The 72,089-nt window shown below is 37.3% G+C and overlaps 1 pseudogene across 1 annotated transcript; it reads right to left on the bottom strand.

Annotated features, from left to right (window-relative positions):
• Positions 1–36,116: 36,116 nt before the first annotated feature.
• On the bottom strand, positions 36,117–36,984 carry LOC307066807 (small ribosomal subunit protein uS5-like; annotated as a pseudogene). The gene has a single exon. The product of its transcript is annotated as a small ribosomal subunit protein uS5-like (transcript).
• Between the last annotated feature and the right edge of the window lie 35,105 nt (positions 36,985–72,089).

The raw sequence follows: 72,089 nt of genomic DNA, 5'->3' as shown, positions 1-72,089 counted from the left end.
GTGCTAAAGCTAGACAAGCCAAGGAATGTGTTGTGAACCTCAAGAAGTATGTGCTTCCAACAATTTTCTCCTCTTTCTATCTTGCTCTTCTTTGCTTTTTCTTCCTGCCTGAACATAAAAATATGCCGGTGTATGTATAGATCACATAATGGGCAAGATCCAATTATTTGCCACTAATGAGCTCATGATTTAATAGGAAAGGCAGAATAGACCATTTCAATCTGAACTGCTAATGGGGAGATATGCAAATGGGACAACTGAGAATGTTGCCCCTGTATCACCTTGGGAGAATCATAGCTCCTTGAAAGGACTTATCTCTGAGATGCATCTTCAAAAGTGCTTACAAGAAAATCTATGTGAAAAAACAAGTTTTTTCATCACCGTGCATGCACTCTTTTCTTTTCATATGCCTGAAAAATATTCCATTCTTGACCTTATTGCTTTACGTGCTTCTTCATTGTCATTCTGTACAATTTACCTTTTTTTATTTAAGTGATTATTTGATTAATGTTTGGCTCCCATAATAGACTAGAGACCACTAGAAAAGAGATCATATCTGTTTTCACTAATCATCCTTGAATTTCAAGCCCTAACACGGTGCCTGACACACAGATACATAAACGAAGAAACCGAAGATGAAAGAGCCAAGAGTTCTGGGCTTCAGTCTTCCCTTCACTGTAAACTTGCTGTATGGCCTTGGGGAGGTCACTTGATGTTATGGGTCCCAGTTTTCACATTTGGTCACTAGACTTAGTCATCTAAAAGGGATCTTCTAACTCAGTCTTCTATGAGTGAAGGCATTTTTACATTTCAGTAAGTTGATGATAACCCTTCTTTACTGAGGCATTTGCCTTAGAAAAGTAGTGACCATCTTCTCTTTACATGACAGTAATGTTTACTTCCTGTGACCATAACTCACCTCTACATAGTTTCAAAGCCTTTCTCTCCTACCCTCCACTTATACTATACTTCTATATATATAATCTTACTCTAGAAAGAGAAACATTTCTAATTTGAAGATCAAGCAACATAAATATGAGCACACTTCCATTTAGAAAAATCTTCTCAGTTTTAGGGTCCCAAACATCCACCAAGTGGATACCTAATCAGAGTATATTTAGAGCCAGTATATCTTTTGTTCTTTATAAAAAAAAACACATTAAAAGGAATAGAAAAAGCATGTGAGATTGCTATGTTAATATAAATCAGATAATGCCAGAGTTGAGATACACTGTCTGGTCAAGTCCCCATCATTTTGCAGAGCAGTGGAGCCCCAGATCCACGTCAACATCCTCTAGAGAAGTTAGAGAAAAAACAGACCTTCTGATAAATTCATTACAAAACATGGTAACCACGGACTATCAATGGGATGTTTTTAAAAGCTGAGTCCTCAGCAGTAGAAAGTGACAAGGTAATGGTCTAAAGAGTCTTCATGAATCCAGGCCTCTAGCTTCTCCACTGTATATCCATTCACATAGTCAGAAGAGAGGCTGCACATCCATACTGAAAGTGTGTTAGCATATATAGAAGGGAGCACACATCTGTACTGGGTGGGCATTCATAGCTACAGAAGAGAGAATACACTCTGACAAAAAAACATCTGTTGAGCTAAACACTTACTTCAAACTTTCTGAGTTGTCAGCAAAACGCACTGTCCGGTACTGGAAATTATGTCAGCCTTTCCCCCCAGAAATCACTCCATAAAAATTTAACTCTGTACCATTTCAAATTCATCTGAGGAAATGAGAGATAAAGTACCCTTAAATCAAAGAGATTTATGTATTCCAATAAAGCTGCAAGATTTTGTTTTGATAGCAATAATGCAAAAGCCAACAAATTAAATGCTCTTGAGGAATGATTATGACTACAGGAGTTATTTTGTTTTTGTCAGGCTTGAATAGTTGTGTAGCTTGTCTCTTAAAGTTGTACGGATTGCTGTGGTATTGATAAGTGGCTTATGAGAAATGGTGTTGAATTGGGAGGAAAGTATAATTTACTTTTAATTTGATTTCATTTAGTAAACTTGACTTTACATCTTGAGTTGTAGTTATTTATTATTTACCAGCCATGATACAAAGTAACCTGCCACCAGGGACATCAATTATGCCCCTTGTGAAGATCACTGTCATTGGAAGGAATAGCATACATTCCACCTGGGTGTCAGTGATGAGTTACTTTGAAAATTGCCTCTGACCTCTCAGGGAGTTTCTGCTTTTACACACTTCTGCTTCCACAGGATCCTTCTCTGCACTTGGCATTCACTACAGTGCCACAGAGGCAGAATGGACTGATCAAGTGATCCGGAGGCCAGTCAAGATAAATTAGATGCTTAATTTATACACCAGGCATTGCAGACAGACTAATTACGCAAAGACAGTTTGATAAAGTAATGTCGGACTCTGTACATGTTAGGCAGAGCCTGCTTCCATCAAATTATTGCTGATATATTTGCTCTGCACTTTGAGATTTTGCATACACAATTGTGCAGTGAACACTATGAAACACATTCTCTAAAGATATTAAAACTGTGTGCTATCTGCCAAACTTTTCTAATTTTATGCTGCCCACAAAGAGGATTTTCCTTTGCTTTGTGCCTTTTTTTAGCACCCACTGAGATGGATGTGAAATAAACAGGAAATCCAAAGATATAGTAGCTGAGAGAGATGCTGAAAATAAGGGGGAAAAAAACCAATGTTTATAGAATCAGTCACTAAAAAATGGGGGGAATAGGCCTTTTGAAAAATATTGCTGGACTTGAAGCTCTGTCTTACCTCTTAAAAATTCAGGGACTATACTAGTATTTAGAGAAACAGCACAAAATGAGAGCTAAAAACACAGTGATAGAGAAAGAAGCTTTATATGCCTACTGATGTTAATATTGTGAATATTGTTAATATTCTTAGAAGTCTTGACATTAAAAGCTCTCAAAGCAGTTTTCTTTAGAATTTCAGAAGAAAGTTCAAATTAGCAATTTCCAATTTCTCAGGGTGGAAGATGCATTAAGTTCCTAAATATTTAAATTAAGCTCTGAGAACTTCCTGTTCACCCCATGTTTTAGCCTTTCTAAGATGCTGGAGTATTTGGTGTCTCCTCCTTGCTATGTAGACTGATCAAGAAAACAATTTCGGCCACAGGCAAGTGATTTTATGTCCCTGGACTCTGTGACACTTGGTGTACCTATGGAGTTTCCTTGGCAACGTGCCTTAGTTATGTGTTCAACTCTCTCCTTCCTCTATTACTTGTCCTATATCAGCATGAACCTGCTTTAAAAACAACAGCAACAAAATCCTACATTTAAATTTCTTTCTGGGTCATAGACCACTGATTACAAGTACAAGCTGGGAGACATGTAGCTTCTTCAATAAAAATAAAAGGTCTGTAGTTTTCGGAGTCAGACTTTATTGGTTCAAACCCCAGTACTGTATTTTGAACAATATAATCTTAGGCATATTATTTTCAAAATGTCAGATTTTCATTTTGTTAAATTATTTCCTTATTTAGTAAAATGGCAATAGTCATTCTTACATCATTGGACTATAAGGGGAATTAAATGACATAATGTGTGTAAAATATTTAAGAATATGCTTGATGCATAATTAGAATTCAACAAGTTCACAGCTGCTCTATACTTCTCACTAAACCCAGTATTTTTCTCAGGAACATATATAGTTATATTTAAAGTAAAATAGAGAGTGGATTCTCTACAATCTCAAATGCACAATGTTCTTAGTTACACAAAACTTTTCCATTTCTATTTACCAGTATGACATATGGGTATGGCATTTCTGAGATATTTTACCATGCAGTTGACACAGTCTTTTTTTTTTTTTTTTTACAACTTTATTGGAATATAATTGCTTCACAATGGTGTGTTAATTTCTGCTTTATAACAAAGTGAATCAGTTATACATATACATCTGTTCCCATATCCCTTCCCTCTTGCGTCTCCCTCCCTCCCACCCTCCCTATCCAACCCCTCCAGGCGGTCACAAAACACTGATCTGATCTCCGTGTGCTATGCGGCTGCTTCCCACTAGCTATCTACCTTACGTTTGGTAGTGTATATATGTCCATGCCTCTCTCTCGCTTTGACACAGTCTTTAACTCAGTAATATCATCTTTTGTCTTTATGTCCAAGATATTCTCTCCATCCATGTAAAACTCAGGTAGGACACCTAAACTTCCCTGTCCTTGCTTTTGTTATGTGTGAGGAAAAGGTGGTAGTAAGGTTTGTCCTCCAATGCTACTTACTATTCTATGACTTTCAGTTACCAGACTTATAAATGCCTTTGTTTTTTATATAAAAATTAACTTTAATGTGACGTTTTATCTACTAAAGTATCTTTATCCTGAATGTATTTCCAAGTTGAATTTCTAGCCTAATGACATAGAAATGACTAATTCCTCTAGCATAAGAAAGCAGTCAGTAGATAGATTAAATATTCTTCTGCCCGTATTCCAAACCCAGAATTACTTGTTGGAAGTAAGAATTGAATGGTTGTGGATGGTTTGATTACAATCTTTAGTACATTTATTCATTCATTCAAAACTTATATGAGTGCCTATTATGTGCCAGATACTATGGTAACTGCTTATATATATGCATGTGTGTGTGTATATATATATATATATATATATATATATATAATTATATGTGTATATAGGTATACATACATTTGTTTATAGTTTATAAAGTGCTTTTGTTTGAGATTATATCTTTTAACATTTACAATAATCCAGTGAGGAAGGGGGATGATCCCCCGTTTTAAGATAAAGAAGCTGATTATAGGAGAGGCCAAGTAATTTTCATAGCATTCTGTAATTAAGTAATGGACAGAAATTGGATGTAATCTGTTAACATTTTATGTTGTTTCTAATTAAACTACACTCACTTTAGGGTTTTTATTTGTTTGTCAAATAAATCACATAGTCAGAAAAAACCTAGTTTAGTACATGTCTTTTTCCAAAATTAAACCTTAAGATGATCTGCCATTTTCTGTGTCAGCCTTAGATACACTGTACTTCTGAATGATGAGCTAATGCATAGAAAATCCATGCATTATGCAGAGGTGGAGGTCCTGGGAAAGTCATTTGGTTTCTTTTTAGCTAATGTATAATGATTTTAGGTTGTCTGACTAATGAAGCATAGAATGCAGTGTTTCTCTCTAAATGATGCTATTTCAGCACTCAGCCTGGAACTTTATCAGAAATGCAGATTTACACAAACAGAGCCGTCTATGCATCTGCTCAGTTGAATGGCGTCTGTGAATGTTTTTGCATTCTTTCTTTTGGCAAACCTGAGGAATTGAGTTGCAGAGAAAATGGTCAAGATTACATATTAATAAATGATGCGACTGGGGCTCAAATTCATTTCTTCCTGGTTTCTTAACCATCACTCCTCTCCTATATAATGAGTCTCATTGATTATCATCTCAGTATAGAGAAGGGGGAACTTTCTTCATCTCTGAAGCCTCAGTGCCAAGTGCATGGTCAGTGCCTAATAAATAGGTATTGACTTGTCTGTATGGATGGACGTTTCTTTCTAGCACTATATACTGGTAACTGCTGCATTTCATGGGGCTGGAGGTTTTGAACTGGTTGAGCCCTTGATGGTTGCCTTGTCATGCTACACTGGACTGACTTTAAAAGCCTGTTTATAGCAGCTTAATCCAGTGTGTGATCTTTCCATGCTAAAAACCGTCTGACTGAACTCACAGCATCTGATGTAACCTATTCCATTTTCTGGTGTGCATGCACCCACACGCACACACACATTGCTAAAGCATGTTGTTTTTAATATTATGAGCTGAAATCTGTCCCTTAAAATATCTCTTCTTTTTCCTAAATCTTGTGTTGGAAGAAACATATAATTTAATCATCACAATATATATCTCTCCTATATTGCGATGTTTTCAAGTTATAATTATTTAAATACAGGGCCATAGAGGTACTTCTTTTTCTAAAAATATCTTCCTTTCACCCCCATGAGCACAACTAACACCAAGACCAAGGACATCTACTGTATAATATCTCCCATGAAATTTAAATTTAAGTGGAAAAAAAAGATAGGAAGAAAAGATGATTACCTAAAGGCATGATGAATATTGAAATAATGCATTCTTTGGTATGTTTGTATAATTGCTAATAAAAATTGGTGAATATGTAAAGGTCCAATTACCTAGGATTTTTCCCAGCTAAAAGAATATTACAATGGATTTTCTGTAGTTAAAAAATTTATTGCAATTAAATATTATTCAGTATAAGAATTACCTATTAAGGGACTTCCCTGGTGGTCCAGTGGTTAAGACTCTACGCTCCCAATGCAGGAGACCCGGGTTCGATCCCTGGTCAGGGAACTAGATTCTGCATGCCGCAACTAAGAGCCCACATGCCACAACTGAAAGATCCCACATGCCGCAAAGAAGATCCCACACACGGCAACGAAGATCCCGCAGGCCACAACTAAGACCTGGTGCAGCCAAATAAATAACTAAAATAACAAATATTTTTTAAAAAAGAAATTACCTATTAAAATCCAAAAGATTTTTCTCCATAAATATATTCTATTATATATTATAATGTTCAAATATTTATTTATTATATAGCTATATAAAACAGTTTATATTTATATTTTATATAGATATATAATAGACATATAAATATCTATTATATTTATATAAATATAAATATATATATTTATAAAATTCTCCCTTCCCCCCCAAAAATATTTATCACTAGAAAATAAATTCCATGAAGTCTGATATTTTTCCCTTTTGTTCGCTATTACATCTTCAGTGCCTCAAACAATACCTGGCATATAGGTGATCAACATACATTTGTTGAAGTAATTATTGTGGGAACTAACCTTAAGGATTTCTAATGGCAATAATAGATTTATTCTAGACATTAGTTTGGCACTGGCAAGTCAAAGACAAATTTGGCCTCTTCTCTGTTCTTAAGGACCTAACAGTGTGTTGATCCTTGTAAAATTGCACAGGGTAGGCATAGCTTTCAATTATTCCTTTGTCCTAAATGTGAGATCCAAGGCTAAGTGAGATTGAGAGATTTCCTCAAGTTCACACACCTAATCAGTAGCAGAGCAGAACTGGAACCCAGGATTTCTACCAGAAATTTCTTCCAAAAATTATTCTACATACCAAGGATTAAACTGCACATGTTTTGAGCCAGGAACTTAAGTGAGTAAACCTTAAGCAGCTCCTTAGTGGTCTCAGCCTCTGGCGTTATTCTCAGTAAAAGACCAAGCAGATACTTGGGAGGGTCCCAAAGAAGTTGAGCCTACCATTTGATTTATGAATGTTAGAAGAGTTCTAGGGAAAGGATTTTTCCCAGAGTCCACAGAATTCCTGAAGTTATGGGTGAGGGTCCTCAGGGAACCACTGAGCCAGGGTGGAAGTCTCTAATCTGGAAGTGCAAAAGAGGGTCATGTGGTTTTAATTGATCTCTAAAGATAAACAGAAATTACTATTATGAGCATTGCACATTGAGTGCACTTGTGATACTTGGTAGTTAACAACGGTATGGATATATGTCCCAAATAAAAATTATGCTGATAAAATACCAAAGATTAGAACAACTGATACTTAACCATACTCTGTAAGTATGTATATGTACATATATATATATGCCTTATAAATGTGCATGTCTTTAAATCATATGTTTCTACATCTAGAAGCATATTTTATTTATTTATTTTTATAAATGTCTGCATTGGGTCTTCATTGCTGCACGCGGGCTTTCTCTAGTTGTGGTGAGTGGGGGCTACTCTTGCGGTGCGTGGGCTTCTCATTGCAGTGGCGTCTCTTGTTACAGAGCACGGGCTCTAGGCATGCGGGCTTCAGTTGTTGTGGCATGCGGGCTCAGTAGTTGTGGCTTGCGGCCTCTTGAGCGCAGGCTCAGTAGTTGTGGTGCACTGGTTTAGTTGCTCCGCGGCATGTGGGATCTTCCCAGACCAGGGATCGAACCTGTGTGCCCAGCATTGGCAGGCGGATTCTTAACCACTGTGCCAGCAGGGAAGTCCTAGAAGCATATTTTAAGAAACAATCTCAAATAAGGACAGAAGTTTTTGATAAAATGGTATAATTTTATGTATTATTTTAAAATAATGAAAACAAGAAAATATCCAATATAGAATGGCCTTAACGTTCTGTGATAAGTGTGTGTGTGTGTGTGTGTGTGTGTGTGTGTGTGCGAGAGAATATTCATTTCATGACTGTCTAACAACTACCTAAAAGAGTTAGTCGCTATAAATCATTTCTTGCTTACTGATAATTCTCAGTTGAAAATAATTTCATTGAATGAAATTTCGCTTTCTCAAGGCATTGTTTCTCAAATAGTAGGTTCCTAGAATCCAAAGGAAAAATTTTTAGTGATTTGGGAAATTGTTTTTTCCCCTTTGGAAGAGACTGCACATTACTCAAATTTGAGGAACACTGTTTATTATAAAGTGTAAAGTCAACTATATATGTGTGTGCTAACACAGAAAACAATCCTAAAAGGAAATAAACAAAAAATTTGACTGCTGTTGTCTTTTTTTTCTTTTCAGAATCTTCTTTATTTTAAAGACTGTATGTTTCCTTTACCATACAAAACACACACACACACAAACAGTAAAGGTTATATTAAAGCCATGGATAGCAGACGTTTGGTCTTGTCCAAAATATCCATGGAGACATTTGGTCCACACCAAATGATCCTTGATGGTTCATCCTGTCCATAATCACTTGGCGTGGCCCAAATATGCTCATGGAGTTTTTGGATGAGACCAAATTTCAAGTACCTTTTGGTGTGGACCAAATTTTTTATTGATCAATAAAAATTTTTTTTTTGCCTTATAGATATTTTGGACAGGACCAAATGCCTTATAGATATTTTGGACAGGACCAAATGTCCTGCAAAGCAAAGCCATATCAAATTTATTGGTCATCCCCTGAATGATGCAGGCCACGTACATCTTATTTAGTTTTACTATTTTTTTACTTAGGGTCATTTTTTTATTAGTTTCTACTTAGGGTCATTTTTAACTGAAAATTTTGTATATCAGCTCTTACAGCTATCAGATCATTTTCCAATTTACTAGTTGGTATGGATCTGCTAAGAACATTTTAACACTTTTGAGATCTTTGAGCATATGCTCTGTAAAATTGTAATAATATTACCTCTCTGATTAATTCTATGTTATTTTCACACAGCATATTTCCTATAGTCTAAATGAAAGTATACTATGAAACATGAATTATTAACTTTATTACTATTAGGATTAGTAATAATTTTCATTATAGCTTGAGTAATGAGTGAGCCTGATTCTCTACTGGGAAAACAAGGATTAAAAAAAAGAGTTTTTATAAATTACTTAATTTTTTAGGACATTCATTTGTGAGATTGGTACTATTTTTTCTGTTTTCAAATAAGAAAGTGAACACAGAGAGGTTACCAAGTTTGATCAAGGCTATGCAGGTTGTATATAAATGACACTATCAAAATTTGAATTTGGACTTTCTGTCTTCAAATCCATCCTTTCAATCATTACTGTGTAATTCTGCTTCTCAAATTCCTTCGAAAATGAGGCCAAGAGTCTTATATTGCACCGTGCAGATTCATCATCTCTAGTATGGGCTCTGCACTTCATATTTCTTTCTTCTTCCATAGCCTGCTCCCAACCAAACCAGCTTCCCCATGCTCCATCTGGAGACTCAAACTCACTTGACATTTTTCTTTCCTCTCTTTCACTCAATTAAAAATATTATTCATGGGGCCTCCCTGGTGGCGCAGTGGTTGGGAGTCCGCCTGCCGATGCAGGGGATACGGGTTCGTGCCCCGGTCTGGGAGGATCCCATATGCCGCGGAGCGGCTGGGCCCGTGGGCCATGGCTGCTGGGCCTGCGCGTCCGGAGCCTGTGCTCCGCAACGGGAGAGGCCACAACAGTGAGAGGCCCGCGTACCACAAAAAAAAAAAAAAAAAAAAAAATATTATTCATGTATTTTCTGGGCCAGGTTTACCACCATGGCCCACATATATTAGACATTGAGAAACATATAATTAGGATACAGGTATTCTTCAGAGATATTTGTATTATCTATTATTCTTCAAATTATCTATTTAAATAAACTCTGAAGATGTTTTTAATTATGACCTGAAACCTGTGAGAGCAGTTCCTCAGTTCTGAATGACTAAAAGAAAAAAAACACCCTATTTCTCTCTCTGTTTCTTTATTTCTATCTCTACATGCCTGTATATCTATATTTTGCCATCAAACTCATAGAGTTCAAAAGCAACACTGGCTTCCAGTGAATGTTCCCATAGCGATATTAGCAAAGTTTCATTGCTGCTGGCACAGTGCTTATTTGAATGGGTCAGCAGGACCATTTCCTCCTGTGTTATGGGCTTCAGTGCACAGCAGAGAGCAACTAAGGCTGCACTGGTACACTTCTGAGTGCCTTTCTGCAGAGGTTACCTAAGGAAACAAGAAATTGGGAACCAGATGTGTGTCCCTTTTATATCTTCAAAGGCAAACCTTTCAATATCTGCTTACTGGAAGAGGTTTTTTTTTTTTTTTTTTTTTTTGCCAAGGACAAGAATCTGGAAGAAATAATAAAAAAAAATTAACTCTAAATGCCATCACCACATCAGAGCTTTCTAAGGTGGCAGCATTTATTGTCATTGCCAGTTCTGTGCCAGGGGGAGAATTACCAGCACACATGCACTAAATTTGCCATGGAGAACCATGGAGGTTGTGGGTATGGGCTTGGCAGACAGGCAGACCTGGATTTGTATCTGAGTTTTGCCTTTTAGTGCTGTTTTAGATTAAGGTCTACTGGAAACAGACACTGAGACAGGAGTTGAGAAAAGGAGATTCCGGGAATGTACCAGTGGGGGAGTGGGCAAGAGAGACTGGGAAGCACAAGAATTCAACAAAAGATGCCTTATTCAACAGGTTAGAGTTGTTGCGCAACTAAGACTCAGTTCCATGGGGAAACCAAGAGACAGTGAGGAACATGCCTCAGTGTTCTTCCACCAGAAGAGCAAAGAAGCTAGATTTATGCTTCCGACTTTCATGTGTTATGGTCTGAGTCATATTCCTGAGACCATTAACTCCCTGGCACTTCTGGTCTAACCAATGAACAGATGAGAAAAAACCCTCAGATGGGGAGTTGTAGTAGGACCCTGTCAGCATGTACTGGAACCATAAGTGTCACATAGATATGGGTGGGGCTCCTACAGTACCTGCTCTACTAGGTTGGTGACTTACCTTCTCTCACTTTCATCTGTAAAAAGGGCACAATAGTCAGTATTTCACAGTATTTTCAAAGGTTAGTTGGCATTGCATGAGTAAAACGCTTAACATAGTGTCTGAGGTCAAAGGGCACAAACAGAAAAATATAGCTATGTTTCACTTTTAAAAGATAGTTGACAAAAGATATCTTTAAATCTATTTAAGGCACTCTAAAAAATATTTTAAGGCAGTCTGTTCCCTGAGCCACATGGTGAAAGTTCTTGCAAAATACTGAAGTGCTTTTATCTAGAGAGAGAGGTGCTTTATTTGCAGGTGGGGTTAGGTATAGGGGTGAATTATGAGTCCACTTAGTAAGTAGTAAATGTGTACTAACTCCTGGGAAAGAAAAGGTCAAGTAGAAGGAGGGAGGAAGTGAATTAATTACAAAGCATCTTGCTAAATAATTGTAAGAACTTAAAAAAAGGTTAAAGGAATTATTATGGTGCCAGACGCCGAATGTGGCTATGTCTGTGTTGAGCAAGTAGGTCAATTTACTTAACCAAGAGAAGAAATAAAGGATACAAAAAAGAAGAGAGAGCCAGAAACACTGAAATCTTTAGTTGCCCTCTTGTGTGTGTGTGTGTGTGTGTGTGTGTGTGTACCCACACATTTATCTAGCAGAATTACTTGTGCATCGTACAGAAGCTCTCTGTGAATGCCTATGTGTGCGGTGCTTACATTTGAGTTTAAGTTATCGATATGTGAAAAAAGAACTCCTCCTTGTATTCCATGGCTGTGTACCTTTCCATGTACAGCAAAACAACAAAATACACAGTACAAAACAAACCCCAATGCAAAATAAAAAAAGAACCTTAGAGTAGTTTATTTGATATAACTAGCTAATTAAGTGCTCTTCTAGGACTATTTCAGATTCAGAGTTTAATGTAAGTCTCATCTGAGGTTTGAAATTTGATAGCATAGAGTTCCATGTGAAACATACAAAAGGAGGCAGAGACCTGAGTTTAAATTATGGCTGTGTCCTTTAATACACATTAGACAGTAACATAACCTCTGTAAGCCTCAGTTTCCAGGGTTACGTGGTGAGAGTCATAATTTTTACTGTGGATGAAAGATGCCTTTGCCATTCCACTTGAGCATAATCCAGCTCTTCCTGGTGCTTATAGAATCATAACTCAGAGATAATTCATTTGATCAATACACCTATAGGATTTTTCATAGTCCAACACATGACACATGGGATAGTTTCCACCCATGGGCTGTGCTGAACAAATCACTATGTGATATAAATTTATAGATTTATAAATTGTAGACTGCCAGCAGCATCATGTATATAGTCATTAATTCACAGTATTTATCAATAAACTATCATATATAGGACTCTGTTCAGGGATCACAGAAAAAATATGGTTAGGATATAGCCATAGTCCAGAAGTTGATTGTTTTAATAAGAAATATGTGTATAAAATCAACTATATAACTAATTATAACAGAAAGAGTGTTAAGAATTAATGGCTGTAATATCTACAGGTGACACTGCTGGTGGCAGGAGGGCATATGGAGGTAAAAACCAGAATCTGGAACCAAAGTCTTTGGATTTGAACTCTAGTTTTGCCACTTACTCTCAATATGACTTTGGGTAAGACACTTAACTTCTATATGCTTTAGTTTCTTCATCTTTAAAAAGAGATTCTTGTGGGGAGTACATTTTTCTTTAACACAGGGCAAGCAGTTAGTACAGTGTATGGAATGTGGCAAAGGCTAATTAAGTGTTAACCTTTATTATTATGTACTAAATTTTGGATGAAGGGGTTTATGAACACCACTTAATCCTATCAGTACTATGAATTAAGGCTATTGTCATCCTCACTTTATGGATGAGTATACTTGGTTTCAAGACATTACTTTAACTTGCCTAATATTACACAGATAATATACAGCCCAGACAGGTTTTCTTCTACATGATCCCAATTCAAGCTCCTAACCATATTGCACTTTGAAAAAGTAAGCAAAACAAGGAGTAAAGCCAGGATAATGCTTTTGCTGGAAATTCAAACTTGGACAAATAAAAGCTGTGGGGGTGAAAAAAAAAGGAGTGTTAATAATCTTATAACTGTGTCTGGGCGGGGCTTGTAATCCATTTAGAAGGTCCTTTTATGTTTTGTTGATTGATAATGTAATAAAAGGTACAGTTAAGTTTTACCCAATATTGAAGAGAGTTATAAAAAATAACCCCTCTTTTTAACATGAGTTATTGCCTTCCCCTATGTAAGACTGAAATACGTACTTAAAAGAACATAACCCAAATATCCTTTTTGTTTTTGTCAACTCAAGAATCTGAATTAGCTTAGGCTTCTGAGATCCAGGGAGAACTCAGGAGATGGGATCTGACAAGCTGACGTCTGAATTCTAAGCAATCTCCTGTGAAAGTTCAGAAAAGCAAATTGGCTAATTCCAATTAGGTGAAGCTAGAAAGATGATGATGGAAGCTCAGCTTTACCTTGAGGCTGTGAAAAGTTCTGTAAACTACCATTTTTCTGTAACGAGTTCTTCATTGATAATAGATTTAAAACCCCTTTGCCTAGTACCTTTTATTTTACTTCCTTCAAAACTGATTAATCTCTAGGTGGCCATCCACTCAGTTACCTATTCCAGAAACAAGTCATTAAACATATCCAGCAGTAAGCAGTAGATATATTCAAACTGGCCCATCTTACAGGAAGTACATAATCAGTGATTAAAGATGGGGTAATGGGATCTCTTGAATCTTGAATGGGAATTTGCCTTAGTATAGCAATTAACATGTTTGAAAACTAAATTTAATAATCATAATAAGTTCGACTTCAATTACCATTACAAATGTTTGTATTTATTTTTGCAGAACAGTTGACATCTAATTAGCATGTTAAGAGCTGCTTGTGTTTAGATATTAATCAGATATCTTTAAAAAATTTTAGAGTTATTTATTTAGGTAAGCTAGGCATAAGCATAATTGTAATTAACTTACAATACTACATGACTCACCTCTCATATAACTGCTGGAACCATAACCATAAACCACTTGTTTATTCATTTATTCATTTCCTTCAATAACATGGTATATCAGAAACCAATTATTTCTTAAAATATAGGAAAATTATTCCAGCCCCTCTGGAAGGATGTCTGCCCCTCTATATTACTTCAGAACCCCAAAAGAGAAAGGTTTGGGGGGATATGTCTTAGCAAACAAAACTGGCCTTGCCTATGAAGCTTCTTTCAACTTTTAATATCCCTATAATACTTGGATCATAGTTTATTAGTTTTTAATGCATTGTATTGTAATGTTTTTTTATCAGTTGACACTTTCCAGTGGACTGTGAACTTCCAAGCAATTATATTGAACTCTTTATTCCAGTTTGTATCCCCATTTCATAACATGATATCTAGAAAATAATAGACATCCATAAAGTTGATTAAAAAGAGTGAATTACCTACTGGTATGATCTGTTAAGAATGTGTACTTTAAGTCTCTTTAAATAGAGTTAACTCTTGGAAAAATTCAGATTTTGGCATTAGACCTGGGATGAGAAACATGGCTCGGCTCAGCTCAGCTCTAGCAAACGGGCAAATTACATAACATCTGACCTTCATCCCTAGAACAGGAATCAGAATGGTAGTGAGTATAGAATGGTAGTATTACATGAGACAAATATAAAGTCTTTTAGCACAGTTTATGGCATGAAGTGAAGTGAGCACTTGGGAGGTGGAATTTTCCCTTTTTTTTTTAATGTAGATAAACTTTGGAAATGAGATTGCATTTGAGAAAATCCACAGAAGTCTCAAGAATTGCCTCAAAGGCATAGCACTTGACTAAAATTTGCTAGAAGGAAATATTAAGGTGGAGCCATTCTTAGGTTCACTTAGAATCTTCCAGTTACATGGCTTTGAAGAGCAATTTTACTGACTTTGCAGAAGCTTCTTTGCCCTATTTGCATGTGGCTTAGAGAAGTTATTTGAAGTTCAGCAGCTCTGTCCTATTCTTGTGTCTCAGGGGTATAGTTGTGTTTTCCCTGACTCAGAACCAGTACTTGGAAGAAGGTAAAAATAATCTGGAAGACAGTTTTTCTATCAAATGGAAGAAAGTGGGGCTAAACTAGTGGGGCTAAACTAAGTCAGAAAGCAAGCAAGTGCAGTATTTCTCTTGTTGCCCTGGATGGGGGAAATGGCCTCTTTTCTGGCTAAGAAGAGTAACAGAACAATCTAATATTCATATGAGACTTTACTCCAATGCAGCACATTGAGAGAGAGGTCAGTCTACCTGGTTACGTTACCAACAGTGACTGGGACCTTGTTATCTCATTTTCCAATGCCTTCTATTTTCAGTTTGGTTGGTTGGTTATTTATTTGTCTGTTTGTTTTTGTTTCTGTGTTCAGCAGCAGTTTCTAAGATGTCCCCAATAATGCCTACCTCCTGATATTCATGCCCTTATGTAATCCTCTCCCCTTAAGTCTAGGCTGGATCTCATGACTTGCTCCTAAAGAACAGAACACAGCAAAAACAATGGGATATGACTTCTGAGATTAGGTTATAAAAAGAGTCTGGCTTCTGCCTTGCTCAGCCTCTATTGCTTTCTTACTTGCTCATTCTAATGGGAGCCAGTTGCCATATTGTGAGCTGTTCTGTGGAGAAGCCCACATGGCAATGAAATGAGAGATGCATCCAGCGAACAGCCAGAGAGAAACTGAAGCCCTCAGTCCAATAACCCAAAAGGAACTAATATGTTCAACAAAAAAAATTTAAACAAAAATGAAAATGTAACAAGTCAAAATTTGTGAGATGCACGAGAACAGTGCTTAGAGGAAATTTTAGAGCATTTAATTTTATTATAGGAAAAAAGAAAGATCTCTAATCAATAATACAGGTTTCCAAAATTAAAAAAAAAAAAAACCCACAGGAAAAAAAAGTGAACCCAAAGCAAATAGAAGAAAAGAGTTAATAAATATAAAATCAAAAATCAATGAAATAAAAATAGAAAATAGAGAAAATGAATGAAAGCAAAACTGGTTCTTTAAAAAGATAATTTGATAAATATCTAGCAAGACTGATATGAGCGAAGAAATAAATTAAAAATATTAGGCATGAAAGTATACATATCTTTTTGAGATCCTGATTCTAAAATTTTTTGGATATATACCCAGGAGTGAGATTGCTAGATTATATGGTTTTTCTAGTTTTGATTTTTTAGGAACCTCCATAGTGGCTGCACCATTTTGCATTCCCATTAACAGTGTACAGGGTTTTCAATTTTTCTACAGCCTCCCCAACATTTGCTATTTTAGTTTTAAGTAATAGACATCCTAACTGAGGATGAGGTCATACCTCATGGTTTTGATTTGCATTTCCCTCATGATTAGTGATTTTGAGCACCTTTTTACATACTCGTTGGCCATTTGTGTGTCTTCTTTGGAGAAATATCTACTTAACACCTTTGCCAGTTTTAAAAAATTGAGTTATTTGCATACGCATGCACAGGTGTGTGTGTGTCTCTGTGTGTGTGTGTGTGTGTATGTTTGCTACTGAGTTGTGAAAGTCCCTTAAATATTTTGGAAATTAACCCATTGTCAGATATACGGTTTGCAAATATTTTTTTCCCATTCTGTATGTTGCTTTCTCACTCTGTTGATCATTTCCTTTGCTGTTCAAAAGCTTTTTAGATTGATGTAGTCCCACTTGTTTGGTTTTGTTTCTGTTTCCTGTGGTTTTGGTGTCATATTAATGAAATCACTATCAAGAACAATGCCATGAATCTTTATGTGTGTAGATTGTCTGTGGTATTCCTTTAAAATTCTATAATGTCTCTGGGGTCCATAGTGATATCCTTTCTTTCATTCTTAATATTTTTACAGTTTTCCTGATGTATAATTGATATATAGGAAATTGCATGTATATAATGTATACATTTTGATGCATTTGGATGTATGCATACATTCATAATTCCGTCACCACAACCAAGGTAATAAATATATCCAATACTTCCAAAAGATTTCTTGTGTCCATTTGGGTTTTTGTTTTGTTTTGGTTTTTTGTGGTAAGAACACTCAAAGTGAAATCCACCCTCTTAAGTTTTTAAGTCCACAGCACTGTTTTAGCTGTTGGCACAATGTGGTACAGCAGATCTCTAGAACTGATTCACCTGGCATAACTGAAGTTTTATGTGCAATGAATGACAACTTCCCATTTCCTTCATCTTCCATTCCCTGGCAACCACCATCCTATTTTCTGCTGATGTAAGTTTGACTATTTTAGATAACACATGTAATTGAAATCATGCAATACTTGTCCTTCTATGACTAACTTATTTCACTAAATATAATGTCTTTCAGATCCATCTATGTAGTCACAAATAGTAGGATTTCCTTTTTTAAGGCTGAGTAATATTCCCTTGTATGTATATACCACATTTTCTTTTTTAACATCTTTATTGGAGTATAATTGCTTTACAATGGTGTGTTAGTTTCTGCTTTATAACAAAGTGAATCAGTTATACATATACATATATCCCCATATCTCTTCCCTCTTGCATCTCCCTCCCTCCCACCCTCCCTATCCCACCCCTCTAGGTGGTCACAAAGCAACGAGCTGATCTCCCTGTGCTATGTGGCTGCTTCCCACTAGCTATCTATTTTACATTTGGTAGTGTATATATGTCCATGCCACTCTCTCACTTTGTCCCAGCTTACCCTTCCCCCTCCCTGTATCCTCAAGTCCATTCTCTAGTAGGTCTGCATCTTTATTCCTGTCTTGCTCCTAGGTTCTTCATGACCTTTTTTTTGTTTGTTTTTTAGATGCCATATATATGTGTTAGCATACGGTATTTGTTTTTCTCTTTCTGACTTCACTCTGTATGTCAGACTCTAGGTCCATCCACCTCACTACAAATGACTCAATTTCATTTCTTTTTATGGCTGAGTAATATTCCATTGTATATATGTGCCACATCTTCTTTATCCATTCATCTGTTGATGGACACTTAGGTTGCTTCCATGTCCTGGCTATTGTAAATAGAGCTGCAATGAACATTGTATATCACATTTTCTTTATCCATTCATCTGTCAATAGACATATAGGTTGTTTCCATATCTTGTCTATTGTGAATAATGCTGCAATAAACATGGTATTGCAGATAGCTCGTCAAGATCCTGATTTAAATTGCCATCAAAAAAAATCCCAATAGCACTTTTTACAGAAATATTAATAGAAAAAAATTCTAAAATTGATCACCCATGAGCTGTTCTTGCATGGTCCTGATCTTAAAAGCATTCATTAGACTTTAAGAACTGGCCAACAGGATAGATCACCAGCTAGTTTCCAGTCTGACCACTGGGTAATGCACACAGGGAACAGTTCCAAATTCATATGCAAAAACTTTGAAAACAAAGCTGACATTTTATTTTATTTATTTTATTTTTTTATTTTTTGCGGTACGCGGGCCTCTCACTGTTGTGGCCTCTCCCGTTGCGGAGCACAGGCTCCGGACACGCAGGCTCAGCAGTCATGGCTCATGGGCCCAGCCGCTCTGCAGCATGTGGGATCTTCCCAGACCGGGGCACAAACCCATGTCCCCTGCATCGGCAGGCGGATTCTCAACCACTGCGCCACCAGGGAAGCCCAAAAACTGACATTTTAAATACTAATTCAATTTTTTAAATAATTATAGAACTAGTCAAGTTATCATTCATTTTTAGTGATTTTAATACAAATCCAGAATATGTACTACTATGACACAACTTAAAAATAGTATAAATATTCTCACAATATGAAAGTGCATCATATTGTCCAATAAATACCACAATAGGTTTTGCTTTCCTATTTCCTTATAGGAAATGTAGAAGTAAAAATGGAAAAAAAATGTGTCACTAAACCTTTGATGAATGTTTGTTATTTTGAGATTTATGATAGAGGATTCTTGACTCAGAAGAGGTCTGGCTCACCCACTGAACTGCAGTTACTGTCTGTATTGTGGCAGCAAGCTCTAATTCAACAATAATATTCACCAGATGCTTGGGGTATAAAAAAGAAAAGTAATCAAAATCAATATGAGCCTATTTTTATAGAAAACTGTGCTTCATAAATAGCACTCCATCTTACGAGTTCAGAACACAGAAGTTTCTTCATTCTAGAGTTTGTCAAAACTTCTCTTTCTCTCCTATATTTTTTTCTCCCCCTTCCACAAATTTAAAATTCAATTTGTTAAAGGTTTATGAAGATCAATATAATTATTTAAGGACAGTGGACCAAAAGTCATGCTGTAGAAGCCCAATGCATCAGGAGATAAGATGTATTTCTATATCCTTTGATCATACAAGAACCATTGTGATATAAAATTTATTCAAATAATACTTACTGAATGTGCTTAGCCTGTACCAGACCCTGACTTGTAGCCTTAATCTGTAAAATAAATAAATGTTTTTCATCCAAGATAAGGATTAAAATCAAGAGGTGTTTAACTTTATATGGCAAAGTCAGATAACTTGCTTTGCTTAATCTAGTTTGGTTTGGATATTCTGTCATTTGCAATCACTGAGTTCTGAGTTTTACAGAAGTGTTCATAGAGGAAGTAATGTCTGACATGGATGTTGTAGGAGGTATCTGGGTTGGGGACAATTTCCTGCAGTGGAAACGCTATATGCAAAGAAAGTGAAGTGTATACATGCACATACACACACACACACACACACACACTGTGTCAAAATAGTAGTAATGATCAATAGTAGTGAAAATGTAGGTAGAAAGAGAACTAATCCTGAAGGACCCTTTTTAGACTTCTCACTACGAGACACTAGGATTAATTTTATCATTTTAAGTGTGTGTTTGTGTGTGACATGAGATATGTTTACATTCCTATTTTAGAAAGTGGAAAGCATTGATTTGATGGGGAGGTGCAAGAGATAGCTTGATCAGTTAGTAGATTATGACAATAGTCCAGAAAATGGAAATCATATGAAATGACTAAGGTCATCAGTAAAATTTAAAACTTCATGTTATTTAAATTAACTCTTCAGGTTTTCTGTAATATAATTTTATTTTTTGTTTTTATATTTTGTTTTATATTTTATTTATATATATATATATTTAATGCAAGATAAAACTTTAGATTATGGGTTATAAAAACTGAAGTTTTTCCTACTCTTATATTCACTTTGGGAGGTTTTTAAAAGCAGCTTTTTGTATAAAAATAGCAGAAAAGCTATACTGGAGCAAGTGACTTTAACCCACTAAGTTTCTGTTACTGTGTTTCTCCAGTAAGGATAATAATATCCATCCATCTGGACCCTGGGAATGATGTCAGGGTTGTTTAGTTGGGATTAGAAGTTATATTTTTCTTAAATTTGCTTATCAGAGCAGAAAATGGTAAAAAGAAAATCATTTAAATCTGAGTCTTAAAGACTTTCATGACTGATCCCTGGAAATCAAGATGGGGACAATGTCCAAAGGGCAGAAGTGAGAACAGTAAATGACACCAGTTGCTAGTGGTTCAGTTAAATGGAGTAGAAACAAGGGCAACAACAAAATAGTCATTGCCCTGGAAATTGTTCTTGTTGTTTTTCTTTTTCCTAGAATGGCAAGATTCAAGGCTTGCTCATGATTTTTACCAGCAGGGCATTAGGGACATGTATATATTACATTAGTTTAAATATTTGGGAATATTAGTTAGTTTAGATATTTGGGAATATCATTCATTCTTCATCATGTCATCATGAAGAAAAATGGTTACGAATTTGATTCAGCAAGGGCAAGTTAATGTTGGCTATTGATATAATCATTGTTATTTTGATTAAATTAAGGCAAAAGAAACTGTTTTGTTTTGTTTTTTTCTTTTCTTATATCCCCTCCCTCTTGCACCTGCCTCACATCCTCCCCTATCCTGCCCATGTAGGTCATCACAGAGCACCGAGATGAGCTCCCTGTGCTATACCACAGGTTCCCAGTAGCTATCTGTTTTACACATAGTAGTGTATTTATGCCAAACCTAATCTCACAATTCATCCCACCCTCCCTTCCCCCCATGTGTCTGCACGTCTGTTCTCTACATCTACATTTCTATTCCTACCCTGGAAATTTGTTCGTCTGTACTATTTTTCTAGATTCCACATCTATGCATTAATATACGATATTTGTTTTTCTCTTTCTGACTTACTTCACTCTGTATGACAGACTCTAGGTCCATTCACCTCACCACAGATAACTCATTTCGTTTCTTTTTATGGCTGAGTAATATACCATTGTATATATATACCACACCTTCTTTATCCATTCATCTGTTCATGGGCATTTAGGTTGTTTCCATGACCTAACTATCATAAATAGTGCTGCAATAAACATTGGGGTACATGTGTCTTTTTGAATTATGGTTTTCTCAGGGTATAAGCCCAGTAGTGGGATTGCTGGGTCATATGGTAGTTCTATTTTTAGGTTTTTAAGGAACCTCCATACTGTTCTCCACAGTAGCTGTTATCAATTTTATATTCCCACCAACAGTGTAAAAGGGTTCCCTTTTGGGCTTCCCTGGTGGCGCAGTGGTTGAGAGTCCGCCTGCCGATGCAGGGGACACGGGTTCGGGCCCCGGGCCGGGAAGATCCCACATGCTGCGGAGCGGCTGGGCCCGTGAGCCATGGCCGCTGAGCCTGCGCGTCGGAGCCTGTGCTCAGCAATGGGAGAGGCCACAACAATGAGAGGCCCACATACAGAAAAAAAAAAAAAAAAGCGTTCCCTTTTCTCCACACCCTCTCCAGCATTTATTGTTTGTAGATTTTTTGACATGGCCATTCTGACTGGTGTGAGGTGATATCTCATTGTAGTTTTGATTTGCATTTCTCTAATGATTAGTGATGTTGAGCATCTTTTCATGTGCCTCTTGGCCATCTGTATGTCTTCTTTGGAGAAATGTCTATTTAGGTCTTCTGCCCATTCTTTGATTGGGTTGTTTGTTTTTTTGATATTGAGCTGCATAAGCTGCTTGTATATTTTGGAGATTAATCCTTTTTCAGTTGCTTCAACTGCAAATATTTTCTCCCCTTCTAAGGGTTGTCTTTTCATCTTGTTTATGGTTTCCTTTGCTGTGCAAAAGCTTTTAAGTTTCATTAGGTCTCATTTGTTTATTTTTGTTTTTATTTTCATTACTCTAGGAAGTGGGTCAAAAAAGATCTTGCTGTGATTTATGTCAAAGAGTGTTCTTCCTATGTTTTCCTCTAAGAGTTTTATAGTGTCTGGTCTTACATTTAGGTCTTTAATCCATTTTGAGTTTATTTTTGTGTATGGTATTAGGTACTGTTCTAGTTTCATTCTTTTACATGTAGCTGTCTAGTTTTCCCAGCACCACTTATTGAAGAGGCTGTCTTTTCTCCATTGTGTATTCTTGCCTGCTTTGTCATAGATTAGGTGACCATAGGTGCATGGGTTGGTTTATCTCTGGGCTTTCTATCCTGGTTTGTTTGCTTTTTTTTTTTTTTTTTTTAATTTGTAGGTTCTGTATATTATAGCTAATCTTTTTCTTCTGTCCTTTCTTTTTTTAATTACTTATCTATTTTATACATGATAGTGTATATAGGTCAATCCTAATCTCCCAGTTCATCCCACCACACCCACCCCATGCTTTCCCCGCTTGGTGTCCATACATTTGTTCTCTACATCTGTGTCTCTGTTTCTGCCTTACAAACAGGGTCATCTGTATCACTTTTCTAGATTCCACATATATGTTTTTCTCTTTCTGACTTATTTCACTCTGTATGACAATCTGGTTTTTTTTTTTTTTTTTTTTTTTTTTGGCTGTGCCACGTCTTAGTTGCGGCACGTGGGATCTTCATTGAGTCATGAGGGATCTTTTGTTGCAGAGCACTGGCTTCTCTGTAGTTGTGGTGTGTGGGTTTTCTCTTCTCTAGTTTTGGTGAACAGGCTCCAGGGCACATGGGCTCTGTAGTTGTGGCGCACTGGCTCCAGAGCACATGGGCTCTGTGATTTGCGGCACATGGTCTCTCTAGTTGAGATGCGCAAGCTCAGTAGTTGTGGCACACGGGCTTAGTTGCCCCACAGCACGTGGAATCTTAGTTCCCTGACCAGAGATTAAATCCGCATCCCCTGCATTGTAAGGCAGTTTCTTTACTGCTGGACCACCAGGGAAGTCCTGAAGAAACTGTTTTTGTAACTATGAAAGCCGTTAAACAACCAAAGTGTTATTAGAATAAACAAGTCAAATATATGCATTTAACTTTATTCATACCAGCCTCTGGAATGTTTACCAGAGATTTTGTGGGCATTCGACTGACCATTTGTATAAGAACTTTTTGTATCTTTTAAATCATATATGGGTTCTTTGGCAAGACCTACACCATTTTATTAGATTCATTAGCTTTTCTGAAGAGTGTGGCTGGGGAAAATTGGCTGCAACAGCTATATTGTGGATTTTGGTTCTGATTTCAGTGTGCTCTGAAATCGTTTTTAAGATCTCAGGTGTCAAACTTGCAGAAAGGAGGCCCACAATTAATATAAAAGTATGATTTTGCTTTCTCTCTATCTGGTAGGGCCCAGAAATACAAGTGAAAAGAGACCTTAAAACTGTTGTGATAAATCTGCCCCATCCATTTAGCTTAGTAACTAAAATTTGACAGATAACCTCTTCTACTTAAAAAGTGCTCTATAGTTTGACCTTTATAATTTTAATGCAGAGTTGTTATGATTTTGATTCCAAAGTTAATTAGTAGCAAAGAATATGTTTGAACACAGGTTTTCTGCCTTTAACTTGTTGCCTCCCCCACCCACTTGCCAACTAACTTATTTCAGTGGTGAAAATACTTAGTCACTGATCAGTAAAAACTAACCCTATGCAGTCATTTCTGGGGAAGCAGTTGCCATCTCTTTGTACTTCTGCGGCTCTGACCTCAGAAGCCAAAAAACCTGACACTCTCTCCAATGTTTTGGTAGCTAGACCATGGTCACATGACCTTACCTCTTTATAGCAAGTCAGTGTTTTTGTCCAGGACTTGGGACCATGAGTTAGGGGTACAAAGCATGGAGACAGTTCAGAAATCATTTTGAGGTGAGGGCAGCAGCCTCCATTTCTTGAGGTAAGAAGCAGGTACAGAAGCAGTGGTGGACTCTACAGTGCTGTAGACCAGCCTCTTTTGGTTCTCTTGCTTCCCTATGAACAAGCTAATATCCTTCTATTAAACTTACTTTCTTCTGAGTTAGCTGGTTATCTTTTGTTGTCCACAAACAAAAACTTGATACAAATATTTAAGCTCCCATAGATGGGGCAAAATAGCAGTATATGCTGCCAAAACCTTCTACCCAGGAGGATACATATTTTTAGCGCTTTGGTGGCACAGATATGATTAAGATACCATCCTTATCATTGACTTCCAGAATATTGTTTTGATCCAAAAATTCTGAGTTTTACACACACATACTCTAGCTGAGATTAATATACCCATTATTAATTGATTTTAACACAGTATTGGCCAAACTTTTAATATACATGATGCAATAGGACATGACATAAAAGAAGCAGACACCAAATGATCAGTGTTTATTTAAAAGCTTAAAGAAGAATATGTCTCTTTCATAAGAAAGTATTATGTGATAAATATTTATTCTCAGTTACTCAAAATATCCAATAACATTATTATTTGATGGCAGACACTAGTGATTTGAATTATATCACTATTTTAAAGAAATGATTAACCTCATCAACAGAATTGTAAACATAAAACTTTTCTGTAGTTTTCTTCTTCCATAACAAAAATATGTGGAACTTTCTAGGCCAATGTTGTTAAAATCATTAACTAATGGGTATTTTAATCTCAGTCAGTGTATGTATAAGTGTACACAGAACTCCAAGCTTTTGGATCAAATAAAAACGTGTATTTGAACAGAAATCACTTAATGTAGATAATCCTTTAAGAACTAACTATAATCCAGTTTAGCATTTATTAGGACATTCTTTGTTATGCAAGCCATAAATGGGCCATGGGAAAAAACTTACCATTGTAACTGGCAAGTGGGTGCTTCTGCCCAGGGTTGAAATCTTGACTGAGGGATATAAAGACCCAGAAAATTCAGAATCCAGGGTAAAGGTTAAAAGCACGTGTTATGACATGACATAAAACAGATTCTTGTCTGAGGCCCAGGTCCACCCACTTCTGTATATTGCACACATGTGTATTATATTGCTATTAACATCTTGAGTAAGTTATCACCTAACCTCCCAGATCTCAGTTTCCTCAATATCAACGTGGAAATAAAATTGCTATTTCTAATTTATACGCTTTTTTGAGGATTAAATTAGGTATTGAATATAGAATGTTTAACCAAATGCTTAACACATAGTAGATGCTGTGCAACTGTTGGCTGTTATCAGTATTGGTGTTATTCTTTTGCTTCATTTGTCACTAATCTTTATTTTTCTTCCTATTAATTTATTATTACAAGACAGTGACCGCAATTTAAGAAGGTAAAATATAATGAATATCTAAATAAAAAGATGGACCTTAATTGTATTTAAATAAAAGCCATTATACCTATTTGGAGCAATGAAAAGTGTCAAATTCAATGGTAATTATTCAGTGTTCCAGTGTACACAAGTGGGTTCACATGAGATAAGTTTCTAGAACTGTAAAGATTTAACACAATCAGTATTAATGAATATATTAATAATGAGTGTTTCTACCAGAGGACATAAATCCTGGCTGAAAACTATATGAATAGTAGTAACCGAGAATAAAAATTTTGGATCAGGTATTATAGTGCTCTTGTAAATATTTTCTCTCAGTAGCACAGCCACCAGGAATGAATTAAAATGCAGTATTTTTAAAGAGAAAGAACTGCTGACAAGCTAAATGGTATTAAGGAACATAGAATCAGGGAGAATTTCAGTCTTCTCTTTTAGTAAAATGAAATGAAAAAGGGAAAACCCAGAAAGAGGCTGGCCTCTTTAATAAATGTTGGGCTTCAACATTTATTATTAAAAATACCTCAAGTGATCAGGTGAAATTGGCTACTTCCTGAAATATTTCTGGAAGGACCATAAATAAACAGAAAATTATGTTCCCAGCTAGGGGGTAAAAGGCACTTTTGATAGGTAATTGACTCTGAAAGGCAAATATAATAAAGCTCTATTAGGCAAAGGGATGGCAGACTCATCACAATTTTTTTTTTTTTTTAATTTTTGGCTGCATTGGGTCTTTGGCTGCCTTGGGGAACCCGTGTCCCCTGCATTGGTAGGCGGACTCTTAACCACTGCACCACCAGGAAAGCTGTGTTGCTGGGCGTGGGCTTTCTTTAGCTATGGCAAGCGGGGGCTGCTCTTTGTTGCAGTGTGCAGGCTTCTCGTTGCGGTGGCTTCTATTGTTGTGGAGCATGGGCTCTAGATTCACAGGCTTCAGTAGTTGTAGCACACAGGCTCAGTAGTTGTGGCACGCAGGCTCAGTAGTTGTGGCACACGGGCTCAGTAGTTGTGGCTCACGGGCTCTAGAGTGCAGGCTCAGTAGTTGTGTCACACAGGCTTAGTTGCTCCACAGCATGTGGGATCTTCCCAGACCAGGGATCGAACCTGCATCCCCTGCATTGGCAGGTAGATTCTTAAACTCTGCGCAACCAGCGAAATCCCTTTTTTTTTTTATGACTGCTTTTCTTTTAGTCCATCCAAAACATTCCTCCATCCTCTTCCTTGTTCTTTCTCACTGAATAGAACTTTGTTGAAGCCCAAGCCCACTTGTTAATCAGCAGAACTAAATACAAGGAGAGGAACTCTTACTATGTCCCATAGAGTGCATTAGACTTTCCCTATTCCAGGTACTAGGGGCAAGGCTGAGTCCTCTCTAGTCCTGGCCAGGTACAGGGATACCTACTGAAGCACCAGAATCTCCTCCATCAACCTCCACCAAATCCAGGAAGTCTCCTAAAAGACAAGATCCACATCTCTTGGCTCAGGTTTTCTATCCATAGCAATATCAGCAAGCAGGACTCATGAGTCCAAAGACATCCACAAATAATTGGAATATTTTTACTGGCTGCAACAAGTCCTGCAGAGAAACAAGAGGCAAGGAGATTATCTAATGCCCATTTTCCACTTAAGATCTAACTTTCTTCCCGTGCTGACTCCTTGAAAACTTCAGTATGGTACTCCTCTTTTGTGTTAGCAATAATGCCAAAACTAGCTCTTTTCTATTTCCCAATTTATCATGTTTCAGTCTGAAGAGATTTTGTTTGTTTGTATAGTACCTGTAAAACAATATATTCCATGCATAGCTATACAGCAAAACTCTTAGAATCTACATTTCCCAGAAACCAAATAATTTATCCCTTGTATAATAAAGTAAATTTATCTATGGAACAGTGCCACCAATTATTCCCTGTTTATAAGTTTTCCACCTTCTTATTAAAAAAAATCTTTCTCTGTATCCTCTCTTGATCAGCATATCATTATCCTTCATCAAGTATAAGGGTTTTATAGACATTAGTTCTTTGAATTCTTACATCAAACCTATGTACATGATGTTACAAATCTTTACAGAATAGTTACACACACACACAAACACACATGCACTCACCCTAGGGACATAAGCAGAGAAAAGAGTGGGCTAAGAAGTGATTGATAGCTGTAAAGGTGAAAAGTTCTCTGTGTCTAAAAGTCTTTTTCTGATTTTTGTAAGTGAGGAAATTGAGAATAAGAGAAGTTAAGTAAATAAGTCTTCCAAGATCTGACTGTAACTAAAAGACAATGCTGGGATTTGAACTTATATTATTCTGATTCTAAAATCAGTACTCTTTCCACTGCATCCTCATCAATATTTACAGATGTACATCTGCTTGAATGTTCTCCAAGAAAAGAATGTAACATTAAGTCAGTCAATAGAATCTCAGGAAATAATTTCTCCTTAATTATAATGGAGGAATTTATCTTTTTATATTTTAAGCTACTTGTAGGTAGTTTCTTAGCAGATGTTTTCCCCCTGCGCATTAAGAATCCAGGCTGATTTCAAATTCAGTGACCTGTAATCTAATGTATAACCGGGAAAAATGAATTGCTAGTGAATTTCAAATTAGTTCTTCAATACTAGTTAGATGAATCCCCTCATTTTTCAAGACAGACTAATAATCAGAATTACAGATGGTCTGTATTCTGTTATTAATGTGAGGGACCTAATCACACACTAAAAATATAGTACATCAATGAATCTCCTTGGGAAATCAGAAAGAAATTGAGCATGTCCACTGCTGTCAACCTGACCTTCAAGATATGACAAGATGCCAAATTACTTAAGATTTCCAGAAACAGAGAGAAGCAAGGAAAGCATTTCAAAAAACAAAACAAAACAAAAAAACCCTCATTCCATAATTCAGAATCTGGCTTGTATAATGCCTAAAGTCTAGGAGTTATTTTGCATACCTACAGTGGTGGTTGGGAACCATATATCTATTCAAAAATCTCCAACCATAATTGGAGAGGAGGGATCCAGTCTACTTGAGACACACAGTGAGTTCTGAGGAACAGAGTTCGGGAAGGAGTGAAAAGACTCCAAGAACAGATAGGCTTCATAAAAGAGGATAGACTTTGGACAAATATGTCTTCATGCTGAATCATTTATGTTCTCTGAATATTCCTCACATAGGTTTTTACATATACACTGTTTTTTAAAATTTTGCCAGACAAATTTTTCTGATGGCAAAGATAACTATGTTGTCTTTCTTCATATGGTCAGGTTCTGTCTTCTTCCAAAAGCCATTAACTAAGCCATAAGGCAAATAAATTACTGCTGGAGCATCTGGAGTTTTCCTAAGATACCTTATTCTGAGGAAATTCTAAGAATTGATTTATTCTAATGAAGTATGAATCAAGTGTTAAAATGTACCTCAGTTATACCCCCTCTTTTTTTTATTTCTCCCATGGAGTTATACCAGCCTATAAAAGGGTTTATTATTATTATTGCTCATATTGTTCATGGAAATACTGGCCTATTAGACCAACAAATTATTTCAGATTTCTTATTTCCCTCCTCCTATTTTTTTCTTTCTTTATTCATGCATGATCCTGAGGTTAACTTTCACTTGTGATGAACTCTTTCTCTTATTTGACCAAGATTCACCAATATGAAAATAAGATTTGGATTTTATTTTCTTAAATTATTATATAGATACAGAAATAGGAAGATAGATAGATAGATAGATAGATCCTTTGGACTCAGATCTTATCTCTGTTCCAGGGCTGTAGGCAACTCAGTACCTCCATCTGTAAAATAAGAATAGACATCCTTCTCTGATAGGGTTATCAGGAAGATTATACAAAATAATATGCGTAAATCACCTAGGCAAGGGGCAAGCACATCACTTGCCCCTTGTTTGAGCAACCATTCATCCATTCTCCTTGATTAATTCTTGAAATCAATATTGTCATTGAGTCTGTATGGGAATACATTTTTAAAATAAGTTAAAATAAGTTAAATACGTATTTAGAAATATATTCTATCCCAGTAATTCATGATATTTCTTAACCTCATCTGGTATCTTTGATCATACCTTGCCTTTGGTTTAACTTCTGCTAAGCTTCCAGAATTTTCAGATCTCAAATTACAGGTCCTATAATTCTCAGGTTCTGAGATCCTCCCAAATTTAGATTCACTTAAAGCCCCTGGTAGAAAGAATCCAGTATGCGCATGACCTTGTTAGAGACCATGTTTGTATTCTAGGCCCTTAGGATTAATACATCCTATTGATTAATACTAATAATAGAATCACTGGAGAATCCTCATATTTTTAGGAAGTGAAAGATACATTCATATACGCAGCAGTGTCGTGTGATTTACACTCCAGAAGTCTGGAAGGCTGCTGGTATCAGCATCATTTTATAAATGAAGAAACCAAGACTATGAAAAACCACAAAGCTATTTAGTGACAAAGTCAAAGTCAAATCCAGGCTTTCAGACTCCAAATCCTTTGGAAAATCTTTTGATTCCATACAAGATTGACTTCCATAAACTTTTAGAACTGTCAAGACCCTTTAGAGATTCACAAGCTACACCTCCTTTTTTGTTTGTTTGTTTGCTTGTTTTGTTTTTTGGCCAGTAAGAAAATTGAAGCCCAAAGAGCAAAAGTTCTTGTTTAGATTATATAACACTAATAAAACATTGAAGATGTTTCTTCCTGATCATTTTTACATTTTCAGTAAGAAGTTGATCTCATATCTTTCATGAGAAACATTTAGATAATTAGTCTGCACAAACTTCTGTTTTAATTAATGACATAGTCTTTGAATTTCCCTGTCCGAAAGAGCATAACATTGGTCTATCTTTTTTTTTTTTTTGGTTTATCTTTTAAAAAATCTTAGTTTCATAGGGAAAAGTAGGTCATGATGCTAAAATATAGCATGTGAATAGCCTCATTTAATTTGTCCTTCTGTAACTGCCTTCTTTCACTTAGCATAATTTCTTCAAGGTTTGCCCATGTTAGAACATATGACAAGATTTCATGATTTTTTAAGGCTGAATAAAATTCCATTGTATATATATACCATGCTTTTTTGTTCATTACTCCATTGATGGACATTTGGATTGTTTCCATCTGTTGTGTGTAATAATGTAATAGTGCTGCCGTGAACATGAGAATTACAAATATCTCTCCGAGATCCTGATCTCAATTCTTTTGGATACTGCATGATTCTATTTATATAAGGTATCTAAAGTAGTCAAATTCTTAGAAGGAGAAAGTAGAATGGTGGTTTCTGGGTGCTGGGGGGAGGGAGAAATGGGGAGTTGCTCTTCAAAGGGTATAGAGTTTCAGCCATGCAAGATGAAAATGTTCTAGAGATCAGCTTTACAACAACGTGCATATGGTTAACAATACTGTACTTTACACTTAAAAATTTGTTAAAAAAGGTAAAGAAAAATCTCCTGACCATCAGTCCACTTAAGTTGTTGTGAGAGCTACCTATAAGGCTAAAATTCTATTTTATTTACGTAATATGTTTTAGAGAAGATATAAGAGATTGCTTATGTATCGTGTAATTGATGCATTTTAAAAGGTTAAATCATATCTTTAATACTAGTCATGAGTAAACATTTATATCTACCTCAACCTCTGTGTATGTTTATAGCCAACTTTGACCTTCCCATCAGTCATTGTAGAGGTCACAGGCAATGGGCCATAAGTGTCCATCATCCAATGGGAACTGTCAATCCAATCATTTTGAAGTAAGCTTAGGAATACACTTAATAAGTGGAATAATCATTTTTCTGTTCTCTTCTGCAGCTTGTCTTTGTAGACATATGTTAAATAAGTTTTCAGTCACTGCCAGAAATCCTAAGGAAGTGAAATTCATTTGTTATGTTATCTTAAGGGTCATTGAAGGAGTTTTAATGTCATCTGCTGGAACAACAGCTGAATTCAGGGATGTTACATAACAGTCCCAGCATAATATGTATTGGGTAACAAAGTCAGATGTAGGCTGAGTATGATAAAAATAAGTGAACTCATGTTGTAACCTGATATTGAATTCTTGGATCTAACAGAATCTGTTTTATTTTCGTTTGAGTAGTCATCATCCTGTACCTGTGTTTATGGTTTTGTGTTATTAGATATATGCCAGATTTACACTGAAGCTATTTTTTATAAACACTATCTATGTACTGTAAATATTTAAAAGTGTACACACAGAAGTTATAAATGTAAGTCCAAACTGTTCTATGTATAGTAGCCAAGGAGTCAGGTCTCTAATACTAACTTTCTCTGTTAGTAAATTCTTGTTCCTAGGTTTTGATTTCTTGTTTGTAAATGGAAGAAACATGAGTAGACTGTTTTTAAGGCCTGTACTAGAGCTAAGCTGTTCCAATAAGACATTACATTTTATTGAGCCCCATGTGCTGAGCCCTGGACTGGATATTCCACACACATCTTAATACCACAATAGCCTTGTGAGAGAGGCAGCGTTATAGTGTCCTATATCAGAACAGTAATGGGGATTCTCCAAAAATCAGCAACTGATACATAACAGTCAGGCCTGCCTACAAAATCCGATTCTTTCTAAGTCAAATTTCTACTCGCTACATGCACCAAGAGTTGGAAAATTCCATGATTTTGTTCCCATCCTACCCTCTTATGGAATAGAAAGTGTTTCACAGATATTAAGAGATTATAAAACATCTATTTTAATCTTGAACTCAAACTTAAAAATCGGAGAGCACAAGTGAAGAGGTTCTTGGGCAAGATCCTTCTGGAAATCTCCCCTAACATTCTTGTAGGCAGTGTGCACTTCTACTTCAAGTTAATCCTGGCCATCAGCATGAAGGCTATTTTCATTTTCTGTAATTTTTAAAATCCCTTTCCAGCCAGAAATCCAGCTAGAAATGCTCCTAACTGTCCATCTGAGTTAGAACACTCAGCAGAGACCAAACATTATATTCTCTGGCACTGTGTTACCTTTCCCTCCCTCACTTTTTCTGCTGCAGTGAAAAATGATTCATATAAAGGGAACTGGAATAGTGAAAACAGAAAGAAACCATGAGAAAGACTGCTTAACAATTTTCCAGTCATGGCTGGGGATGAAGAAATTGAAAACAAGCCAAGAATGCTTACTTTTCAGCCATGCCCTAGAAATCATTTTGGTTTCAGAACAAGAAAATCACTTCCATGAAGGAGAGCTACAAGGAGACTGTGAGATCACATTTCTTTTCCTTGATCAGGAAGAGAACTATTGTGAAAGGATCAGGTAGTCCCTGAAGAAGCCCCTGAAAGAAACTTATTATAAGAAACATGAAATACATTGTCTCCCTCCTCACCCACTCCCTTGCTGCCTCCACCATCAGCTCCAGGGTCAGTGCAAAAGGCATTTGAGTTCTATGGGAGATGTATTCAGTAACAAAAGAACAAGACTGAGCCTTGATAATTCAGGAAAATGAAACTTTGAGAAGGTTAAGCTTGCCATTTCTGGAAGCAGGCTTTCCTTCCAGAATATACACAAAAGTCCTGGGGACGTCTCTCTTTGTACTCCTAACAGAGAAAGCATTTTACTTTCGCCGAGTTGGGTTCTCATTAGTTTTTTCCATTCTTTCCTCTAATCTCAGGGTGAGAGTGGAAAAAAAAGAAAAGAAAAGAGAAGAAAACACGAAGTGTTCCTTATTTAGCATCATAGGGATTCCTTTTGTGTGTTTGAATCATTATTGTACTGAAAAAATGCCCACTCCACCACTCAGAGTAAGAAAGTGCTGTTGCTGCCTTTCCCACTTATGCCACAACCATCTCCCCCACCCCCAAGTTATCAGTGCAACTGTAAGTGTATACTGCTTTGTTAAATTCAGTTCTTACAATAGCTATTTCAAATATCACTGATTTTGCTTTAAAAACATTTCCCCACGAAGAGCAAACTCTCAGACTCACTGAGTTATTCATGGTTTAGAAATAAATTCTTTATGATAACATCTAAAAGTGTGTTGCCAAAAAACCCCTGGGGTACAAGATTAATGTGTGCAGGAGGAGTTAGAGTGAATTAGGAACATTTACCAAAATCACTTACTGTGAACCTGTATAGTTCCAAAGTCTTGCCAAGAGTCTATAAATACTATGTCCTTACTACTGAGAAAGAGCTGTTGCTGGTGCTGGGTTGGAGAATGATAGAGGGCCAAGTTGGATGTCTAGTTATTCTTCCCTAGCACAGTAAGGACTTCAGATTAGGTGAAATGGCTTATAGAAAAGAAGTTGACTGGAAGCACTTACACGAAGAATCCTGGGGAGGAGATATTTAATTACGTCATCTATGAGAAGTATAAGCATTAGGTGGTAATGATAGAAAACTTGGGCAAATCAAATAAAAGTCTTAGGCATCTGGCTAAACACACTTTGGTATATCCATGCAAGGGAATACTAATTAGCAATAAAAAGGAACAAACTACAGATAAATTCAACAGGTTGGATGGACTTCAGGAGCATCATACTGAGTGAAAAATTACAGTCTTAAAAGGTTACATGTTTCATGATTCCATTTATGTAATCTCAAAATAACAATATTACAGAAATGGGGAACAGGTCAGTAATTATCAAGGATTAGGTAAGAAGGGGAGAGTGTGACTATAAAGGGGGAGCACAGGGAAGTTTCTTAGTGCTGACAAAACAATTCTGTATTTCTATTCTGCAAATCATTCAGGTGATAAAATCTCATAGAACTATATACACAGACATACAAAAACAAAAAAAGAAAAATTAGGACATACAAAAACAAATGAAATCCAAGAAAGGTCAGTTAATTATATTGCTCCAATATCAATTTCCTTGTTTTGATAATATGCAATAATTATATAAGGTGTTACCATTAGGAGAAGCTGAGTGATGGGCACAGGGAACCTTTATTTATTGTCTTTGCAATTTCTTATGAGTCTATAGTTATTTCCAAATAAAAAGTTAAAAAATAATTCTTAGGAGGCATTTCTCAGAGCCTGTATGGATTGATTCATTCATTAATTTAAAAAACATTTTTTCTTTTTTTTTCTTTGCTGACCACCTATTTTTATGTGAAAGTTCTGAATGTACAGAGAGAGAGCATGATAAAATCATAATCTAATCACAAGATACTAGTGGGACCAATGGATACACAAATGAAAATTTAAATTATACAGTGTAATACAAGCTTGTGCTCTGTAATGTACAAAAAAGATTTTTTGAGCACAGAGGAAGTTGTGAACATTCTCTACCTGAGGGATTAAGGAAAGTTTCATAGAAGTGTGGTATTTTTGTTTGACATTTAAGACAGTAGTTTGTCAGGTGGATGGGGGTTGTAGCATTCCTTTAAACTGGATCTGTGCATTTTATCTCAATGAAGAGACGCTCCACAGTTTACTTAGAAAAGTGATCATATAGCCTTTCAGAGACTCAGCCATTTGCTGTCAAGCTGCCATCCCTGGAGAAATTGCCCCTAATTCCAGAGCAGTTGGGACTATGGAAGTGAAAGTTGTTTCACTGTAACACGTTTTCTTCTTCCATAACAACCTTTTGACATAATTTTCCTATTTTAACATCAGTATTAGTACAGTTCTCCAGAGAAACAGAATAAATAGGATATATAGAGAGAGTTAGAGAGCCAATGGTGTAAATCCTGTCTGAGTCTGAAGGCTTGAGAACCAGGAATGATGATGGTGTAAGTCCCAGTCGAAGTTTAGGAGAAAACCAATGTCCCATCTCAAACGCTCAGTCAGAAAGCAAACTCAACCTTCCTTCATCTTTTAGTTCTATTCAGGCCTTCAATGGATTGTATGATGCCCACCAACATTGGGGAGGGCCATCTGCTTTATTCAGTCCCCCAACTGAAATGCTGATCTCTTCTGGAAACATTCTTACAAACACACCCAGAAAAAAACGTTTAACTAGATGTCTGGGCATTCTGTGGCCCAGTCAAGTTGACATATAAAATTAACCATAATACCATCTGATCAGTTAGGGTATATTTACTTCCTTCCCCTCAAAGAGAGAAGCAGTTAATGAATATTGAATAGAATCAGGTCTATGTGGACCTCGTCAACTTACTACTTCACCACAAGTTCTTGTTAAGAAGATCAGAGATAATAAGGACATATAAGGGAACGGATGATAAAAACGTCTTCCTTGACCTCTATGTATACCTGAAAATTGGGGAGATTGTATATGGACAGAACAATGTCACACTCAGAGACTGGAGGAGAGGACAATCATAACTTTCTCCCCTTTCTTTTTTCCCACCCATGATAAGGAACACCTGGAGAGAGAGAGTCCTATTCAAAATAGAACTAAAAAGAAATTAAAAGGGCATTAAAAGAGCTGAAGTGTGATTTTGTTTTTTAAAACCAGCTTCATTCACTTTATTTTTCTTATATAAAACTATGTGGTGGCTACAGCTGGCACCTGCGTCCTCTGCATGGAAACTCTGGTGTGGGTCTTTACAAGATGTTCAGCAAATTCATGATATGGAGACTTGGTGAACACTGTCTCTTTCCAGAGATCAGGAGTGAGATAACTGTAGGTCTTGGAAGTGGCATCAAAAGTGGCCTTGGCGAAATTGCCCAGGGTGGCGGTGCAGCCCCTGGCAGAGATGTAGCAGTCGTCAATTCCAGCCATTATCAGTAGCTTCTTGGGCACAGGGGCTAAGACGATGCCAGTGCCCCTGGGGGCAGGGGTGAGGCACACCAGCACAGAGCCACAGCGGCCAGTCACCTTGCAAGGGATGGTATGGGGCTTGCCAATCTTGTTCCCCCAGTAGCCTTGCTGCACTGGGACGATGGAGAGCTTGGCCTGAATGATGGCCCCACGAATGGCAGTGGCTTACCTCCTTAGAGCAGTTGACACCCAAACCGCATTGTCTGTTGTAATCCCCAGTGGCAACAAATGCCTTGAACTTGGTTCGATGGCCAGCACAGATCTGCTTTTGCACAGGCATAATCTTCAAAACCTCGTCCTTGAGGGATGCCCCCAAGAGAAAGTCAATGATCTCAGATTCCTTGATGGGTAGAGAGAAGAGATAGATCTCCTCCAGGGACTTGATCTTCATGTCCTTGACCAGGCAGCCCAGCTTGGTGACAGGGAGCCACTCCTCGTCCTTGGCCTTGCCTCTGTGACCTCCGTGGCCTTGGCCCCAGCCCAGGACCCCTCGGCTGAAGCCTCTGAGGAAGCCACCTCGGCCTCCCATTCCAGGGCCCCCAGGGCCTCCGGGCCCTCCCACAGCACCAGCGTCATACGCCGTTTTGTGTTTTTACGGATAAGAAGTGGAATGTTATTCTTGGAAGACTCGGTGCTGCCTGGAGATTTGACTGTAGGTAGGCCAATTCTTACCCCACTCTCCCACACACATACATAAAACAGACATAACATAAGCAACGTATAATAGCACTTAAGAAAATTATAGGACAAGAGAAAAGGAGGAAATTAGAAGTGAGTGGGGAGAAACTGAGATATTTTGCATGCATATTTTGTGCCAGGCTCTGTGTTTGGCTCTGTCTCAAATCCTACCTGCACTATTGTATCAAATGGTACAGGACCCATTTCAAACACACCCTGCTGGTTTCCAACTGTGTTAGCATCTTAGATGAAGAAACATATCTTCTCCTTTCAGTGTTGCCCATCTCACCATGTTTTCACACAGCAGAGTAATCTTACTCAAAAGCAATCTGAAGATAACACTGCACCCCCTACTTGAAACCATTCAATAACCTTCAAAGCCCTTGATAAAGTATAAGATATTAGGCTAAGTTTACAAGGCTGTTTGCGATTTGGTACTGCTTATTCTCAGATTTTTATGGCTTTTTTCTCCTATCTCTCAGAGTTTATTTTCTCTTTGCTCTCAGATTTTATCTCCTTCTTCCTATCATTCCAAGTAAACATAGACACTCCACATTCATGAAAGTATATCTTCTCTCAGATCTTCTCATGTACCATGTGCCATTCACACATGAAGATCCATCAGTCTGTAAAAGCTTCCCCAAATAGTCCACTGCCTACTCCTATGCCCACCGTCTCTGCATGCACAGTTTATATTCATCCTTCAGGTCTCACATCCAAATACAAGTCCAAAGCCCTTCTTAGTGCTCTCTAGTTCCTTGTACGTATTTGTCCTAAACTTACCTCTGAGTTTCTGCACATGTAGAGAAATTGTTTTTGCCTATTTTATTCCTAGCACCTGGCATAGTAACTTACCTATGATAGCCTCCCCCAAATTATATTTCAAATCAAAGATGATCAGTGGCTCAAGAAGATACATTTATTCTGAAGTCATACCAAAACATAAAGTCCCCTAAGTATTGAATGATTCTGACTGACAACACTGGGAAAGCGACTGTCAGTGTGCACATACACACACATACACACACATATATGATAATAAGTGATTTCAGTGATTAAGCGCTTGGGAGTCACCAACAACTTCCTGAGGTCACATGTCCACAAGTAGAAGTGTTTTTGCACTTGTAAGTTGGAAATGCACCCATTCATTCATTCATTCAATCATTCATTCATTTATCCACATCTACTTTGTGATCATATTAAGCTTGCCCCAAGGACCAAAAATCAAAGATATATTTCATGATTTCAAAGTGCTCAAAGCTCAGTGAAAAAAATATGTATTATGAAGTCAAAAAGACACAAAATAGTAGGAGACGAATCATCAGTCTTCCACCCTCAAGAAGCTATGTCCTCAGTGGTGATGTACAGCATGTAACTTTTATCTGTGGCCAGAAATAAAAAGCTGATATCAGCATTGCAGAAGATGTGTTCTGCTCAGTTATAGTAGGTATATTTGAAAATGCTTTCATTTTACTTTTGTGTCCCTGGAACTATGGGTTCTCCATTTTCTGCAGTCTTTCAAGATCTCACCCCAGGTTATTCCGTGAGGAAAGGGATGGGATAATGAATGTGTCAGAACATACAAGTCCAGTTCTAGAAGTGCTGATAGCTGACTCTGTGACCTTAGGCAAGTTGCTTCCCTTCTCTTGGTCTTGGCTATTTTCTTTATATAAATCTAGACATAGATCAGGATGATTAAATGTGAGGTTGTAAATAAATGTAAGCTTTATTGCCTAAAGAGAGTGTTCAACAAGATTGGAAGACTTTTTTTCCACTTGGAATCAAATTTAAAACATCTGTGGACCTGTGTTGATATTTGTATTTGTCATTTTAAAAAAAATCTCGGGACAAAATCCTCTTTCTTTGCTCTTTTCTGATATGAATTTTTTGGCATCAGTGCCTTCAGAATCCTTTGTCCCTTGTCCAAGGGACATTTCCCAGTAATTCTCCATTTCTACTCCATGGCCACTTGTTGTCCAGATGTTTCTCTTTGATGCTCCTATAATGGGAAATGTAACACAATAATCAACACATTTGTCCTCAGTACAGAGAACTTTTTTTTTTTTTGGTGGTACGCGGGCCTCTCACTGTTGTGGCCTCTCCCGTTGCGGAGCACAGGCTCCGGACGTGCAGGCTCAGCGGCCATGGGTCACGGGCCCAGCTGCTCCACGGCATGTGGGATCCTCCTGGACCGGGGCACGAACCCGTGTCCCCTGCATCGGCAGGCGGACTCTCAACCACTGCGCCACCAGGAGTCCAGTACAGAGAACTTTTGCATGCTGCTTTATTTCAGGTATAAACTTTAAAAAGTTTGGGAGACTCTGGAACACAGTGGAAAAAATCTAGTGTGGACTAAGAGAAGACAAGCAAGCAATATATTATGTGAACACATCTAATTCAAAATTCTCAGGCTCTTTTTTCCAAAAAAGAACATTGACATGATTTTTTTAAAAAGAAAGAAAAAGAGCTATGTCTGGCTTTATTATTCACAGACTCTGTAAAGTTGGTTGTTTCTTTGGGCCTTAGTTTCCACAACAACAACAAAAAATGAATATTGGAATACAAGAAAGCCTGTTTTTGTAAGCTTGAATTTTTATGCCAAAATTACTTGTATATATATGAAATATAAATCTAAAAATATATATACTTATGCATGCTTATATGTATATTATTATGTATAAAACAAAACAGACAAGTTTATGACTAAACCAGGGTTCTGGTGCCAAAGCCAAAATCACTGGGCATCTTTTTCCAGTGTTGAGCCCATCCAAGAACACCTATATGAGTATGTGTGCACACAGGCACTCTTTTACACACACATACACAAACACACATATATACACAATCAGGTTGTAGAGTCAAATTTTATATAAATATTTGAATTGATTATGATAAAAAGACTTACAAAGGTGTAAAAGCAATCACTTAAAATTATAGTTTCCATAAATGTCATTAATCTTACTAGATGTTGACAAACTGCTTTAAAATGAATTGATTCATATGTCTACTACGAAGTGTAACTGTGAATCTTAGCCAGTGATTAGAATTATAGCTTTTTTATTAATTTATTCCAGTCTTACAGACATATATCTATGTCACTATTTTCATTGACTTAACTACTACAAAGTAGATAAACTCTTCATATACCTGTTGAACTCTTCTGTTTTTTTCTTTTGTGCATTGTCTTCAATACTCTTGTTGCATTATTCTATTTAGTGTATAGTATAGATATAGTGAATCTTAGGTATTGCAAATACTTTTTTCCAAATCTATTGTTTTGTCTATTTCCTTTTTTATGGTATGTAAATCAGTAAGATTTATAATTTCTATCTTGTCAAATAGGGCTTGATTTCTAGTTTTTCAGATGTAATGGATATACATGAAGTTCTTAAAAGAGCCTACAGTGCTCTATGTGACCTGATTCAATTCTATCTCTCAATCCCCCTCCGCCACCCCCCTCAGTTTCTTGTAGCCACATACCTACCTTGCTTTTCCTTAAAGACGCAAGGCGCACTCCCACATTAGAACCTTTATATCAACTCTTGACTTTGCTCAGGGTTCTCTTGTCCAAGGAATCTGCCTGAATAACTAGTTCACCTTCCTCAAGTCTTCACTCAAGTGCCACATTTTCAGTCCTATCTTTTGGCATTAATTAGTATTGTAATCTGACCTACTCTCTACCCACCCACTCTGGCTTCAGCATTCACAGCCTCTCTTTCACTGCTTTATGCTCTTTATTCCTTTTTTTCTATAGCATTTGTTATTTCCTGACAAAATCAATCATATAATTGTTTATTTTGCTTGTTATTTATTGTCTGCTACTTATTAAACATAGAATTCTGTGTTTTGTTCATTTATGTGCCTCAAACACTGAGCATAAACAAGGTGCAATAAATATGTAGGAATGAAGGATGTATTATCTTTCTAGTTTTTCATGAGAGATTTTTTACATCATTTTGTTATTATCATTATTTTTACATTTAGGTTTGGGCTCTATCCTAAATGGGATTTATTTTTTCTGCATAGTATAGCAGAGTGGTCCACTTTTATTAACTTCTAGATGGATAGTGATTGTTCCAGCTTTATTTTATAAATAGCACACTTCTCTTTCCTCTAAATTAAAATAACATCTCTATTATACCTTAAATTATGATACATATTTAAAGCCAAGTCTGGATCTTCTTTTCTTTTTCCATGACCTTTTTTTCCCCATCCAGTGTTATACTGATTTGATTAAGGTAGCTTGAGAGTATGATCTCTCCATTTAGAACTGTACTCCCTGTGCATTGGCAATTTCCCCCTACCTTGCTTAATTTTCCACTTCTAACATACTTTTCAAGTTATAGCCTACCATACAATTTAACTTATTGTGTTTATAGATTATATTTTATTTATCCTCTCTAGAATATGTGTTCAATGAGGTCAAGGGTTTTGTTTCTTTTGTTAACTTACTTATCCCTGTGTGTCAAGAAGGACAAATACATGGGCATTCATGTCCAATAATACCTTGAAAAATGAGAAAATCGATTTTGATTTCTAGAAGTGCATTGTTACAACAGAAAAAGACTATTGTTAAATGTATTTCTCCATCACCTTACCAAATATTGCATTAATTCTAGTATAATATTTTAAGATTCTCTAGGTAAGCAGTCACCTCACCAACAAAACAAGAGGTTATTTTAATCTCCTCCAAGTGTTTTATCTTTTTAAAAAACTTTTCCTTCTTATTTTATTTGTTGGAACCTCAATATATTGTTAAATAATAATGGGTATAGTGAATATTCCTGCACAGTGTCTGTGTCAGTGTGTGTCACCTGGTTAACACTCCATAAATCTCTGTTGAATGAAATTTGCTGAAGGAAACCATTTATTGTATAATGCTAAATTAAAAGTAAAGAATAAAATGCCATGTGGAAGAAACCAGTCAAAGAGTACAGCCTGTCTAATTCAAACTTTATGAAGTTCAAGAACAGGCAAAATTAATATATGCTGATAGACATCAGAAGAGTGGTTTCTCTGGAGAGTGTGTTGACTGGGATGAGCAGGAGTTCTGGGGTGTTGTGCTGCAAATGTGCCTAGAATAGTTCCTGACATACAGTAGGATGTTCATTATATATTTGTTGAATGAGTGAATATACTTGAAGTGCACTAAAATTCTCACAATGGGCTTAAGTATCACTTGGAAGCAGATTTCGAGTGTCTTCTACCTCTGATGGAATTGTGTTTGCATCTGCCAAGATAGGGTGTGAATGAGTAATGGGGCATTCTCTGAAAGAAAAGTCCTCTTTCTTAGCTCAAATGGCAAGTCGTGTAGCACAGCAGAAAAAAATGGATGATATTTAATGTCTGGAAGATACACTTGGAATCCTGATTTCACCACATTCTCTTTTTGTGAAGTTTGCCTGGCTGCCCATATATTCAGAGACCAATTTTCTTCATCTGCAAAACAGAAATGTTTCTGAAATTGAGTGAGATGATAGTACTCAGCCTCTACTAAGCATTCACTACATGCCACCATCTATACTAAGAACATTGCATATGTTACCACATTTCTTGTGTGTGAAATATGTGAATTACTTAGCATAGAACTCAATAAATATGCATTTCTCCTCTATGGTGATTGAATTTTTAAGACCCCTCCAATTAGCTTTCTATATGTTTTATATTACCTCATGTCTTTTCTTTACATTTTGTAAATTATTCTAGATGGTACTTTGCTGCCCTTTCCCTAAAGACTTTAAATTCCATTGCCTTCTTCAGTTGCATAAATTCATTGGATTACCAAATTTTAGTGTGGTGATGGCATGTAATCTTTTCCAAAATAAATATGGTATTATCGCTGGTCAAGGGTCATATGAAAGCTTTAGGATACTTTGGGTGAAGTTGAATTGTTTTCTTCTGATACACCAAATTCCATTTTTTGACAACCCTCTGCCTTTCAGTCATAGATTTTTGTTTTGTTCTCTGAAACAGCATAGTTCTCTGACAAGCTTGAGATAGGTGAATATCAAAATCCCCATGAATATATCACACATAAAACAAGTAAGGTGACAATAGCACTATCCTATAAATGTAAACTTTGGAAGGAGCATATTTGATTTAAGATTTCTTGAATCAGCAAAGGGAGTGGAATTTGGAATAGATTCGCATGGAGAATAAGAACGGTTGAGTAAAGAAGTGTAGATGGATTTCTGGGTTTCCAGGGACTTATGCCAACCTAGGAGCTGCCTTGGTTAAGAGTGTGGAGAAGCAATGTTTGCAGAAGAGATTCCATAAAAGAGGGAGAGAAATATTGATGGAGGCTTCTTCCTGAAATGTGGGTTTGAGAAAGGTCACTGGTTGAATGGGCGGGTGCAAGGACTTAACTTGAATCACATTAACAGTGTCAGAACAAGTAGGAGTTGATGCCCCTTTAGTTTCACCTAAATTTATCCATAGCGATATTTGTGGAGTGTCCACTATATGCCAAGCTCTATGCTAGGTCTTTCCAGGAGTTATTCCACTTACTATTCAGAGCAGCCTCTGAGTTAGGGATTACAAACCCAGATGAAGAAATTGAGGCTAAGAGAGGTGAAGTGGAAGAAATGAGAAAAAACATGTATAAAAACTTTTTTCTCATCTGGAACACAAATGAGAATGAGACGTGTGTTTTTAAAAAGTACTAAGATTTCTCTCTCCACCACCCTACCCCACCAGCTTTTTTTAATGTCCCCGAAAGGCTGGGATTAGGAATCCTCCCACAGCTCATCTCTCTTGAGAGCTTTCCTAGCACTGCTTCTGATTAAACTAACAGATTAGACCCAATGGCATAAGGCACAGCTTCTTTCCTTTGAGAAAGAACAAATAAGAATGAAGTGTTAGATTGCAGAGTAATTATGTATTCTGTTCAAGTGTCAACCATCTGTTGCAGTTGTTTAAAAAGCAGACATAAGTCAACTGTTGAGGTGAGATGTTCACCATTGCAAACACACAGTAAGTTTATAACACTAATAGAGATTCGTTGTTCTACCATGTGCCTGGAAGCTGCAGTGAGATTCTACTGATGTCTTGGGAAGCCCACCTTCCGGTGAGGGTGCAGGTCATAGCTCCAGGTAGCTGATGATTAAGTACTAGTCGTAATTATTTCAGAACTGGAAAGCCTTCTTAAAGGATCAACACTCTGTTTACAGATGGAAAAACCTGAGATAAGTGAGGGCAGGGAACTGCTTATTTTATACTTAAAATTTCAGTGCTTACAGTTCTCTGTGGAAATTTTATGTTTGCACATAGGGTTCTCCCTCAGGTGTATTAAGTCCCTAAAGGAAGGGGCACAATTGTCCCTATGTTAGCTGCATAGACTAGTACCCAAACATCACAGTGTCTAGGATATGTTGTAAAAGATAGTTGTAAGATGGGTGGAGGTTTTTCTAACAAAGCCAAAAAGCACAGAGAATTTGCACACCCCGTTGGCTCCAGAGTCTTGACTTTCTTTGCCTTATCAATTTCTTCATTGAATAAGCTGAATGTTCTGCCAAACTGTGGCTTCTGATAATTCTCTTCAATGAAAACAATTGGAATTAGACTGCAAGTTAGTCTCAGTTTACATTATGGGAGTCAATTTAAACCCAACTATAAAGAGTACTGCCCAAACAAGGAAAACCATTTTTCTTTTGACATAGCTCACTCTGTTTCTGAGTGAATGAATAAATCCTTTTGATAGAAGTGACTTTTGACCTTTTGTATTATTGGGTAAATCTAGTCTCCAGGACAGTCAAGTGGAGAATGTTATAGACATCATGGGCAGCACTGCCCCCAGCCCAGTTTCAGTGGCATCTGCAATTAGGCTATGGAAGTGGGAGTCATTCTTTGACATTGCTGACTTGGGATCATCCACCAGGGTTGGGGACTTTACAATCAGCCTATCACATTGCACAGAGTTAGTTCTCTTTCATTGATCTTAAGTGTGCCTTTTTGTAATTCTATAATTTGTTTCTAGCTTTGCCATCACTAGTAACACATCCCTGGACAACTTCCTTCTCTCTCTGTTGATCTTCCAATGTTGATAAGAGATTTAATCTTCTCTTTGTGATTCAAAATTGCAAAATCCCTTCACTTATTCCTCACCAGACTTATTATCCAGACCATGGGACCTATTCCTGTGTAAACATTCCAGTTGTCAGTGGCTCTATTAAAACGAAATGTTCAGATTCAGCCAATGGAATTTGTGAGGAATATTTAATTGTGCTAATAGCACTCCTTATCTAAGTTCCTAACTAATTGAATGCATATTCAGGGAGCCAGGTAATGACAAGTCATGATTTCAGATTAATTACTGTACCAGGCAACTGTAAACAATTTTAACTCAGGATTTCAGTTGGATACTGACTTTTGCAGCCTTCTCCATGACTTTTGAAAGATAAGTATGAAATAGAGAGTGAAATGGGCCCACATTTCAATCTAAGGTCTGGCTGATGAAGCCCAGTAAAAGTTTTATTCTCATCGGCCTCTGAAATTAGATTGATGATATATTTTTTTTTTCCTACCAAGAGCAGAGGCCACCCGAGTTCATGGAGGGGCAGCTCTAAGGTATTTTGGTAATACTGCCCCTTTTGGGGGACTGGGATGCAAGATTCCTCAGAGGGACTTAAAAAAATAAAATAGGTACCTTCTTACAGCCAAGAGGGGAAAAAAAATTGAAAACAAATTATTGCAAGAAAAGTCATTGATTTTCTTCACATTATGCTTAATTTTAACATCAGAGCTGCTGTGTAAAAAATATAGTCACAAATGCCTTAACCTCCCGACTGTTTTTATTCTGTGTCCTTACTGTTCCTATGACGTGAGCACCACATCCACCCCAGGATATTTCCTCATACAAATACTCCTCAAATGATCACCTCACCCTCTGACCCAGGAGGATGCTGCCATAAGTCACTATTCCTTTCATATTTAGAAGAATAAAACTTTCAGTATGTTTTACTTGTTATGCATTTATTTGTTCATTGCCTCACTTCCCCTCAAAGATTTAAGTGTACTACAACAAAAAGGCATACAATAATAAAAACAAAACAAAATGGGAGTGAGAAAGTAGGACTGGGGAAATATTATTAAGAGTAGAAATTCAAAATCATAGTGAAAAATGAAACCAAGTGCTCTGGTTGTAAGGGTTTATATGATAGCCACTTTCTCACCTCCTTTACCTCCTCTTAGGCACTGTTTTGTTTTGTTTTGGAAACCAATTGTTTTTGTCATAGAAAAGAATAATACCATTATTTTCTCTTGGGTATTTTCATCCAGATGTTTATTATAGTTTATTTTCATTGTTTTAGTTTTATTTTGGGCTCTCTTTACTGAAGTTAAGGTGTAGTGCTACAGCCGATGTTAAGAAGAATAGTTTGTACTCTAGGAAAAATACATGAAATGACAAATACAAGATACAGAAAATTAATGGGGATGGTAGAATGCATGTAGCTCAAATCCATGTGGCTCAAATTTTTCCAATTCTGTCAGCAGGAGTTTTTGTTGTCAGAAATATATTGCACCGCAAAAGAGAGGACTTGAAATACCATTATCACATAGTCCAGACCCCTCCAAATGGATCCCAATCAGTCCAGATGAGCATGACCCTCTAATTGCCCTCTCTAGGGCGATGTGTCCCTCACATACAGGATTAGTCCTGTTGCAAACAAGAAATTCAAAGAGCTCCAAGTGAGGAGGTGAGGAGTATCTGCACTGAGGAATAGATTCAGAGGGGATCCAGGAGGGTATTGAGATGACTGACCTGAAAGGAAGCAGAAACATCAAGTTTTAAACCAGTACTTTCAAGAGGTTGGCAGTAAACAAAGCTAAGAGATGAAGCAGAAGCTAATAGGATTCAGGGTTAAAAGAAAATATTTGTTTTTGTGGGTTTTGTTGTTTTCAAATAGAAGAAGCAAATAAGTTATAAATTCAGACAAAGAAAAAATGAAGGAAGAGTGGATGAATATATAATAGGAAAATAGGACAACTGACACACAAGATGATGAAGAAAATGGGAAGTTAACTGCTGGTTAGATGGATTCACTTTGGATCTGGGTTACATCTCTTTTTCTGGGAAAGATGGAATGTTGTTGAGGATAGAAAATTCTCCCTCTCCCCCAATTCCAGGCTTACATGATTACTGGACCAACTGTGTCATGAAATAATCTTCAAAGTCAGTTAAATGGTGAAATTCCATGGTTCTAAGTATCAACCTGTTTGGAGGAGGGCCTGAATCATGGCAAGAAACATCCATTTCTATAATGGGAATTTTTTATAGATAAGCAAAATGCTTGAAGCCACAAACATTTAGTTAGAGGGAATTCAGCATAGATCTCTACTATAAAGAAGAATTGGTACCTTAGTCATAGAGACTTAAATAGAATCCCAGTCCTGGGGTATGGGCCAGACATGTCAGAGATGAGGCTCCACACAATAAACATGTTCCCAATTTAGCTGTTTACTGTTGGAGGGAGACTGCCAAAGACATTTTCCTGATGGGTGCCTAACCCCAGGGCAGGGCACAGAGCTGATCAGAAGAAATTGGAATTAGGAATAAAATGTAACACTAAGACTTCAAGGCAAACTTGTAACAAAAGACATCTTGGATCATACTCTATGAACTCCAAACATCCCATAACTGAAAAAGGAACTCATTATTTTAAACATAAGGAGTGTTTACCCTTTAATATATAATATACGTGAGCCAGATGATTTTGGATTTTGTCCTTGAAATGTAAAGCTACTTACTGGTTTGAAATATTTTAGCTTGTATTTTTTTAAACAGAGTCACTATATTAAAATAGTTCATACTTTGGGTATTCAACAGAGAAAACTTAGAATTCTTTCTCTGCCATTGGCTGATTCTTTGACCATGGGAAAATTTCAGAAGATTTCCGAGTGTCACTTTTATCATTTGTAAAACAGGGATACTAGTGATAGCAATTTCACAGGGATGTTTTTGAGATTAAATTATATAAAGTGAATGGAAAGGGCTTAGGCATATATCTGCAGAAAATAGAGTAGATTTTTGATCAAGGTGCAGAGGGGTGAATCCCATGATACCAGAATTCTCTTGGGAAGATGACTAAGATGTTGATTGGAAGAGAGAAAAAAGAGAAAGGACTGCCAAAAAAATCCTGGCTTCCTTAAGGAGAGCTCAAGGGGAAAACACTTATATATAGTCAGAATCATCTTTTAAAATAACAAAATTATAATGACTGATTTTTAAAAAAATCATCCAGAGCTGAAATTTCTCACTGTTAGAACTTGACTGGGTTGACATCTAATACTTCAGACAATTAAGTAGTAGAGACCTTGAAACGAAACCATTGCTCAGTTATCCCAGGGGGAGGTGACAGGTGCAAGGCCAAGAAGGTCAGGGGTCAGTGTCACAGCTATTAAGCGGCTGAATTGACATGACTGGCATTGTATCAGGGAGCCTCATGGCAAAGGTCATGGCAAATGATGACCTGCAGGAACTGGGGTTCAAGGTAAAGAATGTGGTGCTTAAAAAGTATGGCAAAAGCAAAGTGGTTACTGGGCATTGTTCTAAGGCAGATACCCATTTATTGCCCAGAGAACGAGAAAAAGCCAGATCCCAGTTACCCAAACTGAACAGGGTCTGTTAACATAGAGGAAGATGCTCTCACCCTTCAGCCCGAAAGAAAAGAAGGCAGTTAACAGAACCCAGCAAAAGCAATCCTGAGAGATCTGTATTACAGGGGCTGTGGCCTTCAGTAGACAGGCACTATCAACCTTTGGCAACCCATCAGGAAGGGAACCCTCTCTTGCTAGTTTACAGAGTTCCTGATGGTAGCCAACAGTGGCCAAATCCAAGTGATACCAGAGGACAGGGAAGGTAACTGATGAGGTCCAGACATATCAGCCTCCCTGGCACAGAGCAAGTAAAGGATGGGGTGTAGATCAGGAGGGATAAACAGAAGATGCCTGTCACACATGCCGAAGATGACAAGCAAGAAGAGGTGAAGGCCTGTTTTAAATGCAGGCAATATGACTCTGGAGTCCTACTCTCAACCATTATGCCATGCAACCCCTACATAAGAGTAGGTCGGGGTCAGAGAATTACCCTCTAAGTCAGGCTAAGCAGCTGAGAATGTATCGTACAAGTAATATGGACCCTAAAAGAGTTTTAAGTAGTGCAGCTATACAATCTTATTTATTTATGTGTTTATTGGTTGTTTGATTTCTGTTTTGGATTGAGGAAAAACACTCTAATTGGGATGAAGAATGGAGAACAGTAGGACTGGGCAATATTTTTGAGGAGGAAGGTGTTTAAAGCTTTTGTGCTAACCCGGCTGAGATAAGAACTCAGGCTTCAGGAATGGAGATGGCAAAAGAGTTTAATTTATTAAAATCTGTGGGATTTATTTATTAAAATCTATAGATGACTAAGTTGTAGGCAGAAGAAGGAGTATAAGAAGCTTCCCAGATTTCTGTCACAGATGGCAGGTAAATGAATGGGGATTCTTCTTATTATTTGTCTGTTGTTGGTTACTTGATTGATTATATATATATATATATATATATATATATAGAGAGAGAGAGAGAGAGAGAGAGAGAGAGGGAGAGAGAGATGCTGTATATGTTATAAGCAATATGAGCTGTTTACTATGTTGTTATATATAAAAGTTTAGAATTTAAAAGATAAATGGAGCTGAACATACAGATTGAGGGTTACACAGAATAGATACTAGTAAAAATAACCTGGGATATATGTATAAAATGAAAAGCAAAATCTAATTTCAAGTGAAATACCACGAGAGGAAGTAGAGCCTTAGGAAAAAAAACAGAGAAAGAATAATAATAATGATAATAGCAACAGTGGCAATAAGATATCATTAACAATAGGTAACATATAACACATATTTAGTACAGGCTATCCTAAACTTTTTCTAAATATTAAATCATTTAAATTTTACAAAAAAAACTTATGGGGTAGGCACTAATATTAAAATCATTTAATAGGTGAAAAACAACAAAGATTTAGCATCAGGGGGTATAAGGAAATTGTTTAAGATTACACAGTTAGTAATTGCTAAATTGAAATTCAAGCCCCGATCTCTTTACTGAATCCCTGAAGGCTTCTGTTTATTGTCAGAAATGAAGAAGAAGAAAAAGAAAAAAAAAAACATATCATGGAAACCACAATTAATATAATTTTCAACCAAAAGGACATTTCAGGAAGGCTTAAGAGTATCAGTGCTTCTGACAACTGCCTTTTCTTTTAGACATCATGGTGATGCATCTTCCCCTGTGTTACCAGCCACATAGCACTGCACCATCCATGGTTGCTTCCCTAGATCTGTGGTTCTCAAACTTCAGCATGAATCGGCATCACTTATAGGGCTTGTTAGACTAGAGATTGTGTGGCCTCACCCCCAGAGTTTTAGATTCAGTAGCTCTGGAATAGAACCTGAGAATTTGTGTTTCTGACAGATTCTCAACTGATGCAGATAATGCCTGTCTAGGGACAATACTTTGAGATCCATTGGTTTAAACCGTGTCTACAGCTTTATAAATAGTCCCAATATTAAACGTTCCAGAATTACCTGGTTTGGCTGTTCTATGAGAGCACTGAGTCAACATATCACTTAAACTCTGAAACTCAGCTTTCTAATCTGTAAAATAAGAAAAGTAAGAAAATTGTTTCAGTCTAACAATTTGTTGGAAGGATTAAATAAGAGAATAGGTGTACAGTAGTTGCCATGTACTAAGGGCTCAATAGGTACCAGCAATTGTTATCAAGTTGCGAAGTCTCATTCTCTCCTGCTTTCCCATGCATACCCTGTATTTCAGCCAAGCCAAAGTAATTAAAATTTCTCAACAACAGTCTCTCTCACATTTCTATGGACACCTACCAATGTAGGTGCTTTGGTCTGCAGTACTCTTTGGCAGCTTTTTTTCTCTTATATGGATAATTAAATGCTCAAGATTCCAATGCATTCTTGAAACAAATGCTTTCACTTTCTCTTCCTGATGCCATCATACTTTTATCTTAACTCTATAGTAGACCTTCTCACACTACAATGTTTGCCTCCCTGTCTCCCTGACTAGACTATTGTAGAAATAGTGTCTCATCATGCACCTCAGTAACCACAGGTTCTTGTCTGCTACCTGGCACTGAATAAATACTCAATAAATTTGAGTTAAATGAATGAGTGAATTATTTCTAAGCTTTGTTTCCTAAGAAGTGACCATGTTACTCAGTTTTGTCTAGGACACTCAGAAAAAGAGAAACCCAAACCCAAAATGTCAGAAACCATTAGAATTGTAGTGGAACTGTACATCTCTACTGTCACTGTTTCTCACTATCTAAGACATAACACAAGGAAGCAGATGGTTTGGAAAGGCATAAAATAAACATGAGTAACACAAAACCTGCCATTCAATAATGCTAATCACACCACAGATTTTGGACAGTGACATCTTCTCCACTTGCTAATAAAACTATTCTGAAACATATGTTCTGGGAAAAGTGAAAATAGATAAAGGAAAGGTAGCAGAATTTCAACCCTGCCGCTTGCTTCAAAGTACTTGCTTTTCTATGAAATCATTGAGTGTACATGAAAACTTTCCATTTCAGAAGGCTCTCTGCATATCTGCAACCCTTCTATCACTTACTTTAAAAAACAACCCATGCTTTCTCTGAAACTCTATCATTTAATTTGCAAATTATTTCATATTCTAAAGCTGAGATTATTTGCATGGGTCCAGGGTTATTTTGTATAGCAGTGACAGTTTTTCAAGAGAAATATTTTAAAGTCAGTATATATGTATATATAAACATTGCTTTATGGCTTTTCTAAAGGATCATTTTGACTTGTAAAAGTTTTATAGTTTTGCGTGTTTAGAACTTAAGTCTTCAAACAGATACATCAAATGAATCAGTGAAATTTTTGATCCTATGCAGAAAGTCCTATAATATAATGTATTTGAAATAAAAGCACCATGACCTATTTTTGTACCAGAGAACAAGGCACCAGGTCAGATTCACTAATCCATTGAAAAGTATCACTATGTAATTTTACCCTTAATACATTTTCCACCTTTGTCAAGTCTCCACTTTTGACCCCAGTCAAAACACTGGATTTTGAATATCATTTCATTTTAATGGTTTATAAAAGTGAAAGATAGCAGTATGTCTAAAATTAATTGATATATTGGAATTTTAACTCATAAATATTTAAATCTCAGAAAAACATATTTGATAATAATCCAAACACAATAATTTCTTAGTATCCTTATCAAACTCTTCTGAATTCATCCCATAAATAATTAGTACTACAAAAGTCTCTAGGTAAGATGCCAGAACTGAGTCATTCATCAAACATTTATTTGGTTTGTAATCCAGGCATTCTGCTTGACCCTGCTAATACAACGAAGAATGTCAGACTAGCCTCTTTGGCTCACCAAAAGTCATTGTTGAGTGAAGGAGACAGGCCCTCAGAGAAATGACTATGGCCCAAGAGATAGGGGCTGTGTAAAGATATGAAGTGAACATCGTAGAGAACGACACAGAGGATGAAGGGATGAATTGGAAGAGCAGCATAGTGACCACTCAATTAATTTGGGATGCACCACTGGGAGAGTACTCAGTGAATCTGATAACAGGAGCCTACATGCAAAGGAAATCATGCTAAACAGCATGCAAAACAGAGAGATATGAATATCTGTCTACTTGAGACAATACCAGATTTTAAACTCCAAGAGAGAGTTTAAACTAGTTGTGTCTACTTTATGTGTCATTGTTAGCCTGGTGCCTAGCACAGTGTCTAGAATATTATTTATTGTGCATGACACTAAATGAAAGAGTAAATGAATGAGTGAACTACAGCTCTTGTCTTATGACAGTAAAGATGGTAGTGAGTGTTGACACTGAAGATTTCATTGGGTCAAGAGTCTGTGGGAATATGTGTCCTGAGGAATTAGGATTAATCTTGCAGTCTGTAGGGAATCATTAAGGCTAAATATTTAAATCAAACTAAACTAACTTTCTTTCTTTCTTTTTTCTTTCTTTCTTTCTTTCTTTCTTTCTTTCTTTCTTTCTTTCTTTCAAGAGATATTTATTGAGCATCTACTATGTTCAATGTTAATACAATAAAGAACAAGTGCACTATGACTCCGTCCTCATGAAGCTTTTATTGTAATGGGCATACTGATAATAAACAAGCATAAAACAAAATAAATGTTCCAACTAAAGCTTGTAAGCAGCACTGTGAAGCAAGGTTCAGGAGATTACACCTAGCAGCTGAATCCTGCTAGTGTCCTGTTTTACTTACTATCTGGCTTTAACACAGAAAAAAATTTACCAACCCCTTCTATAAATGAAACAAGCAGAGATTCAACAGAATGGAGAGTAGACCATCTCAGAGAGAATTCCAAGGATGACATTTTAAAGTAGGTGAAATTTAGAAGAGGTATAAAGGATGGGAAGAAGTAACCCATGAAGAGATGAGGGGAAAGGGGTATCCCAAAACAGGCAATAGTTGGAGTGAAAGCCAGAGGCTAGAAAAATCTAGGATGTTTGAAGACCGCAGAGATGACAGTGTAATTGGAGGGAATGATCAAGGGGCGAGAAGAAGTTGTTATGAGATGATGTTGGAGATAAAAACAGATAGATTTATCAATCTATCCACCCATCTATCTATCGAGATAAACCTCTGGTGGATGAAAAAACCTCTGTTTAAAGACAACCCACCTAAGCCTTAGCCTATCAGTAAATACCTTTCAGATTTTGACTATGAATATTGTTAACAGAAAACCAGTATAGTGATGAAAAAGATAGGCTCTTCTCCAACCATTGCAATAAAGCTGGCATGAAGAAGGTTATTTGTGAGGCAAAGCCAATTAAATCTGCATTTACGCTGATTTTGCAGCAATTCCAGAGTGCTTTTTTTTTTCTTCTTTTGAATGGCAGAGCTGGCAAAATGCTAACAAATTCAATGTACCATGCACCACATGAAGCCCAGAGAGTATTTCTAGAAAATGATGATGGTTTTCTAAACTAGTCGAAAAGGGGAGGGTTATTTTAGCCTTAATGCACTCCAGTATATCAAGTTGTTTGCTTGAATTATTTATGTGTATTGCAATTTTTAAACTGGGAGCATCAGAGACATTTATGCCAGTGAGAAGTTAAGGACCTTGTAGGTTGTTCAAGGAGAATGTTAACTAGGGCAAGCAGCAGTGGCTGGAGAAATATGCCCAATCCCCTTCACAAGTCACAGGGGCTTCGCTGTCACACACACCTGGATATAAAGATGTATTTGGCTACTTTTTAACTGTATACTGAGGAATTACAACCCCCACCTCGAGCTTCAGCTTCCAGATCTCTAACCTGGAGATCTACATTCTGATTTAGTACATAAGATTTAGTAATATGCCTAAAAAATGGAATATATAGTAAGTATGTAATGAATCATAGCTATTGTTATGGTTATTATTCTTTTACTCCAGAAAATCCCAATGAGCATAAGAATTCACTAACTGAGCACTGGAGTTACTATTGTGCACAAAGTATGCTGGCTCTTCTAGTGGTAAAGACACAAATTGCATGCACTTAAAATCCATAGCAAATAAACCAGTATTTCATGAATATCCTTGAATGCTTGTTAAAATATTGTTTCCCAAGCACCCACCCAAAATCCAGTGGATCAGAATCTCCAAGAGAATGGCTAAAAGCTATATGTGTCTAACAGACAACCAAACGATGATACCAATCATGTGGAAAGTTTAAATGATCAGCCATACAGACAAACGCAACACAAAATAGGATGGATCCTTGTCTTGAGAGAGGTATACATAAAATGCATTAGGTAAGTCAAGATAGGAGAAAGTTTCCTAAATAAAATTCTCACTTTGTGACTTTGAGAACATGTTTGTGAAAAAGGACAATTGTTACATACAATTAAAAATAAAATGAATGAAGTTAAATGATTAAAAATAAATCTGAACCAAGATATGAGTATTGAATTTGGATAAGAAAGTATGTTCAGGCAAGCTTCTAGGATTTGCAGTTGAAAAACCAAGTTTCTCCATCAGCTGAAATATCATGAAATGTGAGTCATGTGTATTCTGTAAGAAAATGGAGTTTGCTTTGTTCAAATCCAAAGAGTGAAGTCTTGTGGGCAGCTAAGGAACTGCCTCTAGTAAGTATGCACAGCAGGCTGCCCCACTTTCCATGAAAGAGCACACCATAAGAAGGTGGGTGTCAACAAGTCATTGTCCCCAGCATGGAGTGCACTGAGGTCAACGTAGCCACTGAGGAGAAGAACACCCAGCCCAGATCTTTTAAAAAACCATTTGAAATACCCCAATTTCAGATTTAAAGACAAATACACAGGGAATTCCCTGGCGGTCAGTGGTTAGAACTCCACGATTTCACTGCTGAAGGCCCAGGTTCAATCCCTGGTCAGGGAACTAGAATCCCATGAGCCACTTGATGGGCCAAAAAAAAAAAAAAAAAAAAAAGGAAAGAAACAGACAAATACACAGAAGAGAGGTAGATCTGGAAACTTATTCTATGGAGAAAAATCAGGAAAAATAGGAGTAGGGGGCTTCCCTGGTGGCGCAGTGGTTGAGAGTCCGCCTGCCGATGCAGGGGACACGGGTTCGTTCCCCGGTCCGGGAAGATCCCACATGCTGGGCCCGTGAGCCATGGCCGCTGAGCCTGTGCGTCCGGAGCCTGTGCTCCGCAACGGGAGAGGCCACAACAATGAGAGGCCCGCATACCACAAAAAAAAAAAATAGGAGTAGGACTAGTGGTTGTAGCAAACCCAGTAGTAGAAAGTACAACATTGATGCAATGATAGTATTGCACTTACTGTATTCCAGTACTAAAACGTTGTGTGCAACCTCTCCACCAATCATCTGCCCTCTTACGGATGGGTCCTAATGCTGCCCCTGTTTTACAAAGGAAAAAATCAGCTTTGAAGCAATTAAGCACCCTTCATTAGGTCACAGGCTTATGAATGGTTAAGCCAAGATTTGAACCCATGCTATCTGACCTCTGAGACTGGATTCTTTTTATCCCAATTTTAAATTGTGTCCCTTGAAGTAGGAATGTTATGAAGAATCTGACTTCATTTTTTGATGTTTGACTGCTGACAGTTTTTAGACTCTTCCCTCCCTTTTGCCCTCATGCTGTGCTCCTAGACAAATTGATAAAAAAGGCTGGGTGCTTCACCTTTGGTGTTCAGTGCAAAATTCAAACCATGCAAGCACCTGCCCTCTGGGAACTCTCATTAGCATCACCCCCTAACAACAGTAAAAGCCAAAACCAGTCTCCTTTTCTTGCCATCTTAGGTCATTTTTGACCTGTTTGAGAGTCCTGCCCTACCTTCCCCAGAGATCTCAATTGCATAAGTAATAAAACTTTCCATACCCTATTGGGGTGTGTGTTTGTGTGTGCGATATGCCCTCAATCTTGATCTACAAACTAAATTTTGGGTTGTGGGGGGCGGGGGCGTCCATCTGCCTCTGCAGGAGACCAGAACAAATACGTCATTTCACACATTTTCAGCTCTTGTTTTTCCTCCTGTGCATTATTTTTACATCCCAACCAGTCACTCATCCCCCTCCCTATTGTACTCAGGAAAATTCTTTCAATAACAGCAAATATTGAACACAACAGGTCTTCTTCTTGGAAATCATCCCTAACTAAACACAGTCCCATTTCCCCCTGAGGTCTGTGGCCACTTTGATATTCTTCTCATCATTATTATTTTTTCCCCAGACAGCCACAGTTGGTTAATTTTGAGAAGAAAGGTGAAATCTTTTTACCACTCTAGACCTACAGACTTACCACTCTAGACTTTTTACCACTATAGACTTACAGACTTTGTTTTAGGCTAGGCAGGGAGCTGGAGACGTTCCTCAACCACATCTGGGTATATAAGATGTCCAAAATACAGTGGTTGTTGGAAATACTAAGGAAAAAGGAGGGAAGGCTGTATCACAAAAGCCAGTAAAAGAGGCAGGAAAAATAAATAACATCAGGAATATACCTGAGATAAAATGGCGACCTCAGGGGGCTTTCGTTTATAAAGTTGAGTCCTGTGCCTCTCCAGTAAATATTTTCTCATGGTCTGATTTAAAAAAAACAAAAACAAAAGAACAGCAATCAATGAAGTGACAACAAAACTTATTTTCCCCAACAATAACTGAGTAGTGCCCATTAGAGGGACCCCTGTAGGTACCCTCAAATTCTTGAGAAAATATCATGACATTAATCTCAGGGTATGACACAGCTGGCAGAATATCCCTTAAAAATGTTTTGCTTTCAGCTGAAAAAGTTCTTCTAACAAAGTGGATGTTAGAAGAAGCTCCCAGGCACCCCTGGTTAAGTCTATAGCTCATTATCTCCTCATTACGGGAAAGCTGAAGGGGATGAGGAAAATGCATTCGGAAAGACGCATTCATGTTTTATTGATTGCCAACAGAGCTCAAGCCTCTGAATTCTCACACTTTGGGATATTTTGTTAGGAAAAATAAGCACAATAGGCCCTTGTTTACATGCCCTCTTCCTTCTGGTGCATTGATTCCAGCACAGCACAAAATTGTGCATCTTTCCCAATTAGATTCCCATGAGCCACCTCCACACATGAGCTAAAGTGAGGCTTTCAGTAAGCATATGACTTATTGTCTCAGAGGATTTGAAACATATCCCACTAATTGAATCCCCTCTTTTGATGAATGAGGACACTGAGGCCCAGAGAAGTAAATTGGCTTGTCCACGGTCACACAGCCAGTGAGTGACAGAGCTTAGGTTGGAACTCAGGGTTCCTGATGTCTCTTCACAACTTTTTAATTATTCTAACAAGCCTGTATATAGTCCCCATCTCCGGAGAAAAAAAGTGGTAATTTTAAACGCTCCTGTATTGTTAATAAAACACATAGCCCAGAGCCCATCTAGGTATACTTAATAATTATGCTTGTGGAGGGCTCAGATTATATTAAGTTGACAAACTGGGGAGGCAGTTGTTCTGAGGCTGGTGAGATCATAAATCAGTTAAGGAACTTAGGATATTTCATTGTGACATAAAGACACAACTTAGTGGAAGCATGTGAGTCCTCTAGAGGAGGAAGGAATTGATTAAATCATAAGAACAGAGGCATACAGAAACAATGAGAAAATGGTTATGAGCGTGGACTTTGAAGTCAGATAGAATGACTGGTGTAAACTTGAGCAAAATAATTCATTTTTTGAGTTTCAGTGTGCGTGCCTATAAAATGGAAATAATAATCACTACCTTATAGGGTTGTGAAAATTATATCAGACCATATAAATAGTGACCTGTTATTGGAGAGTTATTATATATCAGGCAATGTTCTAAGCATTTCACGTGTTAATTTATATTTGTCCTCACACAGCCCTATGAAGCAAATGCTATTATCTCGATTTGACCAATGGAAAAACAGGCATAAAAATAGACATTCTAACAAAGTATCAAAGTTGTTAACTAGGGCAGATGGGCTTCAGAACCTATGATGTTTACTACTATGCTAAATAAATATGGCCTATTTTAAGGGCTTTTTAACTGAGTACATAGTAAGTGCTCAAAAAAGGTAGCTTCTGTGAGCATTATTGTTCTTCCTATAAAATTGATGATGATAATGATGGTAAAGAGGAAGAAGAAGTGGAAGGAGGAGGAGGTGGAGGAGGAGGAGGAGACAAAACAACAACAAAGGTGTAGGTAACAATAGTTAAGGGTATTGCCCAAGGTTACATAAATGGTGTTTCAGCAGGGAAAGGCTAGATTTTGCTGAGTAACAACAATCCTCAAAATTCCAATAGATTAATACTAAAAAGAGTATTTATTGCTTGTGTTATATGCCCACTATGAGTCAGCAGAGAAATGTGGGGAAAGTCTACTTACCATAGTCACTCAAGGACCCAGGATAATGGAAGCGCAATCTCAACACGTCCTTCTGTGATCAGCACAAGAGGGAAGATATGTAGCAAGTCAAGCATTACCCAGTATTGATACAAATCACTTCTACTCACATTGAAGTGTTCAAAATAAGCCACAAATCACACCTAATTTCAAAGTGTGTTGGGAAATGCCATCATAACTTGTGCTCATATGAAGAAGAAACTGAACATTATAAACAGCCTTAATGACGTCTACAATTAGTAAGCAGGAGAGTCACAATCAAAACTGGGAAGTCTGGGTGGATATTAGTTTTTAAGGACCAACCTTCTAACCATCTGTATTAGTTTTTTATGGCTACATCACAAATTACCAGAAACATTGTAGATTAAAGCAACATACATATAGTATCTCACATTTCTTAAGTCAGAAGTCCAGGTGATCTCAGCTGAGTTCTCTGATGAATGTCTCACAAGGCTACAGTCAAGAGGTCTGCCAAGTTGGGCTATTAGGCTTGGGGAAAGAATCTAGTTTGTTGTGACTCTAGGTAGAAAGTTAACATTTCCTTGCTGCATCTTAAGTCAGGGCCTCTCACTGCTACTAGAAACCACCCCCATCTCTTTTCACCTCGAACCAGGAACAGTGTGTCACATCCATCTCAAATTTCAAATGTATCTGGTTTCTCCTGCTATCATCCACATAAAACTCTCTGCTTTTAAGGATCTATAAGGCCCAGGCAGATAACCTCCCTAACTGAAAACCATTGTGCCATATACTATAACACAATTGTAGAATGATAGCTCATGATATTCCCAAGTTCGGGGTCAAAGTGAAACATATCTGGGGAGCCATATTAGGAAATCTGCCTGCCACATCAGCAATGACCAATGAATTGCCTTCCAAAGCAAGTATTCTCTTCATTACAAAAACTACATCCCAGACTTAGAAGACCATCTTTCAATTACATTGCAGAGAGGATACTTTGGCTGCTGGAGCCTACATTAAATACCTTTCTGTTGACTTTTTTTTTCATATAGCAGAAATAAATGGAAGCCAACAGTATTAGTTTTCTACTGCTGCTGTAACAAATTACCACTAGCATAGTGGCTTAATCCAGATTTACTTTCTTACAGTTCTGGATGTAAGAAACCTGACACAGGTCTCACTGGGTTAAAATCAAAATGTAATTTGGGATGTGATTCTTTCTATAGGCTTTAGGAGAATCTGTTATTTAACTTTTACATATTGTAAAAGCTGCCTACAGTTCTTGGCTCATGGCCCCCTTCCTCCATTCCAAAGTCCACAATGGCTGGTGAAGTCCTAACATTTCATTTCTCTGCTCCTTCATTTTTAATTGAAACTTCCTTTAACCAAATGTTCTTCAGGTTTCTAAAAGGTTCTTTGTTTTTAATGACTCACGTAATTAGATTTGACCAGCCCAGATAAAGCAGGATAATCTCCCCATCTCAAGATCCATACCCTTAATCACATCTACAAAATCCCATTTGCAGTGTAAGGTAACAGTCATAGATTTCAGAGACTGCAACATAGAAAACTTTGGGAGTAATTTCTCCACCCACCATACTGACTTAACCAAAAAAAGTGGAAATTTATTCTGAGGATTCATGCATTTCTCAGGTAAACTAAGGATTTCCAGAAGGGCTTGGAATTATAAACCAGAAGGACAGTTGCAATCTCTCCCCATATGTTTCCTTTGCTCCTCCTGAAAACCTGCTTCACTTTTCTTTCACAGCAGAACCACCTTTTCTTTTCATCCAGTCTACATAACAGAATGACCTTTCAGCGTCTCCTAATTTTATGATACAGATCTAGCCACCATCAGAGGTTGTCTTGACTGTTTCTCAGATCATATTTCCAAAAGAACTAATAGGAAGGGTCCAACCCTTGGTCTAACAAGCCGCACAAAGTTGTGTAGGATGTCCTTTAACCAGTAAATGGATAAACAAAACATGGTACTCCATATAATGGAATATTATTTAATAGGGAAAAGCCATAAAATACTGATTCACGCTGCAACCTTGGAAATATTATGCTAAGTGAAAGAACACATACACACACAGAAAATCCCACATATTCAGTTACTCCATTTATATCAAATGCCTAGATTAAGCAATTGCATACAAACAAAGTAGATTAGTGGTTGCCTAGGGCTGGAGGATTGAGGGTAAATGTGGAGTGATTAATAATGGGGATGGGAGTCTCTTTTTGAGGTGATAAAATGTCTTAAAAGTGACTGTGGTGATGGTGTGTGTGATGGTTGGTGATGATTGCACAATTCTGTGATTATACTAAAAACCGTTGAATTGTATACGTTAATTTTTTTAACATTTTCATTAGAGTATAATTGCTTTACAATGGTGTGTTAGTTTCTGCTTTATAACAAAATGAATCAGCTATACATATACATATATCCCGATATCCCCTCCCTCTTGCGTCTCCCTCCTACCCTCCCTATCCCACCCCTCTAGGTGGTCACAAAGCACCGAGCTGATCTCCCAGTGCTATGCAGCTGCTTCCCACTAGCTATCTGTTTTACATTTGGTAGTGTATATATGTCCATGCCATTCTCTCACTTCGTCCCAGCCTACCCTACCCGCTCCCTGTGTACACAAGTCCATTCTCTACATCCGGTCTTTATTCCTCTCCTGGCCCTAGGTTCCTCAGAAACTTTTTTTTTTTCCAATTCCATGTATTTGTGTTAGCATACGGTATTTGTTTTTCTGTTTCTGACTTACTTCACTCTGTATGACAGACTCTAGGTCCATCTACCTAACTACAAATAACTCAATTTCATTTGTTTTTATGGCTGAGTTATATCACATTGCATATATGGGCCACATCTTCTTTATCCATTCATCTGTCGATGGAAACTTAGGTTGCTTCCATGTCCTCGTTATTGTAAATAGTGCTGCATTGAACATTGTGGTACATGACTCTTTTTGAATTATGGTTTTTCAGGGCATATGCCCATTAGTGGGACTGCTGGGTCATATGGTAGTTCTATTTTTAGTTTTCTAAGGAGCCTCCATACTGTTCTCCATAGTAGCTGTATCAATTTACATTCCCACCAACAGTACAAGAGGGTTCCCTTTTCCCCACACCCACTCCAGCATTTCTTGTTTGTAGAATTTTTGATGATGGCCATTCTGACTGGTGTGAGGTGATACCTCATTGTACTTTTGATTTACATTTCTCTAATGATTAGTGATGTTGAGCATCCTTTCGTGTGTTTGTGGGAAATCTGTATATCTTTTTGGAGAAATGTCTATTTAGGTGTTCTGCCCATTTTTGGATTGGGTTGTTTGGGTTTTTTTTGATATAGAGTTGCATGAGCTGCTTGTGTATTTTCGAGATTAATCCTTTGTCAGTTGCTTCGTTTGCAAATATTTTCTCCCATTCTGTGGGTTGTCTTTTCATCTTGTTTATAGTTTCCTTTGCTGCGCAAAAGCTTTTAAGTTTCATTAGGTCGCATTTGTTTTTTTTTTTTTTTTTTTTTCCATTTCTCTAGGAGGTGGGTCAAAAAGGATCTTGCTGTGATTTATGTCATAGAGTGTTCTGCCTGTGTTTTCCTCTAAGAGTTTTATAGTTTCTGGCCTTATATTTAGGTCTTTAATCCATTTTGAGTTTATTTTTCTGTGTGGTGTTAGAGAGTGTTCTAATTTCATTCTTTTACATGTAGCTGTCCAGTTTTCCCAGCACCACTTACTGAAGAGGCTGTCTTTTCTCCATTGTGTATTCTTGCCTTATTTATCAAAAATAAGGTGACCAGATGTGCATGGGTTTATCTCTGGGCTTTCTATGTTCCATTGATCTATATTTCTGTTTTGCTGCCAGTACCATACTGTCTTGAATACTGTAGCTTTGAAGTATAGTTTGAAGACTGGAAGCCTGATTCCTCCAGCTCCATTTTTCTTTCTCAAGATTGCTTTGGCTATTCAGGGTCTTTTGTGTTTCCATACAAATTGTGAAATTTTTTGTTCTAGTTCTGTGAAAAATGCCATTGGTAGTTTGGTAGGGATTGTGCTGAATCTGTAAATTGCTCTGGGTAATATAGTCATCTTCACAATGTTGATTCTTCCAATCCAAGAACGTGGTATATCTCTCCATTTGTTTGTATCATCTTTAATTTCTTTCATCAGTGTCTTATAGTTTTCTGTGTATAGGTCTTTTGTCTCCTTAGGTAGGTTTATTCCTACGTATTTTATTCTTTTTGTTGCAGTAGTAAATGGGAGTATTTCCTTAATTTCTCTTTCAGATTTTTCATCATTAGTATGTAGGAATGCAAGATTTCTGTGCATTAATTTTGTATCATGCTACTTTACCAAATTCATTGATCAGCTCTAGTACTTTTCTGGTAGCATCTTCAGGATTCTCTATGTATAGTATCGTGTCATCTGAAAACAGTGACAGTTTTACTTATTCTTTTCCAATTTGGATTCCTTTATTCCTTTTTCTTCTCTGATTGCTGTGGCTAAAACTTCCAAACCTGTGTTGAATAACAGTGGTGAGAGTAGGCAACCTTGTCTTCTTCCTAATCTTAGTGGAAATGGTTTCAGTTTTTTCACCTTTGAGAATGGTGTTGGCAGTGAGTGTGTCATATATGGCCTTTATTGTGTTGAAGTAAGTTCCCTCCAAGCCAACTTTCTGGATGGTTTTTATGAGAAATGGGTGTTGAATTTTGTCAAAAGCTTTTTCTGCATCTACTGAGATGATCATATGGTTCTTCTCATTCAGTTTGTTAATATGGGGTATCGCATTGATTGATTTGCATATATTGAAGAATCCTTGTATTCCTGGGGTAAACCCCACTTGATCATGGTGTATGATCCTTTTAATGTGCTGTTGGATTCTGTTTACTAGTATTTTGTTGAGGATTTTTGCATGTATGTTCATCAGTGATATTGGCCTGTAGTTTTCTTTTTTTGTGACATCTTTGTCTGGTTTTGGTATCAGGGTGATGGTGGCCTCATAGAATGAGTTTGGGAGTGTTCCTCCCTCTGCTATATTTTGGAAGATTTTGAGAAGGACAGGTGTTAGCTTTTCTCTAAATGTTTGATAGAATTCGCCTGTGAAGCCATCTGGTCCTGGGCTTCTGTTTGTTGGATGATCTTTAATCACAGTTTCAATTTCAGTGTTGTGATTGGTCTAGAAAAATATTTTCTATTTCTTCCTCATTCAGGCTTGGAAGGTTGTGCTTTTCTAAGAATTTGTCCATTTCTTCCAGGTTTTCCATTTTATTGGCATAGAGTTGCTTGTAGTAATCTCTCATTATCCTTTTTATTTTTGCAGTGTCAGTTGTTAGGTCTCCTTTTTCACTTCTAATTCTATTGATTTGAGACTTCTCCCTTTTTTTCTTGATGAGTCTGGCTAATGGCTTATCAATTTTGTTTATCTTCTCAAAGAACGAGCTTTTAGTTTTATTCATCTTTGCTATTGTTTCCTTCATTTCTTTTTCATTTATTTCTGATCTGATCTTTATGATTCCTTTCCTTCTGCTAATTTTTTTTCTTCCTTCTTTCTCTAATTGCATTAGGTGTAAAGTTAGGTTTTTAATTTGAGATGTTTCTTGTTTCTTGAGGTAGGATTTTATTGCTATAAACTTCCCTCTTAGAACTGCTTCTGGTACATCCCATAGGTTTTGGGTCATTGTGTTTTCATTGTCATTTGTTTCTAGGTATTTTTTTGATGTCCTCTTTGATTTCTTCAGCGATCTCTTAGTTATTTAGTAGTGTATTGTTTAGCCTCCATGTGTTTGTAGTTTTTACAGATTTTTTTCCTGTAATTGATACCTAGTCTCATAGCATTGTGGTCAGAAAAGATACTTGATACGATTTCAAGTTTGTTAAATTTACCAAGGCTTGATTTGTGACCCAAGATATGATCTATACTGGAGAATGTTCCATGAGCACTTGAGAAGAAAGTGTATTCTGTTGGTTTTGGATGGAATGTCCTATAAATATCATTTAAGTCCATTGTTTAGTGTGTCATTTACAGCTTGTGTTTCCCTATTTATTTTCATTTTGGATGATCTGTCCATTGGTGAAAGTGGGGTGTTAAAGTCCCCTACTATGATTGTGTTACTGTCGTTTTCCCCTTTTATGACTGTTAGCATTTGCCTTATGTACTGAGGTGCTCCTGTGTTGGGTGCATAAATATTTATAGTTGTTATATCTTCTTCTTGGATTGATCCCTTGATCATTATGTAGTGTCATTTTTTGTATCTTGTAATAGTCTTTATTTTAAAGTCTGTTTTGTCTGATGTGAGAATTGCTATTCCATCTGTTTTTTGTTTTTTTTTCCATTTGCATGGAATATCTTTTTCCATCCAGTCACTTTCAGTCTGTATGTGTCCCTAGGTCTGAAGCGAGTCTCTTGTAGACAGCATATATATGGATACTTGTTTTTGTATCCATTCAACCAGTCTATATCTTTTGGTGGGAGCATTTAGTCCATTTACATTTAAGGTAATTATTGATATGCATGTTCCTATTACCATTTCCTGAATTGTTTGGGGTTTGTTTTTGGAAGTCTTTTCCTTCTCTTGTGTTTCCTGCCTAGAGAAGTTGCTTTAGCAATTGTTGTAAAGCTAGTTTGATGGTGCTGAATTCTCTTAGCTTTTGCTGGTCTGTAAAGGTTTTAATTTCTTATTCAAATCTGAATGAGATCCTTGCTGGGTAGAGTAATCTTCATTGTAGGTTTTTCCCTTTCATCACTTTAAATATGTCCTGCCACTCCCTTTTGGCTTGCAGAGTTTCTATTGAAAGATCAGCTGTTAACCTTATTTGGATTTCCTTGTATGTTATTTGTTGCTTTTCCCTTGCTGCTTTTAATATTTTTTCTTTGCACTTAATTTTTTGATAGTTTGATTAATATGTGTCTTGGCATGTTTCTCCTTGGATTTATCATGTATGGGACTCTCTGCTCTTCCTGGACTTGATTAACTATTTCCTTTCCCATATTAGGGAAGTTTTCAGCTGTAATCTCTTCAAATATTTTCTCAATCCCTTTCTTTTTCTCTTCTTCTTCTGGGACCCCTATATTTAAAATGTTGGTGCGTTTAATGTTGTCCCAGAGGTTTCTGAGACTATCCTCAATTCTTTTCATTCTTTTTTCTTTATTCTGCTCTGCGGTAGTTATTTCCACTATTTTATCTCCCAGGTCACTTATCCGTCCTGCCTCAGTTATTCTGCTATTGATTCCTTCCAGAGAATTTTTAATTTCATTTATTTTGTTGTTCATCATGGTTTTTTTGCTCTTTAGTTCTTCTTGGTCCTTGTTAAACGTTTCTTGTATTTTCTGCATTCTATTTCGAAGATTTTGGATCATCTTTACTGTCATCATTCTGAATTCTTTTTCAGGTAGACTGCCTATTTCCTCTTCATTTGTTTGGTCTGGTGGGTTTTTACCTTGCTCCTTCATCTTCTGTGTGTTTATCTGTCTTCTCATTTTGCTTAACTTCCTGTTTGTGGGGTCTTCTTTTCGCAGGCTGCAGGTTCGTAGTTCCCATTGTTTTTCATGTCTGCTCCCAATGCGTAAGGTTGTTTCAGTGGGTTGTGTAGGCTTCCTGGTGGAGGGGACTGGTGCCTGTGTTCTGGTGGATGAGGCTGGATCATGTCTTTCTGATGGGCAGGACCGCATCTGTTGGTGTGGTTTGGGGTGTTTGTGAACTTACTATGATTTTAGGCGGCCTTTCTGCTAATGGGTGGGTTTGTGTTCCTGTCTTGCTAGTTGTTTCATATGGGGTGTCCAGCACTGGAGCTTGGTGGTTGTAGAGTGGAGCTGGGTCTTAGCATTGAGATGGAGGTCTCTGGGAGAGCTCTCACTGTTTGATGTTACGTGGGGCTGAGAGGTCTCTGGTGGTCCAATGTCTTGAACTCAGCTCTCCCACCGGAGAGGCTCAGGCCTGACACCCGGCTGGAGCACCAAGAGCCTGTGAGCCACACGGCTCAGAAAAAAAGGGAGAAAATGAAAGAAAGAAAGAAAGAAAGAGAGAGAGAGGGAGGGAGGGAGGAAGGAAGGAAGGAAGGAAGAGGGAGGGAAGGAGGAAGGGAAATGAAGTTATTAAAATAAATTTTAAAATATTATTAAAAATTTTTAAATTAAAGAGTAATTAAAAAACAAAGAAAGAAAGAAACCTAACCAAAAAACAAATCCACCAATGATAACAAGTGCTAAAAACTATAGTAAAAAAAAAAAACCCAAAAAACAGACAGACAGAAACCTAGGACAAATGGTAAAAGCAAAGCTATACAGACAAAATTACACAAAGAAGCATATGCATACACACTCACTAAAAGAGAAAAAAATATATATATATATTAGAAAAGGAAGAGAGCAACTAAATCAATAAGCAAATATACAAATGATAATAAGCTCTAAATACTAAACTAAGATAAACATAAAGCTAGAAACAAATTAGATGCAGAAAGCAAACCCCAAGTCTACAGTTGCTCCCAAAGTCCACCGCCTCAATTTTGGGATGATTCATTGTCTATTCAGGTATTCCACAGATGCAGGGTACATCAAGTTGATTGTGGAGATTTAATCCGCTGATCCAGAGGCTCCTGGGAGAGATTTCCCTTTCTCTGCTTTGTTCGAACGGCTCCCGGGTTTCAGCTTTGGATTTGGCCCCGCCTCTGCATGTAGGTCGCCTGAGGGTGTCTGTTCTTTGCTCAGACAGGACGGGGTTAAAGGAGCAGCTGCTTCCGGGACTCTGGCTCACTCAGGCCTGGGGGAGGGAGGGGCACGGTGTGCGGGGCGTGCCTTCGGTGGCAGAGGCCAGCATGATGTTGCACCAGCCTGAGGCGCACCGTGCGTTCTCCCAGGGAAGTTGTCTCTGGATCCCGGGACCCTGGCAATGGCGGGCTGCACAGGCTCCCGGGAGGGGAGGTGTGGAGAGTGACTTGTGCTTGCACACAGGCTTCTTGTTGGCAGCAGCAGCAGCCTTAGCATCTCATGCCCGTCTCTGATGTATGCACAGATAGCCGCGGCTCATGCCCATCTCTGGAGCTCGTTTAGGTGGTGCTCTGAATCCCCTCTCCTCACGCACCCCGAAACAGTGGTCTCTTGCTTCTTAGGCAGGTCCACAGTTTTTCTGGACTCCCTCCCAGCTAGCTGTGGCACACTAGCCCCCTTCAGGCTGTGTTCACACAGCCAACCCCAGTCCTCTCCCTGGGCTCCGACTGAAGCCTGAGCCTCAGCTCCCAGCCCCCACCTACCCCAGTGAATGAGCAGACAGGCCTCTCGGGCTGGTGAGTGCTGGTTGGCACCAGTCCTCTCTGTGGGAATCTCAGTGCTTTGCCCTCTGCACCCTGGTTGCTGCCCTCTCCTCCATGGCTCTGAAGCTTCCCCCCACCTGCCTCCCATCTCCGCCAGTGAAGGGACTTCCTAATGTGTGGAAACTTTTCCTCATTCACAGCTCCCTCCAAGAGAGGCAGGTTCTTTCCCGCCCCTATTCTTTTGTCTCTGGTTTTTCTTTTTTCTTTTGCCCTACCCAGGTACGTGGGGAGTTTCTTGCCGTTTGGGAAGTCTGAGGTCTTCTGCCAGCGTTCAGTAGGTGTCCAGTAGGTGTTCTGTAGGAGTTGTTCCACACGTAGATGTATTTTTGATGTATTTGTGGGAAGGAAGGTGATCTCCACGTCTTACTCCTCCGCCGTCTTGAAGGTCCCCCCCGAATTGTAGTGTGTGAATTCTGTAGTACGTGCTTTATATCTCATAAAGCTGTTACATTCTTTAAAAAGATATATATGACAACTTTTCATGTAGTCAGTACTCACTTATCAAAAAATTATAGAGATAAAAAAATAGGTATTTAATACCAATGCTAAGACATACATAAAGTTTATTAAGTTTACACATTACATGTACTTTCTAGACCTTATTTTATTTTATTTTCTCTCATTCTGCACCCAAAGTCAGTTGGCTGGTTTTCCTACCAAAGGAGTGTTAGAAACATTAAATTAGAAGATGGATAAAAGACACTCTGACATTAATGAGAAAGAAGTGAAATTTGTCCAACTAACAGTAAGGATATAATAAAAAAATTGATTCTACCAATTAGTAATGTAATTAGGGGTCATTTATTTATAGACCAAGCAACTGGCCACTCTACAATTGATATTCATAAAAAAGGTTGCAGTATTTAAGGGTTTTATTTTTTTTAACTTAAATTTACAATTCTATGTGTACTAATGCAGGGAGGGCATAAATTTTTCAAAGTAATTTACTACCAAAATGATTGGTTTCAAACAACCTTAAACCTTAATTTTGGATGTTTCAGCTACCTATATACTTTTATATAATAATTAATTCCCCAGTTATTCCAAATGAAGTATAACATGGTTTAATGTTTCCTTATGGCTAATAAAGGTAGACCAAGTAGGAATGTAGGAAAGTAGTATCTATACCATGCATATGTCTCCAATGGAGATGCCTTAAACTCTTCGTATGTGTGTGTGTGTGATGTGCAACCTTGGTAGTTACAGAAATGTCCTATGAGGGACCAGACACTTGGCCCTAATGACTTTGTAATCCAAATCCAATGTCAACACAGGACATCTAGCTCCTCCAACTGTGATTTTATCACATTTGTATACAGACGACATCCACAATTTATGATGCTCTTCATTACATTTCTTGATTGTCCAGTTCAACTTTTCCCTAAGCAATCTTTCCCAGTTAGTAACTAGATGTTCAGAGTATTCCATATACAAAATGTATTGCTTGTTTCTGAATGTGTCCCACTTATATTTCAGGCAATAAGAACAAGTTAAAGTCATTTAAGGAGAGGGAAAATAAATAGGGTTCTGGAAATGTCAGTGCTGGGAGACTGTGACTATGTGATCACATTCTGGCTTAGAGTTTCCAGGTGTTTGTGAACAGAAGGATCCAGGATTTCTGGGAAAGAAGTTGAGAAATATACTTTGAAGTGCTCAGTATTTTCAAGTTAAGTTTTATTATTTTCATTTTAGACTATTATTTGTACAGTCTATTCCTTCTAACTCTCTTAGTTTGTATTATTTCACATGTGGTTTATGACTCAGGTGCACTGATCTGTGAGCATTACTGACCTAGCAACCAGGGAACCTCAAAAATTGTACTAGACATGGACTTGTCAGCATGGTTGTAAATCCATATGAATATTGCCTACCTTAGAGTCAACATGCAAACTTCTCAGCAGTACTAAATATTTCTCTTCTTTTACAATTATGTGAGTTGTGAACATGTTTTCCCTTCTTTTAACTGTCTTGTATCTCACAATGTAATTATTTGAAGATAATTGCTTTCTCATAATCTCAAATAAAAAGCTCATTTTAGAAAATTAAAACCACTCATAGGGCTTCCCTGGTGGCGCAGTGGTTGAGAGTCCACCTGCCGATGCAGGGGATGCGGGTTCGTGCCCCGGTCCGGGAAGATCCCACATGCCGCGGAGCGGCTGGGCTCGTGAGCCATGGCCGCTGAGCCTGCGCGTCCGGAGCCTGTGCTCCGCAACGGGAGAGGCCACAGCGGTGAGAGGTCCACATACCGCAAAAAAATAAATAAATAAATAAATAAATTTTTAAAAACCACTCATAAAAATACAAAGAAGGGAGTAAAAATTTATACCTATTATCCCTCCCCCAAAATCAAATTATTGCTGTTGTCATTGGGTGAACATCATCCCTCAAAAACAACAGCATTTTAGGGTGGAAATATTTGTCAGCTGCATCTAAAAACACTAAAATTTTTAGAAAGTGTTGCTGAGGTTGTTTGAAAGAAGGAATGAGTGCTTTCTTTTCCTATAGGGAAGTTGGATTTTCCTTGAAATAAATATGTAGTGCTTGGACTCAGAATCTGTGCCAAAGTGCACTAAGGCATTGGGAAAATTGAGTGTCTTTAAGAATTTCCCAAATAGTTTACTAAATGTTTTAAGGTTAGCCAAAACTGAGTATATGTATACATGTATGTATATATACATTTATATTTTGAAGTGGTATTTAAAAATTATACTTATGTCACCAAGGAAAATAGAGCCTCCTCCCAACCTTTTACAAGGAGAAATAGGTATCTTGAAGAAGCTGATAAATTACTTCCAGGAAATTACATCTCTTAACAAATAGTGAATTTTAAAAAAAGTCCATCTCACATTTTTCTAATAGCTGCTTATATTTCTTCTTTATCTCTGTCACAGGCAAAACTTAAGATGACCCCCAGTTATGCTGCCCTTTTGGTATTCACACCAGAAGGGATTGTATAACCCCTTCCCCTTGAGTGTGAGCAGGGCTTGTTACTTGTTCCAAACCCATAGAATATGGCAAAGGTGATAGAATGTCACTCCCTTGATTATGTCACATTATATGGCAAAGGTTATGAGATATCACCCCTGATTACATTACATTATATAAGACTCAATCTTTTATGCAGACCTACACTAGTTTCTCCCACTCTCTCTTGATGGTACTGAAGAAGTAAACTGCCATATCATGAGCTGTCTCTAGAAAACGTGTAGCAGGGAACTACAGGAGGCCTTCGAGATCTCAGTGACCCACAAGAACAAACCAGCAAAGACCCAAGTACCTCATTCCTCCACTCATAAGGAGAACAATTCTGACAACAACCTAAATGAGCTTGGAAGTGAATCCATCCCCAGTTTAACTCTCAGGTGAAGATCCATCTCTTGACTACACCTTCATTGTAGCCATATAGAGGAAATAGTGCTCAGGTTCCTGACTCACGGTAACTATGAGCTAATAAATGCATGGTAGTTGAAGTTACAAAGCATGTAGCAATCTGTTAAATAGCAACAGATAACTAATATAGTCTTCTAAATCAAGTGTAACTGTGGACAAAATATGGCATGGATACAACATATAGATGAAACAAATTGACAGTGTAGATAGTTAGAAGTTATGATTCAATATATTTCTCTTTTGTTTGGAAACAAAATGTAAGTCTGACAAAATGTTAGACTGTTATAAAAGTGTTATACATTACTTCATGGAAAGCCTAAACTATAACACCTATTGCTATAAGTAAATTTCCTGTATTCATTTGTGTGTGTGACAATATTTCAGTCATTCTCACAGTCCCCAGAGTAGGTAAACACAAGAAACGAGACTCTGTTATAGAGCGA

Source organism: Hyperoodon ampullatus (genome assembly GCF_949752795.1).
Source record: "Hyperoodon ampullatus genome assembly, chromosome: 18".
NCBI classification, from domain to species: Eukaryota; Metazoa; Chordata; class Mammalia; order Artiodactyla; family Ziphiidae; genus Hyperoodon; species Hyperoodon ampullatus.
This window is presented reverse-complemented; position numbering and strand designations above follow the sequence as displayed.